Source organism: Lynx rufus, unplaced genomic scaffold (assembly GCF_022079265.1).
Source record: "Lynx rufus isolate CCGP_SWC_20201006 ecotype Redwood Valley unplaced genomic scaffold, mLynRuf1.p SCAF_5, whole genome shotgun sequence".
NCBI classification, from domain to species: Eukaryota; Metazoa; Chordata; class Mammalia; order Carnivora; family Felidae; genus Lynx; species Lynx rufus.
In genome coordinates this window covers 124995912-125068000 of record NW_025814867.1, presented here as the reverse complement: position 1 = coordinate 125068000, position 72089 = coordinate 124995912, and positions in this window count along the sequence as shown.

Genomic DNA, 72089 nt, shown 5'->3' with positions numbered 1-72089 from the left:
AATACTGGCACTTTTCCCTTAGTATCTTTTCACCTTCCTTTCATGACCCATTTCTTGGTGGTCAATAAAAATAACAATCTCTGTCATGCCCAGTCCCAACCCAAATAATTGAGCAGAGTTCTATAGCTATACTTTTGCCGAAGTTAACAATGCTGCGGTAATAGATGATCAATAAATGTTCTGGTGCTCCTGGGATAGAGATAATGAACACTAGATCACATGGACCTCAGAACTGAATAGGTAGATGATATAATATATATGTTGCATAAATGTCTCATTCTAGATATTTTTATGGGGATATAAAGTATAAGGATCTTGTCTTAATAACTTGGAATAGCTGATAAACTTCATATCTTTCCATTTTCATTGCAGCCACTTCATCCTTTATTGACCAAACAACCTAAAATGAAATTTACCCAAATCCTAGGGCATAGTCATAGCACACAGAATCCATTTTCAACCATTGCAGAGATAAGTATACAGTATACTTTCTTTTACTTCCAGACCTAAATATTGTGGTGGATATTTTATTTTGTCTGTTGTATGAACATTTTATTTTGATGGAACATTCTGCTATATAAATGGGCCTCTGTATTGGCTTAAAATGGCCTCCATGTTGTTTACTTCTCCATAGCAGGCTACACTGTTGACCCCAAAGCCTGATGGCGCAAAGCCCAAATTCTTACACATCCAGATGCTTTATAGATAGTCCAACTAAATATACTTTCAGCTGTCTAGAGGCTATTTGTGTGGCATATCCCACAAAACTGTGCCCATATTTACTAACCATAGGCAATACAAATGCTATTGTTATCAAAAACTCCAAACTACTGATGTCCTTTGGAACTCTCTGACCCAGAGACCCCCCCACTCTGCTGCTGAGCTGTATCACCTAGATAGATGAGCACCCTCTCCAACTTCCTCTTCTCCCTCTAGAGTTTCCTTACCCTATTCCCCTTCTGGGTGGTAACCTCTTGCTGTCTCAGAAAGGTCTCTTGCTGGAAGGGATTTCTCTCTCCCATAACACTGCCCCAGCACCACCCATTATAGCATGTTGTGTATTATTGTCTCTTGAGGTCCTGTCTCTTCCTGGATCAACTCTGAAATCCTCTAACTTATTACACACACTTTCAAAATTTAGCAAATTTCCAACCAGTATATTATGATATACTTTCAACAGGTATATCATATAATCAATATACTTAGCTTATGTTTTTTACCCCTTTTCCTCCTTTCTCGGCCTCTTCAAAAACTCAGAGAAGAACAAACATTTCCTAGCTACTAAGAGAAGTAGGGGGGGAATGAGAAGTCTCAATTTGTGAACATCCAAAGGCTACAAGTGAACTGTCTTTGAGCAACATGAAAAAAAGTCACTTAATATTTACAACATCAGAAATATTGGTGGTAAGTATGTACAGAAGAGAGAAACTGTATATAGAATCCAGGTAGTAGTAATACTGGGTGGACTTTTGTGCAGGGAAAGGACAGAGGAGAGATAACAACCAACAACACTGGGGAAATAATTGTGTCCGAAAGTGCTCCCCAGGTTGTTAATTATAAAACCTAATATAATTTCTATTCAGTCTCTCTGTTTCCCGGAGCTATTGGCTCTATGAGTCATGTCCTGAGATTCTCTGCTAGAACAGTGAGAAAAGAATTAACACAAACACTATCGCTTCTTTTCTGTAAAGTGCTGAAAAGATAGAGGGGGAAAAAAGGGAGATGAAATGTTGATTATATGGTAGTACAAGATGGAAGCAGGAAAAGGATGATTTTTATGAGCTCATGTTCTTGCAACCCAATTCATCAGTTTGAAATTCAAACACTTGTCAAACAGGACAAGTTCTGCATGGTTATAACTTGGAAGCACTATAGCTATTGATTTTTAAATTTAGATTCTTTGTCTTTTTTTATTCCTAGGAATGCATTGGGTTTAGTAAAATTTACTGCAATTTCAGTGGAAAGAAAATGACACAGTAAATACAAGAAAATAACTCAAGAAAAATGCTCAAAAAGTATTTTTCAGAAAATTGTATATAGACACAGGGCAAGTATATGTGTCAAATGCTTTCAGTACAAAGCTGATTATAATATTCTGAATTTTTTGAGGCAATGTATTGGACTGTATGTTCTAATTTTTGCATCAGAAAACCAAATTGCTACATGTACTCTTTTCATGAATGATGAAATAGGAAACCAATTATAATTTATTACATATTTCATATTCAATGAGTGAATTTGCCATAACACTTATTTGTCAGGTTCTATAATCTCAAAAATTACATTTGAAATAGGTTTTATGAGACTAAAAATAAGCAACAACAAAATTTTTGCAGACCTAAAGACTCAATTTGAAAATTAGTTACAAAAATAAAAGGTGATAATATTAAACCTAATTGTGTTATTAGAATTTGCTGTTATAATTCATACAATAGTTTAAACATTAGCTACATAAAATAGCATAAGTGTAATTATTAATTATATAAGCAGTAAATTAAGATACAAAACGTTAACATCAACTCCATCAATAAGGGCTTAATAGTCCTCCCCATTTATGGAATAACATAGTTTTGTTCACCAAACGAGTTTAGGGAAATTTGGAGACTAATCATTAGATCATATATAAACATGTGCATACATATTGTTCCCTGATTTTTCTTTTGTGAATAGGTACTACTATAAAATTTGTAAATAATATCTTAACTCTATCCTTATACTATATTTGCAAATTATTCAATTTTTGCTAATTATTGTCAATACAAGTAAATTAGCCTAGTTACTTACTTCTAATGAAGGGTATACACACATGCAAAGTGACAAGATATCACTCCCAAGGTTATCTCATCACTCCTCTCCCTCCTACTCTGCTCACTTCTCTGATCTCTTATTTGCTTACTTATAGAAAGTGGGTGCCACGACATGAACTGTCCTATAGAGAGAACAACACAGTGACAAAAACAATGACAACAAGACTGAAGGAGGGTTCTGGTGAACAGTCAGTGAAAAACTGAAGCCTGCCATTGAACAGCTCATGAGAGTGACAGTGATCTTGAGAAGAGGATTATTTCCCAGTCATGAGAGTGATCTTTGAAGGGGATCATTTCTCAGTCAATCCCTGAGATGACTGCAGCCCCAATCCATCTCTTGATTGCATCCTTATGAAAGATCCTGAGTCAGAGGAGCCAACTAAGCCATATTCAGTTTTTTGACCCACAGAAGCTGTGAGAAAAATAAATATGTGTTGTTTTAAGTTACTAAATCATGCGGTAAGTTCTTGCATTGCAATAGATTATTAATATACACAATTTCAAAGAAAGCCTAGAAGTATCAGATAGTTGATGTGGGATGTGGGCAAGGTGCACGGAACTGTCCAGCATTGCTGTGCTGAAATCAGAAATGTGAGGTAATGTGATATTGTTGGCAAATATCTGTTTAGTTCACTCTTTGTATCCTTAAATCTACTTGTGCCTCATATTAACCTTACTCTGCAATTACTCTTCATGGCTATGGCTCTTCATAGGTAGGTAGATTAGATAGATAGATAGATAGATAGATGATAAATGAAAGAAGTTTAGTTAAATAAACCATAACCCAATATTTGTAGTTACTCCCAAGGAAAATATTAATTTGTACCATAAAACCTATTACCCAACCTTCTCTCACCCTTTTCCAGTTCTTCATTTAGTTCAGATTGATTGCCTGCTGAAATGATCCAAGTCTTCATCTTTGAGAGGGAATTATACTTTGACAGTATTTGTTTCTGTAACTCCCCCTTTAAATTTATCACCATAAAGGAAGACCAAGTAGATCAATTTCATGAGTATATCATGAGTAGATCATGAATAGATCAATTTCACATTTACCCTTTTGATTTCATTTTGTTTCAGCGATACCAGGTTCTGATTATAATTGGCATCAATTACTATTGCCAGTGTAGCGATACCCCCCCCCTTTTTTTCCTGCTTATTCACAGCATAAGAAGTAAAAAATGATAAGGTTATACGTATGACAATCAGGTGTCAATTCTGATAGGGAAAATTGTTTCCCCATTCAGGATGAGAAGGAACAATGTAGTTGACTTGACATCAAATGACTAGCCAGGATCTTAAATGGATGGTGCGCTATCAAGACACCACTTCAGTTTCTGTTGTTGACTGATTGGTGTCTAGCTTTGGCAGTAGCTAGTTTGACTCTAATGAGATAAATCCCTTACCAGTGGGACCATGCATAGCCTCCATTTCTACCATTTTGTTTACCACATTCTTATACTTGTACAAGCAAGTTTGTAGACAGAAGTTAGTTAATCCCATGGGACAAATAATCGTAATTAATTGAGGCACCTAGTTGATCAGTGCCTCCTCTCTGTCAGATGCTATTTAGTGGCCACTGACATAACATGAAACAAATACCCATCAATTTTATAACTATTTCTTTGTTTTTTAAACTTTTTTTATGCTTATATATTTTTTTTTCAACGTTTATTTATTTTTGGGACAGAGAGAGACAGAGCATGAACGGGGGAGGGGCAGAGAGAGAGGGAGTCACAGAGTCGGAAACAGGCTCCAGGCTCTGAGCCATCAGCCCAGAGCCCGACGCGGGGCTCGAACTCACGGACCGCGAGATCGTGACCTGGCTGAAGTCGGACGCTTAACCGACTGCGCCACCCAGGCGCCCCTATGCTTATATATTTTTGAGAGAGAGACAGAGACAGAGTGCGAGCGGGGGAGGAGCAGAGAGAGAGAGGGAGACACAGAATCCAATAGAGACTTCAGGCTCTGAGCTGTCAACACAGATTCCGAGGCAGGGCTTGAACCCACAGACCATGAGATCATGAACTGAGCCGAAATCGGATGCTCAACTGACTGCGCCATGCAAGAGCCCCTACGATTTCTCTAACTTACTCCAAATGCCATATCCTTAGCTTTGAGATTTTGTTTCTGAATTTCTAAACTTTCTTCCTAAGATCCAGAACAAGTAACAGAATTATTCTCATTACCCAGTAGTCTATTTATATAATGACACCTAGTCATTATTCCTATATATTAAGTTGATGCCTAGCAGAGTTCTCAGCTCTGCCTAATAAAAGCAGATAAAAGATAATAATAAAAAGATAATTTTACCTTCACCACTACCTTTTAGGGCCATTCTGGATTGTGGCTGTAGGAGTTGCACATAAATATCAGGCAGAACCCATCCATCACCCATGACAATGTTTTTTCCTCTTCCATTATATAATTATAGGTAACCACCCTTATTTCATTTGTTTACTCATAGAGAAAAGTGCTGGTACAATAGAGGTTCTGTGGAAGTCTGAACCATCCATGTATTCAGGTCATGTTTGTCCCCTGAATCTGTCCAGGAAGAGTTTCTAATATGCTTTTTTCATCATAAATGATTACTGCTTCATCTGCCCAACTTTGTAAGTTGACTAACCTAATAGTATCGAAGTCATGAAGAGCAGTTCTGATTGCACAGTCACTTGGGTTACCACAGTCAGGTGTTCAGGCTCCATTAGGCACAGTAGCTTCGAGGAGCTGTATTTTGAATGATGAGAAATTATTTGCTGATATACTGTAGAACTAAAGGGTGCATGCTGCATACCTCTTCTTGAGCTTGCCACAGCTTCCCCCTACTTTATCTATGATGAACCTTATCTATGATGAACTCCTCTAGCATCATGGACCTGCTAGGTCATATAACCCAGTTGACAGGAAGTTTGCCGCATATTCTGAACCTTATGCAAACCGCTCTCTTGCTGTGGTCTTCACTCCAGTCTGCAGCATGATAAGTTGGTCAGACAGTACCCTAAAGGGAAATGTGAAGTGTTGCCAAACAGGCCGAAATAATTACGATCTTTTTCGTAGTGATAGAAAATTCGGGGTGCAATAAACTATCTGGAACACTAGATGAAATGATATGCCATTACCCCAGGTTACCATAAAATTTCACTAATGAGGCAAAACCCTGAAACTCTGTGGAGTTTTTTTTTCCCCCACTATCTTTGGCACACATTTGTCCTAGTACATCCAGAGTTTCTGCTACTTCCTGATATTAGAGCCTAATAGCATGCAGTCAGCAATACAGTCAATCAAGGAGTCAATCAAGTCCTTGAAAACTATACGCTGACAAAAATAAAAAGATTTAAAAACCTATGGAATGAGAATGTGTATCATCACTATTATTATGTAAAAGCACGCAGCTTTCGATCCTTTTTGGGAAAAAAAGACATATTCAGATCAATAGCTGCATAGGTGTGTTCATAAGCTCCTATAAAAGTACCATATTAATCACAGCATCTATTATTGATGCTAGGAATTGATTGAATTTACTATAATTTCTACCATCTGACAAAGATAAGAGCAATGAGATTTATGATGACCTGCTGGTGATGCCTGGAGCATATTTGTTTATGAATGATTACCTGGCGTAACTGGTTAGAAAACCTTTCTTGACTATATGGCCAAGATCATATGTTCTTATGAAACCAAGATTGGTCGTATAGATCTTGTTGGTACCATTTGGAGACAGAGTTCATCTATATGCCAAAGAACACTGTAAAGTCTGTGCCTGGATGTTACTCAGATCCCTGGTGCTTGCCTGCATTCTTCATGCAGTATACCATCCATTTGCATATATATATATATATATATATATATATATATATATATATATACCTTCATGAGTATGCTCAGTGGAGTTAGTTGAGTTCTTTCAAGTATCTGCCTTTGAGAAGAGGAATTAATTAATTGGCTTCAGTTGTGGAGAACTGTGGCTCAAACTTGCTTGGAATTCTAAGAAAACAGGTAAAAAGAGGTTGACAATTTTACATTGAAAGATGGACAGGACACCTGTTTCTTTTCCATTGACTTTATTCCTCATTTACTGGGTCTTCCTAGAAAAATAAATACCTCTACATTCCCAGGATGTGTTTGTAGGAGGGCTGAAGTGCTTTTCTGTCTGTAGCAAATTTCCAGGTATAAAGCAGGGAGATGTCTTAATCTGAAGCATTATGTACTGAGTACTGGTAACATGCATAAAATCCTTCACTACATTTCTTATGAAATCATGTGGCCCTAGAGACTATGATAAAATGTATCACAAGTTTCTGCCACGTTGTTTTGAAGATAATGTGTATGTCCATGTGAGTATGTGAAGAGAAAGTTAAGTGGTCAGTGGCTGTATGAGAGCTATTAAACATTTAAGAATGTTTAGAAAATAAAAAAGCATGCTGTTCTTATAGAATTTTCTTGATTTATCTGCCTTCTTTCCTCCACCACCCTAAAATAACTCCAATGTCAAAAATAACAAGGTACTCAGAATTATTTTGAAATCATAAAGAATTAGCTGTAGATGTGACTGCATAGGAGAAATGAAAATTGCTTTTAGTTTATCTGTGATTTCTAACAATGGTAAACATTCCATCATATCTTACTATTTCATATAATTTTGTGTAGTTATTTACCCCACACAGGCCCTTGCAGACTCAGAGTTGAAAATTTTACACATGTCCAACCAATAATTGGATGCTGTTGCATTGGAAGGATGTGCAGGGAGAGGGTTAGTACATGATTCAAGTAAAAACAATTAGATTAGATAAGTTTCATACATATAGTACTTTATAAATATATTTCTAATAAAATGTGTACTTAGCACCTATCTCCTGGTGCAGTCAGAAGAGATATTTTACAGATGAAGAGATTACAACCTTACGATCAGAGAAAGTGGCTTGAACAAGATTCAGACTCAGTAAATGAGGGGCTAGAGATTAGAGTCCAGGCCTTCAGACTCTAAGTATTCCTTCTGGATCATCTTTCTGCCATAGCACACTGAGCCTGAAAATTACTAAATTTAATAAAGTCTTACAGTGTTCCTCATGTATTACTTCAGATTTCAAATGAAATTATTAACACACTCAGTTCAGCTCAGGTGGGCTATAGCCAGTGTTCTGCTTTGTGAATCTGGATCTAAAGCTAATAGACCTATAATGAAGAAATGAGAGTGGGAAATAGCAACTGGGAAAAGGCCTCAAATGTTTACCTTAGTGGGTTGTTTTTGAGCAAATTCATGTCCCAAATATGATCACTAAGTCAACACATCTTTGATATATTGATCTATATGAATGGAGATTGCCTAAATCAGTAGTCTGCTATGTTTGCATTCTGTCAACCTAAATACACACGCATATGCTTATACACACAATGCACAAATTAATAATGACATGATATAGATTTTTTCCACTTCAGTCGATTGTTTCACAACTCTAAAACTAAAGTAAAAAGAAATAAAAATAAAAACAATATGAGGGACCTGGATGGCTCAGTCAATTAAGCGTGGAACTCTTAATTTTGGCTCAGGTCATGATCTCACAGTTGGGTTGGTGAGATGGAACTCTCCGTTGGGCTTTGCATTTCCAGCACTGAGCCTGCTTGGGGTTCTCTTTCTCTCTCTCCGTCTCTCTCTCTCTCTCTGTCCCTCCCCCTCTCTCTCCCTCTCTCAAAATAAATAAATAAACTTTAAAAATAAATAAATAAATAAATAAGTAAATAGAAACAATATACAATGGAAGTTTGTCTTTATGATGTCTTCTGTTAATCTCAGCACTATTTTCACTTCAGTATCATTCTATCTTATGATATATATTTTTCACTTTGCTTTTTGTCCTTTATTTTAGCCAAATAGTGTATAATTGGTTAGAAAAGCAGTTTTACCAATAGGAAACAAATAAACACAATCAACAATTTATTGCCTGAGAAGGATTTAGTTCAGTAATATTTTTAAGAAATATTAATTGAAGGGCGCCTGGGTGGCTCAGTCGGTTAATCGTCCGACTTCGCTCAGGTCATGATCTCATGGTCCATGATTTCGAGTCCCACGTCGGGCTCTGTGCTGACAGCTCAGAGCCTGGAGCCTGTTTCAGACTCTGTGTCTCCCTCTCTCTCTGACCCTCCCCCGTTCATGCTCTGTCTCTCTCTGTCCCAAAAATAAATAAACGTTGAAAAAAAATTTAAAAAAAAAATTTAAAAAAAAGAAATATTAATTGAGCATTTATTAATTGTAGGAATTTTTCTAGACATTAAACATATCAGAAAAAGAGGCAAATGCCCCATGTTTAAATCCTGAAAATATGAATTCTATTTTTATCTCAAGAGCTATTAATTGGACCTTTAGTCCAATAGGTTATTTTTAAAATAATTACATTTTAAATAAATTTCCTTAAAGAAAAGTTTTGTCATTTAATATACAAGATTAAATGAAAAACACAAAGTTAACTAAAGTGAGTATTAATTCAGTTAAAAATTTGGGAGCTATGAAAGATGAGTGAATGAATCACTCAGCACATTTATATTTAATCTCAGTCTTAAAAAGGATTCATTCAAACATATTGAGGTTCTGGAGAGATTTTGATTTATTTTATAATAGTAACTTGCAGAAATACAATTCCTTCTCCATATGGAGCTTCATGCAGCAAAGCTATGTCTGAAAAGCTGATTTTTTATTCAGTGCCAAACATTCATCTTAGCCCCAAAACCTTAGTTGTTTGGAGGTTGTGAATTAAAGACAGCTCCTTAATTATATTCAGAATTCCAAACTTGCTTTTTTTTCACGTGATCAATTTTTGTAAATGCCAGACCAAGCAGATAATAAGATTATACTTCCTTAATTGAATAAACTTTTAAATATTTTACGTATGTATGTATGTATGTGTGTATGTATGTATATATGTTTTATGGCTGGAGCAATTGACGCTTCTCATCAATTAGGTTTTAGGGTTCCTCATTGGGAGCCTTGTTGAACCTCTAGTTAACAAGTGATAAGGTGATGAACACTAAATTAAAATAGAACTAGCATACAATCCAGGAATTCCACTTCTGGGTTTTTATCTGAAGGCAGTAAAAACATTAACTCGAGATATCTGCACCCCCGCCATGTTCATTGCAGTAATATTGACAATGGCCAAAACATGAAAACAACCTAAATGTCCATCAGTGGATAAATAGATAAAGAAAAGATGATATATGTGTTTGTGTGTGTGTGCGTGTATATGTTATTCGGCCATAAAAAAAAAAATCTTGTAATTTGCAACAACTTAGATGGACCTTGAGTGCGTTATGCTAAGTGAAAAAGTGATATATAGAAAGACAAATATTGTATAATCTCACTTATTTGTGGAATCTACAAAAAAAATCATAGATACAAGAAACAGATTGGCGATCGCCAGAGATAGGGGGTGAGAATGGGCAAAATTGGTAAAAGGTGGTCACTTATAAAATAAGTACTAAGGATATAATATATAGCATGATGACTAAAGTTAATATTATTGTATATTTGAAAGTTACAAAGAAACTAGATTGAAAAAATTCTCATCACAAGGAAAAAAGTAACTATGTGTGGTGATGAAAGTTAATTGGACTTATTGTGGTGATCATTTTGCAATATATATTCATATTTGGAGTCACTATGTTGTAGACCTGAAATGAATATGTTATATATCAATTGTATCTCAATTTAAAAAAAAAGAAAATTAAAAAATTTAAAAGTGAATTTGTTTACCTTCATATACATGTTTTGTAATAAAAAATATTGTATAGAAATGGAGATTTATTGAGTATCACTTTTAAAGGGTTAGCCAAAGTTTTAATTACTTGCTACAAGGATTTATGCATACAACTGTTCAACAGTCCAGAAGAACTACAAGAAGAGGGATAAAGAGAGAGAAAGAGACATAGAGAATAGAAAATATATAATTATACTTTGGTAATTAATAAGACATTTATGGTAATATGTAGAATTTTTATTGAAATTCCACTCTAGACTGTTTAAAGGTTGAAGACACTATAGTAATGATTTCCATGTCACCTAACCTCTTAAAGTATTTTACCTCAAAATTTAATTGACAATATTTGTTTTCTCCCTTCATAAATGTAAGCAATAGAAAGCAAAGATCATGACATTATAACTTTGCATCATTGATATATCAATATTTTCAGAAGATTTTCATATTTTTGCCCTTTCTAATGAGTAATCTGTATGTTAAGTAAGCTGATTCTGATTTCTTATATAAACAATGCTTCATTTTCCAAATTTTGGAGATAGTGAATATTTTAATAAGTGAAAAGTACAATTTCAAGTTCTTAAAAATAATGGAAACCAGAATCTCATAGATAAATTATTTTTTTTCATATGAAATAACGTTCTTTCTATATCTGACTTGGGAACACCCTTGATTTTCAAAATACTATGAATTGGTTCATTTATTTCCAGTAGCTAAATCATTCAGATTACAATCATTTTAACTGTCAGAAAGCATTTACTTAAATAATACATTTAATATAGTTTCACATTATTATGGCATTAAAAGTGATGTTTGTTCCTTTAAATACTTCAAATGTGTAATTCTGACTCTGGTCTCCTGTGCGCACAATGTGGATTCTTATGTTTACATGGACTATAATTAAAAATATAGTGTGTTGCACAATTTATTTTGATTCAGAAAGAATTCAAGTGTCTATCTGTTTTCTTTTCTGTGATAATTTTATTCCAGAGGTAAGTGGGATTTCAAATGTTCATAATTGTAAGTAAATTATCTTTTATTTATTTCTGCAATCCCCCATACATATGAAGATTGCACATATATAACTATTTAATATTCAAAAGACAACTGACAAAGATCTTATCTTATACTTCCTTGTAGAATGCTTGAAATTACTTACTATTGAATCAGTTTTATAGCTTTTAACTGAATCAAGTGTAACAAAGTTTTAAAAATCATTATTAAAGTATAGTGTTTATGGAAAGGTAATAAATGTCATTAATAGAGCACTGTCAATAAACTGTTATCCCAAGTTACCTACATTGAGAGAAAAAAAATGGTAGATAAATAATAATTGGTTGTAAATATATTTGTTTTAAACACAAAACTTTTAACTGTTTCAAATCTCCAATTTCCATGATCAGAGCTCTTTACTTCGAACGGACTTAGGACATGAGACTCCGTCAGTTTACAAACACCTTAGTAAATTACAAGAAAAAGGGAATCTTCTGAATAGCCTAATCTCCAGAAACCTATAGACTCAGTTTTCTGGTGCCCTAGTATCCCTCTCCCCTCCATAGTGATGTGGGGAACAAAGGCAAAAAGAAAATGGCAGGTAAAATTAAATTTCCTTATATCCTACAGCACATTGACAAATACTTGAGGCAAATACAGAGTGTAACATTCCTCCAGGAAGCCCCTACCATCCACATGTTAATACGCCTTACTAGAGGAAAAACAACTTTAGCTTGACAGGTATCCGGTATCTAAGGAGTCTTCTTTAGCATGTCAAAGTCCCTCTGCAGGCCCCCCCTTTGTCTTTGCCTCCCTCAACTCCATAATATATAATTAGTCACTCTTCACAACCCCATTGCAGCTCTTCCTGCCCAGGGGTCCTGTCTGAGTGCTTTAACAAAATCACCTTTTAACGCAAAAGATGTCTTCAAGAATTCTTTCTTGGCCATTAGCTCCGAACCCCACCATCACTCCAAAACTTCATCACTTGTCTCACTTGTACAATATATTTATATTATTGATTCAATTTTAATACTATTCTACAGAAGATATGAAGTTAGAATAACATTTCTTAGTAAATAAAGGACAAGCTTTATACTTTTTATTGTAATTGTGTCCTTCAGTGCAAAGCAAACTTACATTGTTAAGATAGATTTTTCAGACATGACTCAAAGTTATGGCGTGTAATACTGATGAGGCAGCGTGGGGCAAGCTAAGGGCAAAGTACAGACTAACAACACCCTTCCCACCAGGTGGGACATGTATGAGATTCCTTGGACACTCCTAGCTGTCCAAAAACAAAGGAAAGGAAAGAAAAACAAATGGTTAACTGATAGAAATCACAGTCCTAAAGGACATGGGTCTCCATCAGTTCACAAATATCTTAGTAAATTACAAGAAAAAGGCAATCTTACCAATAGCCTGATCTCCAGAAACCTATAGACTCAGTTTCCTGGAGCCCCAACATTTCCCCTCCATAGTGATGTGGGGAACAAAAGCAAGAAGTAAATGGCAGGTAAAATTAAATTTCCTTATAACCTGAAGCCCATTGATAAATACCTGTGGCAAGCAGAATAAAACATTTCTCCAGGAACTCCCTACTGTCTTAATGTTAATGCTTTGCTAGAGGAAAAAACAACCCTAGCTTGACAAAAGCTAGGCCTCCAGTAATCTGTGTCTCTAGCATATGAAAGTCCCTTTGAAAATGTCCCTTTTGAATTTATCTCCCCCAAGTCCATGGTATATAACCAGTTACCCATCACAACCCCAATGCAGCTCTTCCTGCCTACAGGCCCTGCCCCTGTGCTTTAACAAAATCACCTTTTTGCACCAAAGAAGTCTTCAAGAATTATTTCTTGACCATTGAGTCTGGACCCCACAAACCCCACTATCACCCAAAACTTCATCCATACCAATGTGCTTGTTATATAATTCATACTCTTATTTTAGTCCTTATTTATTCCCTATAGGCTAATCAGTACTGAATCTCTCAAAACTTTTTTGAAATAAAGTTTCACCTTTTAAAAATTGTGTCCCACAGACCTAAACCAAATTCCCACACTAATCCAATGTTTCACACAAATGACAACCAGTATCTTATTGCAACAATCAGTGTTACTCTTAAATTCCTTTTTTTTAAATTCCTTTTTTTAAATTCCAGGCACATTATTTTATTAAGTGGTATACTCTCAGTGCTTAACACATGGCTGTGCATAGAACAAGCCCAAAATAAATACCTAATGGGCACCCCCAGGAAACCCACATAAGAACAATGCAGGAGCAAGGACATCCTAACTTAGAAGCTCTTGTCCTATTTCAGCAGAAAGATCTCCCAGATAAGAATCAGAAGACCTTTACAATGTCTAAAATCAGTAAGACAAGAAACAATGAGAGGAGGTGGAAAGGGGAAGCCTCTTGCACTGTTGGCAGTAATGTAAACTGGTGCAACCACTATGTAAAACACATGGGATTCTTCAGACAGTTAAAAATAGAACTATCCTATGATCCAGTAATCATACTACTGAATATTTACACAAATAATACAAAAACACTAATTCAAAGGGATATATGTGCCCCTATGTTCATAGCAGCGTTATTTACAATAGCCAAATTATGGAAGCAGTACAAATGTTCATCAATAGATGAATGGATAAAGAGGTAGTACATGTATACACACACACAAACACACACAAACACAGGAATATTATTCAGCCATGAAAAAGAATGAAATCATGCCATTTGCAATGACATGGATGAAGCTAGAGAGTATAATACTAAATGAAATAAGTCAATCAGAGAAAGACAAATACAATCATGACTTGAGCTGAAGCCCAACGGTTAACCAACTGAGCCACTCAGGCGCCCTGAAATAGACTCTTAACTATAGAAAGCCCACTGATGTTTACCAGAGAAGAAGTGGGGTTGGGGGGTGAGGGAGATGGGAAGATAGGTGATAGAGATTAAGGAATGTCCTTGTCATGATGAGCACTGGGTGATGCATGGAATTGTTGAATCACTATATTGTACACCTGAAATTAATATAATACTATATGTTAACTAACTGGAATTTAAATACAAACTTAATGCAAACAAAAAGAATCAGATCTTGATTCTGTTGCTTCTGCCACTTCCAGGTTGTACAACCTTGGGTAAATCACCTAATCATTCAAGTCTTCAGTGTCCTTATAAAAAAAAAAAAAAAAGAAAAGAAAAAAAAAGAAGTAACTTTAAGAGGTGACATACAGAGAATTGAATTCTTCTAATCTAAAACTTCTATGACTACTGAAATGTCTGAGCTTTTAACCTGAATAATATTATTTCCAATGCACAATACATTTAACTGAGCAGGTTGAGCCATATGCTTTTAAATGGTCAAAACTTCATGCTTAATTGAATGTTAATGGTCACAAAGCTCGTAAGTCAATTAATTCAGTAGTTGGTTGGATTGTATATTCCAATATGAGCTTACCTGCACTATGTAACAACAATAAAAAATCCAGTTCTGATTTTATTATTTCTTAAGTATAAGAAGCCTTTCCTTGTTAATTATATGAAATATATGAGTATTAGAATTCATTGCTGTTGATATCATAAATATGGAAATATCTAAAAATCACCTAAGTCACATCTCTATAACTTTTGGTACAACTAGAAATGTTGTAATAATAACTTTATAAGAAAAATCCTGCTAATTCAAGTCAGGCACAATATTAAAAAGAGTCTCAGTCTAAAGACAAGATTGACAGTAGTTATGTTGGAAAGAAAATGGAGCTGCCAAGAATAACTCTGTTAACACTGACATCCTAAGCAAAAGTATTTAAAATATTTCAGATTCTTGTTCATATATGATAGGGTGGTTAAAAATAAAGAGATGCCCAAATAAGGCTCAGAATTGTGATTTACATATAAAAATGTAATGGATTTAAAATTTAATACCACCCATATAATTAATTCAGAAACCAAATATAGCTGTATAAATTAAATGAAGCTTTTGTAAGCAATAAAACTTGCTTGTAATTTTAATTGCTGAGTAGAAAGTGGCATTTGAAAACCCCTCAGAGAAATCTTAGGATTTATTTTCAGAATGATACTAAATGGGCATTTTGATTTATTTTCTTCAAATCTACACTTTGAAAAAGTTTTTATGAAGTCTGAGAAAAGTGAATTAAAATAGCTGTATTAAATCAGGAGACAGGCAACAGTCTTGTGAGTTGTCTAGTAAGGAACATGAGGTTCTGGCAATATACAAAGAGAAATTAACAAAACTTAGTACAGAAGAGCTCAGAGATACAAGGAACAAAAACAGCTCGATTAATATAACCTCCAGGCAATGCCATACTGACCTCTGTACTAATGGAAGTATTTTGAAACCCCTAACACTTCCAATATAGAAAGGCCTAGAAGTCCACACTCATTTTATAAATGAACTAAGAATAACTCGGGAGATCAGGTAAATTCCCTAAGGTCATTAGATAATGCAAAGTCCAAAGTATCTCCAGGCTTCAAATTCTTAGTCTAATATTCTTTTCCCCTTTGCTTTGTATCATTTTTTTTAAAGATACAGTATCTAAAGCATAGCTTTTTATAAATTGCTAAACTCTTTTAAAAACATTTTTTTAGCATTTATTTATTATTGAGAGACAGACAGAGAGAGAGAGAGAGAGAGAGAGCATGAGCAGGGGAGGGGCAGAGAGAGAGACACAGAATCCGAATCCAAAGCAGGCTGCATGCTCTGAGCTGTCAGCACAGAGCCGATGCGGGGCTCGAACTCACAACCGGTGAGATCATGACCTGAGCTGAAGTCGGATGCTTAACCGACAGAGCCACCCAGGCGCCCTGAATTGCTAAACTCTTTAGTACATGTTTCCTTTTGGTGGTCTAAAGATAATACCAGTGATTTCATCTCAAGCTATTAATTACTCTTTAATAAGAGATTTAAAAATATAATTAATTTCATAATTCATCAATAAATATTTTTAAATATTTGATTTATAAGGAATGAATTAAAATAAGCTGCAATTTATCATTATATAACAATTTTATCATTATATTTATATAATGATATAACAATTTTATAACAATTATATCATTATATTCAGAATAAATATGGCAGCTTAAATATGCCTAAACACATTTGCAATAAAACAGGAAAGGTTTGAATCTTTGAGTTGGTAAAATAATAGTTCTTACCACCTCTGTTCTAAAATATCAGGGATCAAAGAACATCTTTTAAACCGTATTTAAGCACATAGATGTCTCTTGATTAAGTAAATGAAGACAGAGAGAAAAAATAAAGTTGTCAAAATGCCATCTTGTCTTTCTTGTTACCCTAAGAAATTGGATGTACCACAAGACTACCTTTTTTTTAGAGAAAGAGAGAGAGAGAGAGAGTGAGAGAAAGAGAGGGAGAGAGAGGGAGGGAGGGAGGGAGAGAGGCAGAGGGAGAGGGAAAGGAAGAGAGAGAATCTTAAGCAGTCTCCACTCCCAGCACAGAGCTGACATGAAGCTCAGTCTTAAAACCTTGAGATCATGACCTGTGCCAAAATCGAGTCTGACACTTAACCAACTGAGCTACCAAGGCGCCCAAAGAATACCTCTTTTGTTAAAATTCTATCACCCTCAACTATTCCAGTGCTTTCAAACTTTAGTTGCATCAGAATTTTCTGGTTAAAATTAAACTGCTGATCTCATACCTCTAGTTTCTGTTTTGGTAAATATGAGATGCAGACTGAGATTTAACATTGCTAGCAAATTCCTTGGTGATGTTAGTGCTGCTGGTGAACACATTTTAAGAAATCAAGCAATCAATCCCATTTTTAGTTGCACCAAAAACTGTAAGATACCTAGGAATAAACCTTAAAAAAGAGGTAAAAAATCTGTACTCTGAAAACTGTAGAACACTTGTGAAAGAAATTGAAGAGGACAGAAAGAAATGGAAAAACATTCCACGCTCATGGATTGGAAGAACAAATATTATTAAAATGTCTATACTACTTAAATAGAGGCATCACAATTCCAGACTTCAAGCCGTATTACAAAGCTGTACTCCTCAAGACAGTATGGTACTGGTAAAACAGTCACATAGATCAATGGGACAGAATAAAAAACTCAGAAATGGACCCACAACTCTATTGTCAATTAATCTTTGACAAAGCAGCAAAGAATATCCAATGGAAAAACAGCCTTTTCAACAAATAGTATTGGGAAAACTTGACAGCAACAAACAGAAGAATGAAAATGGACCACTTTCTTACACCACACACCAAAATAAATTCAAAATGGATGAAAGACCTAAATGTGAGACAGGAAAACATTATAATCCTAGCAGAGAACATAGGCAGCAACCACTCTGACATTAGCCATAACAACTTTTTGCTAGACATGTCCCTGGAGGCAAGGGAAACAAAAGCAAAAATGAACTATTTGGACTTCATAAAAACAAACAAACAAAACCAAACCAAAACAAAACAAAACACTTCTGCACAACAAGGGAAACAATGAACACAACTAAAAGACAACCTATGAAATAGGACAAAAATATTTGCAAATAACATATTTGATAAAGAGTTAGTATCCAAAATCTAGAAAGAACTTATCAAACTCAACACCCAACAGACAAATAATCCAGTTAAGAAATGGGCAGATGACATGAATAGAATTTTTCCAAGATGAAATACAGATGGTCAACAGACTCATCAAAAGATTCTCAGTATCACTTATCGTCAGGCAAATACAAAACTTCAATGAGATACCACCTCACACCTGTAAGAATGGCTACAATCAACAACACAGGAAATGACAGATTTTGGTGAGGATACAGAGAAAAGGGACCTCTCCTACACTGTTGATGGGAATGCAAACTGGTGCAGCCACTCTAGAAAACAGTATGGAGATTCCTCAATAAGTTAAAAATAGAACTACCATAGAACCCAGCAATTGGACTGCTAGGTATTTACCCGAAGGATACAAAAATACTGATTTGAAGGTGCACATGCACCCCTCTGTTTATAGCAGTATTATCAACAATAACCAAACTATGGAAATAGCCCAAATGTCCATCAACTGATGAATGGACAAAGAAGATATATATACACACACATACACACACAATGGAATATTACTCAGTCACAAACAGAATGAAATATTGCCATTTGCAATGATGTGGGTGGAGCTACAGTGTATTATACTAAGCAAAATAATCAGAGGAAAACAAATACCATGTGATTTCATTCACTTGTGGAATTTAAGAAACAAAACAGACAAACATAGGGGGAAGAAAACAAGAGTTGAAGGCAAACCATAAGAGACTCTTAACAGTAGAGAATAAAATGAGGGTTACTGGAGGGGAGATGGGTGGGGGGATGGGCTAAATGTGTGATGGATATTAAGGAGGGCACTTGTGATAGCAGTGGGTGTTGTCTGTAAGTGATGGATCACTAAATTCTCCTGAAACTGAAAAAAAAGGAATCACAGTTTTGCTCTACTTAGTCCATTTGTATTTTAATTCATACAATTCTACATAATTATGTACAAATTTTATTAATATAATTGTCAACATATGGTTTCCTGTAGGCTATTTTTCTTTTAACTGGAGGAAAAAAAAACTTGACCTGGGTTAATTTTCATATTTATACTCCCCCATTGTTTAAAAACATAGTATGCTTCAACCTATTCAAATAATAATTAGATCTCAAGTCCATATCATTCTAGTCTATATTTCTCACTTTAGTATGAAGCCATCTCTTTTTAAAATACATCTTTTTTAAAAGTACAATTCCAGTCTCTTCTCAAAAATTCTCTCACGGACATAGATTTCAGGTCTTGATGGAAGAGTGCAAAATTGGTGAGTTGTAAAATACAGCCTGCCAGGGTACTGTGGGAGCTACTAAATCACCTTAGTGTGTGTGTGTGTGTGTGTGTGTGTGTGTGTGTGTGTTTCTTTCTACAGCCTGAATCACCAACTCATTTATTTGTTCTTCCTTCAACTTCTCAGAGATTTCACCTTTTAAATCGCTCTCCCTTTGACCCTGCCTTGCTTTTGACAATCTTTTTTATCACTTTTTTTAAATATGAAATTTATTGTCAAATTGGTTTCCATACAACACTCAGTGCTCATCTCAACAGGTGCCCTCCTTTGCCCATCACCCACCCTCCCTCCCACCCCCCATCAACCTTGAGTTTATTCTCAGTTTTTAAGAGTTTTTATGGTTTGGCTCTCTCCATCTCTAACTCTTTTTTTTCCCTTCCCCTCCCCCATGCTCTTCTGTTAAGTTTCTCAGGATCCACATAAGAGTGAAAACGTACAGTATCTTTCTCTGTATGACTTATCTAATTGAAATGTCGAACCATAAAATGAATTCATAGAGTGAAATATATTTTGAGCTTGCACACGCACTAAAACATAGATAATTAAAAGCATTTACATGAACAGAGGCATGCACACTTGTGTGTGTTTACCTAGCTTCTGTACAACTCTTATGAAACCAGCGATTTTCTCTCTGATACAACTCTTCTTCAAAAGTAGTCCTGATTTATTATTAGACCAAATCATTGAGCATTTAATATTATATAGGGTCTACCAAAGATGAAATCATTAGAAAACAGAATTAAAGATTTTTAGACGTATCAAAATCCTTTCCAGTCTTTCATAGTAATGGAAAAACTGGCAATAAATTTCATGATAATGTTAATAGAATGGGGATTTCTGAGTTTCTGGGTCTTTGAAAAGCAAAAACTTAACTCCAAAATAAATAAAACAAAACAAAATTAGTATTTGTTGAAGATTTGTGAAACTCCCTACACAATCCTAATGTCAACTGTGAGTATTATAAATATGTAGGAGTGTTAGTATTTTACTCAAAATGTAATGTTATTAGTGAACTACTTTTACCTTATTGAAGTATAGTTGACACGTAATGTTACATTAGTTTCAGGTGAACAACATAGTGATTGGACAACTCCATACATTGTACTATGCTCACATGTATAGCTATCATCTATCAACGGCCATCATACAATGCTATTACATCATTGACTATATTCCCTGTGCTGTACCTTTTGTTCCTGTGGCTTACTTAATCCTTAACTGGTCTATATCTCCCACCCCACTTTACCTATTTTGCCTAGCCCCACAACCCCCATCCTCTGGCAATCATCAATTTGTTCTCTGTATTTATGGATCTGTTTCTGCTTTTTGTTTATTTGAGTTTTGTTTGTTTTTTTGGGGGGAGTTGTTTAGATTCCACATAAAAATGAAATCATACAGACTTTGTCTTTCTCTGTCTGACCTATTTCATTTCGCATAATATCTTCTAGGTCCATCCATGCCATTGCGAATGGTAAGATCACATTCTTTCTTTATGGCTGAGTAATATTTAATGAGCTGCTTTTAGAACTCAGTATAAATCTTGTGTTCTGTAAAATGCTGAAATACAAGGTTTCTATATTTAAGCACAAAAGATCACAATTGGAACTGGAATTTTCCAAAAAAAATGCCATGAGATTATTTTCATGAAGTCTAATTCTTGAGTTCAAAAAGATGAAGAATGTGTTTCTTCTGCAAGCTCCCTAGGAACTACAGTTCGGGTGCTGCCTGGAAAAATATTAGAATCTACTCTACAATATCTGAAAGGGTATGTTCCAGGTCACGAAAATCTCAAGAAGCATTAGTGTTTACTCAGGTGTTCTACCCTTATGCATACAGGCTTGCTTTGCTACTGGAATTCTAAGAACTTGGTTATTGGAATGTTTTAACTTTTTGAATTTCACATTAAAGTTTCCAAAAAATGTAGTAAATTTTCCAATGTCTCATTTGGGAATAAAAATCACTGTAACCTTGTTATAAACTTGAATATTATATACCCTAAATTTATTTTACAATTAATTTAATAATTCATAAAAAATAAAATAAATATTTGCCATACAGTATATAGCAAAAATAATAAAACACATTGAGGCTTATAGAAAAGTTATAGGCTAGGCAAATAATCCACCAACAATCTCCCACATACACATTACCAATCACTAACCTAGCTCTCCTTAAGTGCATTTTATATTATCCAGTTTAAAACTTTTGAGGGAGAGGGAAAAAAAATACTCCCTTATGTTCATCTATACAAAAGAAGCAGAAAGAATGACCAAATATGCTGTTTAATTCATTCTTAAATATCACAAGTCTAAACTTGCCTCTCTGCCCTTAAAGTTTGCATTTCCACTATGGATGAAGAGCACTTCTTTGCAAGCAACCCAAATCTTATAGGGTGCATTTCGGATCAGATTCATAGAAACGCACAGTGTTTATTATTCAGTGATAAGTGACCTTTACATTCTAAAATATTGTTTACAATTTAAAATAAAATTTTATTATATTGAAAATGAATAACTTCAACTGGACTGAAATTTATTTTAATGCTCCTGGACTTAGCAGCTTCAGAGATTTGAACACAAAGATTTAAAATAAATATTAAAAAAAAAATAAGTAGATTTCCTTCATACCAAGGAAGAGTATTATACTGCAATAACATAAAGGCTTACATAATTGCTTTCTCTGTACTAATTACAGATTTTTTTAAAAAATTTGCTTTGTTTCATAATTTTGGGTTAAAAATGTATTGCTTATTTGGGGGAAGGTAATAGTGTATATTTCAAAAGATAAAAAGAGGCATATAAATGTAAGTGTCTCCCGCCTCCCTCACACCCAGTTTTTAGGTTTCCTCTCCAGCAGTAACTATAGTTTCCAATTTCTTGTGTATCCATTGAGAGACATTTTATGCAAATACAAGAAGTATTAAAAAGATTTAAAGTGGAAATTCTGTCACACCAAGGAAAGGAAATATATTTTAATAGCATATATATTTCCATAATTACTTTTTCTCTTATAAACATGGGTTTTAAATGTTTTTTTATTTGAAATGTACTGCATGATATATTTTTTAATCTTAGTTTTTTTAGATATTATTGGAGCTATAAAGATATTTATTGTAACAAATAAATATATTCTAAGATATTTCACTGAGTTTTATATTTTCTCCTCTTTGTGACTCTCTGTTATTTTATTAAGTAGTTACAGCTCAGAATTTTTTAAGTGAAGGCACGATACTAACTTTAACTGTACATGACTATTTTTTTATGTATATCAGGACATTGATTCACCATTGGTTGATTCTCAGAATCATGGTAAGTTGTTATATACTCCATTTGTAGAAAAGAGTTAATTTAATACATACTGTACCTATATAATAATCCTTTTTCCTATTAAACATTCAGAGAACTAGGATTTGGAGAAGGGGCTCAGAATGAAAATCAATTGTCCTTTTGTTTCAAAATTATTGAAAATCACTGTTAATTGGATTCTATTGCACAAAATGTGAACAATTCTGTCATTTAAAATCTAGGAATTAAACATACTATCTATAGAATTTTCAAAGGTGATATACAATATTACCTGTTTAATATTTTTTTTGTCTCTTTAAGCATACAAACAAATAAAACCTGAAGTTTTCACCCAAACACCAGTCTCTCCCAAATACTAAAAAATACTATTTCATGTTTTTGCTAATACAGAAATGATTTCATTAATATTAAATATTTGAGGGCTTTTGCACAAATATTCTAAAAAAACATAAATTGCTTTTAAAGTAAAATTTAAATTATTGCAACTCTAGCTTTGTTTCTGATATTAGCACTGATATTCACATATTGTATTCAGATATAAATTAGTTTAGATGATTATTTCATTTTCATTCAGAAATCATTGCCTCCATTTTGAAAGTAGGGTGGATCTATAGAGCTCTCTGTCTAAGCCTGTGAAGAAGTTTTATTTGCTTTGTTTCAATTTAGAAAGTTTGGAAACAATCTTCTCTATAAGGTTTCATCTAATACTAGATCCTCTTACTATTTCAGGAAGAAATAAACCATCTGTGATAGAAATGTAGGCTGCTAGTCAAGAAGTTAAATAAATGGGTGAAAATAGAGGATAGATCCATAAATAGAGGCATATAAAATATTGATATATAAATACAAAGGCTAAGTACAGACAGCTATCCATATCTATACCTACATCTATCAGTCTACCTACCTACGCACCTACTTATCTATCATCTATCACTTATCTACCTGGAGCAACCTCAAGTGCAAAAATTTCAGGTGGACAGAATTAGGTTGTTTATACTCCATTGGACATTATCATCATATTCTTGTTCATTGTTTTTCTAAAGTTTTCTCTTTAATCTCTTCCTCCACTGTATTCTTCTTCCTGATGTTAAAAAACTCTCATAGATTTATTGAATTCATGTTTCAGTGATATATGTGCTTACATAAATATATGTTACTATTTGGAGGTTATTTATATAAATTTTGATGGTTTCTGTCATTTCTGGTTCAATATTTTTTAGGCTATCTTCCAAAATATAGTATGTTATTTCTTCAGAATTACTGAAAACAATAATTGGGTTTAGATAACATGTTTTACTTTTATATTACACTCCTGCTGGAAAACTAAGATATATTCAATATGTTACTCCTGTAAGCAATGTGCAGCCAAAACTTTTTATGCTGTGTGATACATTCAATGGGCTACCTGTACTCTGAGTCTCAGATGACACCAAAAGTTACCATGCATATAGAAAGCCCACTTCAAGAAAAAAATTTCTTCCTGTTTTTGCTTTAGAAGAAGCATACGAAGCTTAGTCAGTAATTGTCAGGATTTAAAACCCAGAATTACGCTCAACCGATGGAAGACTGAACACGTGGCCTGATCCTAGCCAGTAAAAGACAACTTTGCTGTATGGTCTCCGTGTTTCCTCAGTTGGGTACCAATGAAAATCACCTCTACTCATGCACAGAGGTTACTAGCTCGATAAAACACACTTCACTGCTTTTTCTTCCTTCCCTGTCAAACTCTCCCCACTCACTTTCTCCAGGTTCCTTGGATCACTTTCCAAGTGAATCAGCTTCACTCAAGTCCTTGCTACAGGCTTTGAAAGAAATCAAATGAAGACACATGCTATGACAGACATTCCTACATATGATTTCTTGTAAATTTATGCCAGGTTGAGGGTAGTCGAGTATGAACATAGTGAATAGAAATATTGGATCATTGTGCCCCATTATTTATTCCTCTGTGCTATCAATTCATTTACTCATGTCCATAGTCGTGCAACCTTGTATTGCCTTCCTGTATAATAGAATATATTATTTTATGTCATTGATGTTAGAATTGGTCATATAACTAGCAAGCCTAATGGGATTTTAATGGCCAAGAGGAAATCAGCAGCTTAAATGTGCTTACATGATTTTTCTTGATCTCTTGTGCTCCTAAGATACACTCAAAGAACAGCATGCCTCAAAAAGCATCTGTTCGTTCAGTCTGAGCCCCAGAATGATAACATGTGGAGTTGGCATGACCCTGACTAGAAGTCAGAAATTAGTTGGGCCCAACCAAATCCAGCCTAGATCAATCAAACTACAGCAAAGCTACAGATATATGCAGAAAAAATATAAGTATTTCATGTGTCTGTGAGATTTCGGAGGTTAATTTTTACCCAGTAAACACTCAATATCATAATTACTTTCATTAATAATATTGTTTTTCTGCAAAATAGCTTCCTAATTATACCACAACAACTGATATTCAATACTGTAATATTTGCCAACTTGTTAGGTGGTATCTTATTAAGGCTTTAATTTAGTATTTCTCTGCCTACTGGTGAGGTCATCTTTCCATTTTTCTAACTACATGAGTTTCTCTTTATAAAAAAATTATAATTTTTTTGCAATTTTAATTTGGTCTCCTTTGAAGGAATTCCTTTAAATTCTATATAACTTTTTGTGCTATTGTTGTTTTTCAATATTGCAATGAATTGCCTATCCCAAAGTATTCCCTTTTTATTAATTTTATCAACATATTACACTGATTGAGAAATTATTTTGGTTATATATATATATGTATATATATATATATATATATATATATATATATATATATATATAAACAAACTTTGGGGTTTGAGAATCTTGTGTCAGAATCTTTCTTGACCTTGTGATCAAACTATTTTTTATATTGATGTTATTGTTTTACTTTCATAGTCAAAGCAGTATGAGTCTGTTTCATGTGGCTGGAGAGAAACTGTTAATTTTACCTTTCTTCATTTCTTTTCCATTAATATGTGGTATCATAGATATACAAATACCAAGATTCTGAAATGCACTGATTTTTTTTCTGAACTTTTTATTTCTCAGTAAAAATAGTCCTGCGTCAATGCTGCACAGTTTCATTGCTACAGCTTTTGTAGTGTTTCTCTAATACCTGGTGGGTCAGGCTTCCCTTTACTGTTTCTGGCCCATGATAGATCTTTGCAAAGTACTTTCAGAAGTTCATGGATTTTTTTTGTTGTTGCGTATTAATTTTAGAATAAGTTTTCAGCATCTTTTTAAAATTCTGCTTGTTTATCGACTGTAATTGCATTGAATTGTACAGTATTCTGGGGGAAATATGCATGTCTCCAATATTAGTCCCCATTCCAATATAAAACCGTTTTCAGTGTATTTAGATTTTCTAAAATAATTCTTATGTAGATTTTTTTTTTTTTCAACGTTTTATTTATTTTTGGGACAGAGAGAGAGACAGAGCATGAACGGGGGAGGGCCAGAGAGAGAGGGAGACACAGAATCGGAAACACGCTCCAGGCTCCGAGCCATCAGCCCAGAGCCTGACGCGGGGCTCGAACTCACAGACCGCGAGATCGTGACCTGGCTGAAGTCGGACGCTTAACCGACTGCGCCACCCAGGCGCCCCTCTTATGTAGATTTTTCTAAGTTTTTACTTAAATTCCAGTTAGTTAACATACAGTGTAATATTTTCAGGTGTGCAATATAGTGATTCAACACTTCCATACATTACCCAGTGCTCATCACAAACACACTCCTTAATCCCCATCACCTATTTAACCCGTTCTTCCACCCACCTACCCTCTGTTAACCATCAGTTTGTTTCCTATAGTTAAGAGTCTGTTTCTTGGTTTGTGGCTCTCTCTTTTTTTTTCCCCTTTGCTCTCTCTCTTTTTCCCCCCTTTTTTTCCCCCTTTTCTCATTCCACATAGGAATGAGATCATATGGTATCTGTCTTTCTCTAATTTATTTTCCTTAGCATCATAATCTCTAGCTCCATCCATGTCATTTTTATTCATGAGTAATATTCCATCTCCTCATCTATTCATCAGTTGATGAACCTTCTTCTTTAGTCATTCATCAGTTGATGGACATTTAGGCTCTTTCCATAATTTGGTTATTGTAGATAATGCTGCTATGAATGTCAGGGTGTGTTTGTACCTTTGAATTAGCATTTTTGCATTCTTTGGGTAAATACCTGGTAGTGCAATTGCTGTATCATAGGGTAGTTCTCTTTTAAACTTTTGAGTAACCTCCATGCTGTTTACCACAATGACTGTATCAGTTTGCATTCCAACCAACAGTGCAAAAGGGTTACCCTTTCCCCACATCCTTGCCAACACCAGTTATTTCTTGAGTTGTTGATTTTAGCCATTCTTACATGAGTGAGGTGGTATCTCACTGTACTTTAGATTTTGCATTTCCCTGATGATGTGATAATCAGCATCTTTTCATGTGTCTGTCATCTGTATGTCTTTGCAGAAATGTCTACTCATGTCTTCTGCCCATTTTTTAATTGATTATTCATTTGTTGGGTGTTGAGTTTTACAAGTTCTTTACATATTTTGGATGCTAACCCTTTATGTGATCTGTCATTTGCAAATATCTTCTCCCATTCCATCAGTTGCCTTTTAGTTTTATTGATTGTTTCCTTCACTGCGCAGAAGCTTTTTATCTTGATGAGGTCCCAGTAGTTCATTTTTGCTTTTACCTTGCCTCAGGAGACATAGCTAAAAAGAAGTTGCTACAGTCTATGTCAAAGACATTACTGCCTGTATTCTCCTCTGGGATTTTTATGGCTTCAGATCTCATCTTTAGGTCTTTCATCCATTTTGAATTTATTTTTGTGTGTGGTGAAAGAAAGTGGTCCGGTTTCATTCCTTGGAATGTCGCTGTCCTGTTTCTCAGTACCATTTGGTGAAGAGACTTCCTTTTTCCCATTGGATATTCTATCCTCCTTTGTGGAAGATTAATTGGCCACATAATTGTGAGTCCATTTATGGGTTTTCTATTCTGTTCCACTGATCTATATGTCTATTTTTGTGCCAGGACCATACTGTTATTATTATTACAGCTTTATCATATTACTTGAAGTCCATAATTGTGATGCCTCCAGCTTTGTTTTTCTTTTGCAAGATTGCTTAGGCTATTCAGGGTCTTTTGTGGTTCTTACAAAGTTTTTAAATGCCAACAAGTCCGCATCGACTCCATATTCTACTCGTAGAGTCTTTATACGTGCTGTTCTAGAAAGACCCCTCATCATACTTTTCCCAGCTAATTTCTACTCTTCATAACCCTCTCATTTTAAGCATTATTTTCCTCAGAGATATCTTGTCTTTAAAAATAACTACATAAAATATCCCTATTAATATTCAATAGGTAACTATATACAGATACTGCTAACACACCACTGTATATACCTCAAAGGTCATCCTTCTTGACAAAGTAGTGTAGAAATAGTGCAAAATACATTTATGTAATCTGAGTGTGTACCCCAAATTCTCTCAAAAAAGAAATAAAAAAGGTAGATATTCAAAATTGTAAAACATAGTCACAAGAAAAATATAATAATATAAACGATAGTTTGTTATGTGCTGGGTAATTAAGATAAAATTTATATATGTTTTGTATAATTAGAGATGCTCTTATTATCATCCCCATTTTATAAATATTAAATAAAAAAAGATTAAGTAAATTGGTAGGGTCACACAGCTAAAAAGTGGTAAATATATTTAAATCTGGTAGTGTGGTTTGGAGTCTATCCCCTTAAACACTGTGAAATTATGCCCTTGTTTATAAGTTCTATGTTATATGATCTTCACAATAACCTGACACAGTATATTACATTGTTTCATTACCTAAATGAAAGGTTTGAGAATTCAAGAAGTTCAATAACTTTCAATGCGCACATAAATATAAAGTTCTGAAGCAGATACTTAGAGCTGTATAACTTTACATTCTACATGCTTAGTATTTATTAGATAAATGAAAAAAAAACCTCCATATTATATCTTGTAGAAAAGGGTCTCCTTTGTGGCAATTTCATGAATTTTTTTATATATTTTCAAAATGCAATATTCAGTCATTGATCACACTAATATAGGTATTTTTCTATTTGAAATTCAGGATCAAAAGTGGTATTTTCAAAGGATTCTCCTTTATGGAGCAATTCGGATGATCTTCAACAGAACATCACTTAATAAAGGGAGCAGATGAAATTTCAGAACCTATTTCTGGAAACCTTTATTACTTTACATTTACTCTGAAAATACTGTAGGGTTATAAAGGAAGGAGTAAAGGGGGCACTTTAGTAATTGAATATTATATTTCCTAGATGTGGTCTAAATATTAAGAGATACTATAAGATTATATAAACTATAAAATTATTTTGAGTGTGCCTAGTACAAAGCTAACTTTCTTAATCACTCAGGGAAAGCTGTCCAAAGCCATAATCTTTTACTCACGTCTACTCTGAGGAATGGAAAATTTGGGGGAAAATAATAGCATTAAAAATTGCATTAAAATTTAATAAAGTGTTAGGCCTTTTCAGCATGGATTTGCTTTGAAGTAAAGATATTTCAGGTCTTCGATATTGCCACAAAATCATTATTAAACCATTCTTTGAAGTTTCAGATGTTTGTAATTCCCGAAACCATATTTTGACATGATATAAGGCAACTTAAGTCATTTAAAAAAATTACTATAAATTCTAAAATCTCAAAGGATTCTCAAACTTGGATATATATATATTTTTTTTTATTTAGAGACAAAAAAGTACAACTTTTCATGTATCTTTTATATTCATTCTATCCGTTAAGGCCATAAAAACAGGATAGTAATGGCAAAAAAGCACATAGTGGACAGCATAACCTTAGTTTACTATGTGATGTCAGGAAATACAGTGATAGCTAAGACAAAAACATTTTATTCATACTGAAAACAAACAGTAGTAAACAATCCTTAAAAAAAAAAAAACATTGCCTGTGTATGTGAGTTATCCTCAGTCTTCATCTTATTGACTAATTATTTCAATTTCAACAGAAATTGATTTTATTCCTAAGTGTATTTGTTACATTTTCCCCAAATGTTTTACTATCAAAACTCTCAAACATACAAAAAAGATAAAAGAAACACTTGGTGACTGTACTATACACTTATGACCTCAGCTATAACTGTTAAATTTTGATATGTTTATCATATATCTGTCTATTCATCCTTCAATCATCATATTTTATGTATTTCATATACTCTATTCCCAAATACTCCGGAATGCATACATTAAATTGAGTTTAATGGTTTGGGGAGTAAAATTTACATGCGGTGATATGTATAAATCTTAAGCGCACCTAAATATAATTTTAGGGCACCTTGGTCTTTCTTAAGAGTTTCTGCTGTAAGTTTTGCATCCTTGTTCTACACCAGATGTCCCTGTTTCACTATAATTCATATATTCTAAATGGCAGAAATCACAAAGAATCCTGTTGTTCCTCAGCGCTTAGCCAATATGCCGCGTATTCTCATCGGGATACTAATATGTCATTTAGCTTTGTACTGGGCTGTTCTCTGTCACATTCTTACAAGAATATTGAACCAAAACAGGCAGCCATTAGCATTTAGTAGTAACAGAGGAAAAAAGAAACAAACACAAAAATGCCAAAGCATAAGATAATTAATCACTAAATGAAAGGTCATTTATAATTTGGGTATACAAAAGTGACATTACTAAAATTAATAATCAGGACTTCATAAACAGGATCTATTTTCCTGACAAAAGGTAGCCTACATCTACCTTGGTTGTATTAATGTGCTATTAAAGGCAATGTTGTTAGCCTAAAGGCATGGTACTTTGCTAATGTGAAATGTTGCCTGAGGTTTACAAATGATAACACTTGATTGTTAACAGGCCACCCTATAAAATCAATTACCTCTGCTCTAAATATATTTTTAGTGGTTTTATAAATAATTTAAATGAAAGGCTATATAGTACTAGAATATTTCCATCGACCTCAAGAATAGTTTTGTCATTGTAGTCCTGTGTCTTCATTAGAGGACATTTTTCATAGAGTTTAAATAGTTGTAAAATACAGTCCATAAAATTTTAACATCTACAAATCATGTGACTTCTTTAATTCTCTAGACAGTCTTATATTCAGATTATGTTAACATAATTTAAGAAGCCAAACCACCCCACCCCAATTCTTTCAATGGATTTAAGGAAGTTCGCAATAAACGTGAAAAATATTGCTATCATAGTAATGTAAAAAAATATATATTCCAAGATTTAGAATAAATCAAACACTTAGCAAATATGAAACACTTTTAGAGGAAACTGTAGTTTGCTTATATATACAATATCAGCTGAATAACAATAGAAGTATGATGATCCCTCCTTATATATTGTCAACACTTTAATGATGTCAAAAGAGGTGAGACAAGTATCATTGATAAATAAAGTACCAAACAGAGCAGTGTATTAGTTAATCTCAGAAGGGAATATCCCCAGGATTTAGAAATGTAATACCTGTTATTTTATGAATTCTACCTTTGTTTTGTGATCTTTCATTTGTCACCACAATACAACAATGAATGCAAATCCTAGAAGTGTACCAGGTAGTATAGACCATGAGTCAGAGCTCCAGTGTCCAGTTACAGGTGAGACTGAGGTAGCCAGCCCCATGTATGAACTATGCAATCTCTTTCCTTGTTACAATCTATAAAGTATAATAAAATCTAAATGTCCGAATTTCACTCCTGCTAAGAAACTCCCACATTTCAAAACGATGAAAACAAAGCAATCTGCATTTTGATTTTGTTAAAGAATACCTTAATTTGTGGGACCAAGTGGTGTCAAAGTGAGTGAAGGAGGAAGGACATTCAAAGTGAAGAGTCAAACAGATTTAAAAAAAACAAAAACAACAACAAACGCTCACATATCCACAGTGTGATTCTAATTTGGAACAACAGTACTTTCACTTAAAAGTGTGTTAGGAAGATGAAACTCCTTTATCAATTATTACCATTTTTTTCTAAAATAATAAAAAAATGAAATATTCACTAATAAATAATTGAACAGAAATGTGTTCTTTCAGAAAATGTCCGAGTAAAACATTTTAAATGAACTAGTATCTAAAACTATCCAATAGTTGTTTTTTTTTTCTTTTAATTTTACCGTGTTTATTCAGCAATGGTTTTCTAGGCAATGTAGCATTTCATCTTTAGGGAACCACAGGAAGGATTTAGGGGGTGAAGTTGTGTATGATAATAGAAACTTTGAAGTAGACCAGAAATAAAATTGCTGCTCATTCATCCATTCACTCCTTTATCCTGAAAATGGTCTGTTGATCTAGTTTGCCAATGGATTTTATAGTAAATGCCAAGGCAAACTACCTTGCCCCAGAAGTTGATTTATTCATGAACCAAACCTGCAGATATGGACTGGCCCAAATCAGCCTGAGAAGCAGAAAGCACATCTGGGTGGAAGTGATATTTGTCTATGAGCCCAGCACTCAGACAGCAATCTGACCTTAATAGCATCTCTCCTTCCTTTTCTCTCTTCTGATAAAACTCCTTATGATTTTAACTTTTAGGAGGTTAGCATTTATAGTTAAAAAATAATTGTTATACTACTTTTGAATATCTGTAAACCAAAAGGTCCATTACTAGACTGTTTTGATTTGCAAATATAGGGTCCAAGGAAGTGTAACTTACTAACTAAGCAAATTGCTCTGGGGCCAGTTGAATGGTTCCAAATCCCAACCCTACCACATTATCAGGTGGCTTTAAAGAAGCTCTCTTTTTCCATCTGTAAAACGATTAGAATAGTAACACCTATTTTGCAAAACCATTTTAAGAAGTAAACAGAATATTGTATTTTTTTTTTAATTTTTTTTTCAACGTTTATTTATTTTTGGGACAGAGAGAGACAGAGCATGAACGGGGGAGGGGCAGAGAGAGAGGGAGACACAGAATCAGAAACAGGCTCCAGGCTCTGAGCCATCAGCCCAGAGCCTGACGCGGGGCTCGAACTCACGGACCGCGAGATCGTGACCTGGCTGAAGTCGGACGCTTAACCGACTGCGCCACCCAGGCGCCCCAGAATATTGTATTTTAGATACTTAAGAGTGAGGTCCTTAACACACACACCTTACTTTGTTATTTTACTTTGTTATTTTGTATAACTTTACTTTGTTATTTTATTGATGCAAAAGATTCTAAAAAGAAAAACCCAACAGAGGTTGCTCAGAACAGACAACCAAATGTGCAATTTTGTATAAGGCAGAAACTGCATATAAGCATCGTCTTTGTATCTTAATACAGTGGGCATGACCTTGTGCAAACTTTATATCTCTCTTATCTTTCTCTTGGCTGAAATTGCTTAGAGGATTCCTAGAAAGGTGATTTTTTTTAAGGACTAGACCTCAAGTTCAGAGGAGGATCTATAGTTTTTATAATCCTCAGGTCTCCAAAACCTTCCTTAAATCCTCAGGAATAGGTTAAAAGAGGCCTGTATGTGGATTTGTTGACTGATGAATAGATTAACAAACATTTTCATTCATCTAAAATCAGGCATTCATTTAGTGTCTTGTCCTCTAGGAGCCTATAGTCTAGTGACAGCCACAGAGAAAGCAAACATGAGAAAACAACATGATGTTGCTGCAGTGGAATTTTTAAGCTGATAATGGAACACATCTTAAAAGTTCCCAATGGAATCACCAGCAATCAGGGAGAAGACAGGTGCTGAAGTGTGAGCAGTGAAATTTGAGGGAATGAAAGAATATCAGGCAGGGGAAGAGCATATGTGAAGACAAGTAATTTAGAATAGTTGGAAAATCAAGTGCAAGGTTTAAAATAAAGCCAGAGTGATAGTCACGGAGCAGGAAATAATAAAGAATCAACAATAAATGATGAAGATGCTAAACATGAAGAAATACTTCTGCAGATAATGAGTTGCAGAAATCTTTAAGGGAGGCTATTAGCCTGTGATATGGCATAAAGGGGGAGAATCTAGCATGGAGAGGATCAAGACTACATATTTTGATATAAAATGTAAAGTTGAAAACAAAGGATGCCCACAATTGTTTTGTTTTTAAAATTTTTATCTTAAGCACCTAAGTTATTTTTAACTTTAAAACATTGATGGAATAGGAACTAGGAACTAACTCAAGAGACTGAAAAGCAAAAGAACATTAAACATAGAAATGGAGAGTCTATCAAATAAAATGTCTTGACCCGAATATTAACTGTAACAAAGAAAAACAAAAACAAAAACAACAGAAATATCCAAGCTATAGCATTGGATGTAGATGGGAAAATGGTAGAAGATAAAGTAGAAGAATAAAACGGATCAGTGGAAATCTCCATTTTGACTGGTGGGCTTAAGTGACATTCGGGGTCTCTGATCTCTGAGCTTAATTTACAGCCAGTGTTTAGCAATCCCTGAAATAATCGGATGTTTTCATTTCTCATGCAGAGATCTTGATAGTGGCTTTGTTTCTTGTTGGGAAAGGATTGGAGGAGTCATTACAATGCACATTCATGTCAATATTGTAGCATCACTTCTTAAGGAGGCCTGGACTTCCCATTCATGGGTATTTACAGTCTTATGTCTGAAAACTAGATAGACCACTGAGGCAACATTAATCAGATTTTTTTCCCACAAGGCCTAGAAGCTTCCTTGTTATTGATCGAGTAATATTTTAATCACAATGACCTATTTTTTCCCTAAATACATAGTGATCTACTAGACATGTGGGAATAGGGAATATATGGTAGTTTTGGGCTATAAGCAAGGAGGCAAGAATCAGCCTGGGATTTCGAAAATGTGCACTAGCTGTGCACTGGCATGCCATGATTTATTTCCCACTCTCCGTGGTTTTGCATGTGGATTTATACACATATAAGCACACACATATCTAAACACAGAAGTGTAGTTATGGGTTAACAAAGCTCTCAATGTTTTTGTCCTATCCGAGTTTTGGTTCCCTTTCACCTTTGTAATCTGGCATTTCATGCCTGTTACTGAATTTATATATGGTTCTGAAAATGGTGATGATTTATCAGTAACTCCACAACCATAGAAATAGTAAAGTTTTTAAATGATACTCTAGTCAGTAACAGTTTTACAAATATCAAAAACAGAAGAAACCAGTATTGGATTTTTTTTTCATTGTAAATATATCACAGTTACAATATTTTGTTTTGGTAATTTCTTTTCTTTTCTTTGCTTTGCTTTGCATCTTTCCTTTCCTTTCCTTTCCTTTCCTTTCCTTTCCTTTTCTCTCTTCTCTTCTCTTCTCTTCTCTTCTCTCTCCCTTCCTTCCTCCCTCCCTCTCCTCCTTCCTTCCTTCCTTCCTTCCTTCCTTCCTTAACCTTTGACACTTTGTTGGCCAAGAAGCCTTTCCTCAATATAATAACCATTACTGTTTTTTTTATCTTATACCTCACTGAACACATCACTATATGTAAATAAGTCATTGATAAATAATCCAGAGCTATGTATAATGCTACTCAATCCTACATATAAACACTATGGAAACTATCATGTAACTGAGGAGGCAATGAAATGAGATATTGTCACTGTGAGCTAACATAGTTCCCTACTCAAAGGTAAACCATAAGTTATACTCAAGCTCAAGACCAACTTAAAACATTAAATAAGAAGGAATATCAAGGTGAATCGCAGTTGCCTGAGTTAAAGAGTTGACTCTAATATTTTTTGAATTCATAGAATAAAACAAAAATACAAATGTTGATTACTGTAAAGCTTTTATTGGTTATTCATTATTTCATGAATGAAAAGAAAATGTAATTGAAGATAAGCAGAAAAAAGCATGAAGGTGATTTTTAGCACTGAGGATAAACAAAGGTACATTTTATTTTTTGGTGCAAAGTAAATGCTGGAGGAAGTCACCAACATCAAGCAAAGCTGGGATGCAATCTGTATTCAGAGATTCCAGCCTGATTAAGTCAGGAGCCAGATGGTCTATCTGGACAAACACAATATCATGAAAATTAGGCCAACTAGGTGTTTGGTTGTTTTATTGAGCTACAAGGAGATGAAGCGAGAGAGGAATGTTTTTCTCAGTAAGCCTTGGCCTCTGGAATCTCATTTGTTATTTAGTAAGATGGCTTAATACAGTTACATGCTGTGTTGCCCGTGAATTCAGCAAATGAAGACTTCAGTCTCAATGGAAGCCTTGCCACTACTCCTTTACAAATGGCTCTGCCAGAGCTAACAAGGGACTGTGACAATATAATAAATAGAGAGAGCCAGATCTTATTACATTGAGGGCCAGGTTACCATTGGCTCCTCAGTTTTCTTTAACGAGGCTTTTATACAACCATACGATTCTTGCAGTTGGTCCCTAATGGGAGAAGAAAGATGCCTCAGGGTGTTTACCTTTAAAAAGACAGGTGCAAGAAAGTCCCATTAGCTGAAAAATACAAATATCCACCTATAGCCATCCCATCTATATGATTTGTTATTCTCGGAGTTCTCTTAAACTAATATGTAGGGAACACTCTTAAGACCATCAGTGAAAGCTTTCAGTGTTGTAGGGATGAGCACAGATTAAAAGAGATCTACTTTGCAGGCACAACAGAGACACTGTAGGGATGGTGCTTAAAGAAACACTGCCTAATAAATTTCCCCAGCCCAGTTTAAAACCAGAAATTCAACCTAACTTTAGAAAAGATCATGGAAATGGAAACATTCTGAAGGCAGCCCAAATTACAGACAATCCAAAGTCCAGGTAATAACAAGAGACCTTCAGCCTACTATAGTAAATGCTCATACTTACAGGGTATGCTCCAAATTTGCTTGGACTTATAATTAGCTTGACTCATCTATAGCCAAATCAAGGTGTATTAATTCACAGCAGTTTATAGCACCCAAGATTTACAAAGGTATATCTCAGGGAAACATTCCATACCCTGCACCCCTTAATCAAACCTGACTTCATAGATAACCAAGCATTTAAAAATATTATTGGGGCACCTGGGTGGCTCAGTCAGTTGAGTGCCCAACTTTGGCTCAGGTCATGATCTCACAGTTCGTGAGTTCGAGCCCCGCGTCGGGCTCTGTGCTGACAGCTCAGAGCCCGGAGCCTGCTTTGGATTCTGTGTTTCCCTCTCTCTCTGCCCCTTCCCCACTCATGCTCTCTCTCTCTCTCTCTCTGTCTATCAAAAATAAGTAAATGTAAAAAAAATTTAAAAATATTATATATTAGTTCGTTATTTTTTGAGATGTAATCAGATTAGATGGATATATTCCCAATAAATTTAAAATACCACACTAGTATCTTATATGTGCCCTGCTCTTTCTAAAAATTTATTGTTTTTATCTCTGACATTTTCACAAATTTAAGATTAGACTACCTGCATGATTTACCAGAAGCAGATTCAGAAAAATCAGAAGCTAGCATGAGTATAGTCCGGGGACAATATCAGCAAAACCAAGAATAGGCAAACGTGAGGACCAAAGTCTGAGGGACACTGACACTTAGAACCAATAAGGAGAAACAAATAATAATGTATGGTAAGCTAAATTAGAAAGTGGATATCAGATGGGGATAAAATGTCAAATAGGGACAATATCCCACAGAGCAGTTCCTTTTTGAAAACCTGCCAGTAGTAGAACTAAAAATATGATGGAAGTACATACACACGCGCGCACACATACACACACACACACACGCACACACACACACACAAGTAACTGTGTGGTGGTGATGTATGTGTGAATTAATTGGATTATGGTAATCATTTTACAATATATGTATTTATCAATCCATCACATTGTATGCCTTATACTTATGCAATTTTAATTTGTCAGTTATACCTCAATAAAGGTGGAGAAAAATAGGATCGGACCAAACTATCTGAAGGGTCACTGTGTGTAGTGCTGCAACAGAGCCCTGGGGAAGGGGCGGGAGTGGTAGTCATTCTCACAAGACTGAAGGAAGTACCTTTTCCAACATTTTAGAAACAATTACAGCTATGCCATGTGCACCAGTTCAATGGCAGTTATGTCTGCACCTTCCTCAGTGGATGTATAGGAAAGAGGGTACAAAGCATGTAGGAGTTAATCACTGTACTGGTGGGCCAGAAAATGCCTGCTCCCCTCTACAGTCAGCCCCACTGTACTGGTGTCATCATGTCCTTTAGTCTTGTGAAGTGAAGGCTGCTGTCCTGTCATCCTCTCCTACCCATACAGAGATTTTTTTTTGAGTGTTTAATTATTTTTGAGAGAGAGAGAGAGAGAGAGAGAGAGAGAATGAGCGGGGGAGGGACAGAGAGAAAGGGGGCCAGAGGATCCAAAGCAGGCTCTGTGCTGACAGCCTTGAGCTCAATGTGGGGCTCAAACCCATGTACTGTGAGATCATGACCTGAGCTGAAGTTGGACACTCAACCGACTGAGCTACCCAGGGCACCCATGGAGATTTCTCAGGCCTAGTGTTCACTCTCTCATCCCTTCATTCAAGCTTCAGAACCTAATCTCAAATTAGGTTGGTCTGATCTAGAAGGGAGCTCATACAGGTAATACCTCAAGAGAATTTCTCTCTCCCTCTGTCTCTCTCCTTCTCCCCACCTCTCTCTTTCATACACACGCACCCCTTAGAAAAAAATAGATTTTAAGCATTGAGAGTAGTATCTGACTTTTGAAAAAATGAAATCTAAATAATCCAAAAAAATAATAGCCATTAGACTCAAACTTTAAGAATATAAGTGGTACAATTAGCTGACATATTACATAAAGGGGGTTACATACTAGCCTATATAGTACAAATATTGGCTTCAGGAGGATGAGTTAATGTATTTAAGCAAAGGATATAAATAATCCAAAAAATTATTTGTCAACACCTGAAAATGGAAAGTGAACTAGAAGAAAGGAGTAAATGGCTTCTCATATGGCCTTTCCTAACCTTAAAGATGACTAAGAATTTCATCCATGATTAAATATCCCTTATAATATTAACCTAAAACATTTCTAGGAAATTTATCATACCAGTTCCAAGATACGTGAGAGTCCATCTGAGCACAATGCAATAGATTAAATTCCTTCATCTATTGTTGAAAGTGTTTATAGAGCAATATGTGACCAATATTGACGAGCTACAGAAGACAAAGGAATGGACATTATCATGTTCATCCTTGGATAGCTATACAAATTACTGCATATCAGTGTAAAAGATAATGGAACTGGCTCTCCCAAGTTGAGGTTTATATACATACTAAGAATTCCTTGCATAGCTATAAATGTCTGGAGTGCCAAACGACTGAGACAGTCAAGGATGTGCCTGGAAGACATAAGACCTTCATTATGCTTTAGATAATAATACTTCATAGTATTTGATGCATAGTGTCTTTTAAAACCTAGGCATAACTAAGAAACAGACTCTTAATTATAGAGAACAAACTAAAGGTTACCTGATGGGTGGTGGGCGGGGGGTGGGTTAAATATGTGATGGGGATTACAAAGGAGCACTGTGTGTTGTATGGAAGTGTTGAATCACTATATTGTACAGCTGAAACTAATATGACACTGTATATTAATTAACTGGAATTTAAATAAAAACTTAAAAAATAAAAGCTAAGCATATTTGTTCAACTTGAAGCCCGTTTGTCTCTTGGGTTGATTGAAAATCTGAGATCAATATCCCTGCTCCTAATAGAATAAAGGAGCCATAGGAATGAAGAGAATTAAAAAGCATTTGTAAATATTCTACAATGACTGGCCAAAGTGAACCACTTCTTTGAAGCTACCATTTCTAGTAATAATTTCTTTGTGTTTAGTCATCCTTTACTTCATATCTCTAAGGCATTTTGACTTATGGGTCTCTAATCCCTCCATATTGAAACACTCATCAAATCATGGTTCTCTATTTCTCTTCCAGGGGATGATCACACCTGTTTCCCCTTGGCCATCTCCCTGCAAGCAATCTGATATGAGCCTTTATCCTGACTAAACTTTGTGCTTCTAATATAGTTGCCAATTGTTTTTCCTTTAGGCACTTATTTTTTTCTCCACTTTTCAAAAGGAATATTTATTTAATGAGCCTCTTAGCACAGTGAGCCTAAAAGAGATTCATAATTCAGTGAAAGGCTTAATTCAAAAACATCAACATTTCATTGAAACACCAAGACCAACATAAAATTATCACCATTGGGTGTCAATTTTCCTAATTAACTTTAAACAAAGTCAACTTGGATGTGCCCTAGAGGATACTAAATGAAATAAACGAGACATAGCAAGTCTGCCAAATGTTTTACTTTGAATTGTAGTACATCTTCTCTATGCGTTTTACACTAAAAACAAAACAAAAGCAAACAAAAACAGATACTAACAGTGTTCAGTATAATGTGGTTACAAACACAACTGAAACTGATTTAGTAAATGTCTTTACTACCTTAAGTAAGCTTTTTTTTTTTGTTGAAAAATACCGAAGCTAAAAATTCCACAAACATGGGGTACCTGGGTGGCTCAATCTGTTAAGCATCTTGAATTCGACCCAGGTCATGATCTCCCGGTCTGTGAGTTTGAGCTCTGTGTTGGTCTCTGTGCTGACAGCTCAGAGTTTGGGGCCTGCTTCAGATTCTGTGTCTCCCTAACTCTCTGCCCCTCCCCCACTCACACTCTGTCTCTCTCCCTCTCTCAAAAATAAACAAACATTAAAAAATCAAAAACAAAAATAATAAAAATTCTAAAAACAAGCCTTTATTTCTAGATGTAATGAGTTTTATTAATAATCATAATTATATAGGCTAGCATTTTCTGATTACTTATGTTCAGGGCACTAATCTCTACTTTTTTTGTAATTTTTTTTTCATTTTTTTCAAAAGCTCTTTGGTAGTTGCAATTATTCTTATGTTGGTATAGCCACAAGGAAATAGAAGACTAATTCATTTGCCCACGTTCATCATTCTAGGAAGTAGTTTGGTTAGATTTGAAAACCATGAACACATGACAATTTCTAATATTGTAATAACCAAGATTAATTCCATTTCTCCAATGCATTTTACTGGAAATATCAGTGCCTTCCTTTTGTTCTTCCCATTCCTTCAGATATGTAGCTTTCACTGCCACAAAAATTTCTCTTAGGCCTTGGTTACCTATAAAATGTATCCTTGAAAGCCACTGTTTTTTTTTTTTTTCTAATGAAATATTCATCTTTTTTCTGGCCCTTAAACTGCCCTAATCTGTGAACTGCTACAGGACAAACGTGAAGGTATTAACTGGCTTAGTTATGCAAGGCCCTTCCTGACCTAAGGGGAAGTCTATTCAACCTTACATTCAAGGTCCGTCCCCAACATCACACAGTTAACCTTGTTGTATGCTAGTTGTGAGCAGAAGCCTTTGCTACGGCAAACCAACCTATGCACTGCTCTCAAATCACCTTTATTTTGCTGGTGCCCTTCTTCTTTCTGTAATAATTTACTCATTATTCACTGTGTATTGTAATGATCCCATTTTCTCAGATCTCAAAATTTCTATGTCTTCAAAATTCACTAGAGTAACTTCTGATCTCTTCCAGCAATACAATGCCATTCATATTTTTGATCCCCTATTTTTTGTCCTAAAGGTTTTTGTCCTAAAGGTTTTGTCCTAAAGGTTAGTCTTCAAAATTCACTAGGGTAACTTCTGATCTCTTCCAGCAATTCAATACCATTCATATTTTTGATCCCCTATTTTTTGTCCTAAAGGTTATGTATGTACATTGTGCTTGATACATTTTGATTATTTCTGTTCTGCTATTTGAGATTGAGATATCCTCACTGGTCTAATCCAAATGTTTTTAATAGCACAATCTCTTGATGAATGCCTGTTCAAATAGGAAAAAAAAAATCGTCTTTAACATCATTATTGTTTTCATTCTGTCCCTCCTTGATCTTGGTAGATAACTTTCTAAAGTATTTGTAAAGAAATTCTTCCCAGATACAATAGGTCAAGTGGTAGCTGCGAACATGGACTGAAATTGAGAAAAATTGGCTGTGACCTGAACTGCAACTGTGCGCTTCACGTGATGGGTCTGGAGTGGGGAAATGGCACAAAGGGGAAAGGCAAGGTACGATAAGCTTTTGTATTTTCCCGTATATTTCATAGCCTTTCGACTTTTCTGTCCACAAATTAATTGATACTGGGTTTTCTCCTTTTCAATTCCTTAATAAATGTTATATTTCCACAAGAATTTTATAACAACATATCTATTTTACCCAGAGATAGCTCAATTCTCCTGAGAATTAGTCAATAATCATAGAAACTTATAGTGCCAAGCAGTATTGGTGATAGATAGAAACCAGTGAAGGAATACTGTTTTAATAAAGACAATAAAGGGAATCAAAACTAGTAACAGTTGATTTTCCTATACTAACGAATTTTCCCTCTTTGTATAATCCCCAATATTTATTCTCTAATGTCCTTGGCTACTGTCAAAACCAAAAACATTAGGCAGATAATTGTCAATGCTGCCAAACACTTGCTCTTTTAGTTTGAACTCTCATTTTCATCTTTGTTTTATACACATGATGGAAGACATAATCAGAAAAGGCTTATATTCCTAAGAGCAACTATCTTTAAAATCAGTTATTGGGCCTTCCTAAAAGCATTTTTGCTGAATTAATCCTTTCAGAATTGTTTAAAATTGTTCAAGGATAGCAATGAAATTACCTATGGCATTGCAATAAGGTCACTTTCTGTTTCACCTGAATGATTTTAAAAATACTCAGGTACATTCTGTCCTGTGCCTTCTAATGTTTTTAACAAGCAGACCACAAATATATATATATATATATATATATATATATATATATATATATATATATTTACTTTTTGCCCAATAGCTGCTTCTTTCACGCAGTACCAGGTACATTCTGCAGATTTTATTTTCTTCCTTCATAAGGGTGGTTTGGTTGTCTGGGCTAGGCTTCAGATAATGATAAACATTCATATTAACATGAATATTTCTATTATAGGATTTAACGAATAATGAGATTCCCCAAAACATGATAAATTTCATGCAAATTTGTAGACATAAATTTTTTATTAAACTAAATAGAAGTCAATTATGAATCTCTCAGTAGGAAAATAATAGTATAAAGGGAAGATTTCATTAGATTGCTATCTACATAGGAGTGAAAGGGCTGAGACCTAAAACACCAGATCATCTTAAGTGAAAGAATCTATTCATAATCAAGATTTGCTGAATACCAGCTATATGAAAAGCAGTCTGAATTATTATGGGACAGCAACAGTGAGCTTTTGTTCTTATACTTAGAGAACTGAAAATATAGCTGGGTAGATAACATTGTATATAAACATTTATGAAATATTGTTAGAAATTAAACAAAGAAGTAAAAACCAGCAATCCATGAAGAACTGGCCCATTTGAGATTTTAGGTTATAGACTATATTTATTTCAATGTGGTACTTATCCATAAATTCAGTAAAGCATGAAAATCCATCCTAAATTCTAGTCACGGCTCCATTAGAAGACAGCCAAATCACCTGAACAAAATATCTCATGCCTCCAGCAGCAATACATAATCTCATTTAATTCAGTTTAATAAATATTTCTTGCAAAATTTGCAAAACACTAAGGAATGTGTCAAAACATATATGTTTCTTTCCTTTATGTCCATTATACTTATTTGAAGAAAAAAATTAATACACATAAAATTACTTTAATGTTAGGTATTAGGAAAACTAATTGTCCACTATCATCTGCCTTACAAAGCCCTAAATCTAGCGTTTAATGGTTTTCAATAAAATGTATGAAATAATTGAATAGATGAATGGATATGAACCTGAAACTTCAAAATCCACTAATGACATACAACTAATTAGCTGTAGATAAAGTAAAATGACTATTTGCTTCATATTTGATTTAAATCAATTGTGTGTATAAGCCTGTCATCTGTAAGTTCAATCATCTAGGAGAGTACCAGATACTTTCCCCAGAATACACAAGAGGCAGTGGTCTTAAGATACATACATTTTTAAACTGTGTTACGTTTATAGTTCACTTTAAAAAATACTCTACTTATAAAACATCTTACCATTTCTAAATTAAAAAAAATCTTATTGAAGTATAACTAACATACATTGTTATGTTGGTTTCAGGTGTACAACATAATGATTCAACAATTCTATCACTCAGTGATCACCACGGTAAGTGTAGTCACCATCTGTCACTGAACAACATTATTACAGTCTTATTGACTGTATTCCCTATATTCATCTCCACGATCTTCTTGTTTTGTAACTGGGAGTTCGTACCTCTTAATTCACTCATCTTTATTTATTTCACTCATCTTTCCACTCACCTCACCTTTGACAACCACCCGTATGTTCTTTGTATTTAAGAGTCTGTTTTTTGTTTGTCTCTTTTTTTCTTTGTTAATTTTTGTTTTTACATTCCATATATGATCATATCTGAAATATGATGATACATGATCATATATGAAATATAATGATAATCATATGGTACTTGTATTTCTCTGCCTTATTTCACTTACCATTATATTCTCTAGGTCCATCCATGTTGTTGCAAACGTCCAGATCGCATTGTTGTGGCTGTTGTTGTTTTTGTTTTGTTTTTATGGCTGAGTAATATTGATATTACTATATTATTATATATATATGTATATCTCACATCTTCTTTATCCATTCATCTACTAATGGACACTTTGCTCCCATATTTTCGCTACTGTAAATAAACATTAGATTGCATATATTTTTTGAATTAGTGGAAAACACTTTATCTTTAAAGGCCTAGATGCATCATTATTTATAAAACACCTCAAAATGCAGTTTAATCTTCTCGAGACATTAAAAAAATATCCACCACCTTTTCATGTCCTTATTAAAGGCCTATAGCTGCCCACCTGATTTTGTAAAATAATCATTCTAAAATTTATATTGAACACATTCAAAAATTTTTAATTATGAAAAAAGTACTATAAGTAATATAATGACTCTTCAGTATTAACTCCTAAAATATTTGCAAATCATATATCAAATAAGGGGTAATGTCCAAAATATATAAAGCACTCATACAATACATTACCAAAAAAAACAAAAAAAGACTAAACAATGGACAAAGAACTGAATAGACACTTTTCCAAAGAAGACATACAGATGACCAGCAGATACATGAAAAGGTATTCAATATCACTAGTCATAAGGAACTATAAGTTATTAGAATGGCCATTATCAAAAAGATAAGAAACAGTAAGTATGGTGAGGGTGTGAAGAAAAGAGAACCCTTGTGCACTGTTGATGGGAATGTAAATTGGTGGAGCCGCTATGGAAAAGGAGCATAGAGGTGCCTCAAAAAGTTAAAAATAAAACTAACTTATAATCCAGCAATTCCACTTTTGCATATCTATTCAAAGAAAACTAATACACTAATGTGGTAAAATATATGCACTCCCATGTTCTTTGCAGCTTTGGTTGTTTTTTCAGAATAGATTTCTAGAAGTGGAATTGCAAACTTTTCACTTACAAATTTTTACAATTTTAAATTAAAGCAGGTAACTAAAAAGTATTATCTTTTACTGTGGGTGTGTACAGATTAGTGCTCTGTTGCCTCCAATATGTGAACATAGTCGTGTCCATTTAACTGTCTGTATCTGGAGGAATTTTCAATAATTCAAAAAATATAATTAAAAAATTATTAAAAACATTGAAGTGTTACTTTAGAAAATCTTCACTTAATGCCAGTGGAAACCATAAAGGAGAAATAGAAGACAAAAAAAGAAAAGACCTAAGATATATAGAAAGCAACGTGTAAAATGTCTGGTGTAAGCCAACTATACTAATATTGACATTATGTGTGAATGGATAAAACAATCCAATCAGGCAGACACTGTTAAAATGAAAAAGAAAACAAGATTCCGTTAAATGCTACCTGCAAGAGACAAACTTCAAATTCAGAGATACAAAGGAGTTCAAAGTAACAGGATGGAAAAATTATATTATACAAAAAGCAACCGTAAGAAAGGTGGAGTAGTTAAGCTAACATAATAAAAAATAGACTTAAGACAACAAAAAAAAAGTTACTAGAAAGAGACATTTTTTAATGTGAAAACAGTTAACCCATCAGAAAGTTACAACAATTATAAACATATATTAAAAAATAGGCCTAAAATACATAGAGCAAAATCTTACAGATTAAAGAGAGGAATAGAAATGTCAACATCACACTTTCAATAATGAATGCACGTAAGCAGAAGATCAGCAAGGTACTAGAACACTTGAATAATAAAAATCAAATAGACCTAACAGGTACATAAGGAATGCTCCATATGACTATAGCAGGATACATATTTTTAAGTGCCCATGGAACATTTTCCAGGATGGATCATATGCTAAGAAATAAAAGAAGCCTAAATATATTTAAAGGGTTGAAATATTGCAAAGTCTGTTCTCTGACCACAATAGAATGAAACTAGAAATTAACAATGGAGGTAATCTGGAATATTCTCAAATTATATGGTAATTAAACCACACACCTAAATAACTAATGGGTGAAGAATAAATCACAAGGTAAATTATAAAATACCTTGAGATGAATGAAATGAAAAACAAAATCCCCAAACTTGTGGGAAGTGGGTAAGGCAGTGCTCAGAGATATTTTTATCTAAAACTGCAGAAATTAAAAAAGATTTCAAATCAGTTATCTAGCCTTAAGACACTGGAAAAATAAGAGTAAATTAAACCAAAGCAAGCAGAAGAAAAAAGATAATACAAAATAAAATGAAATTCAGTAAAAAGAGAGTCGAAAAATAACATGAAGAATTAGTTACATCAACAGTTGATTCTTCAAAAAGGTCAACAGAATTGACATTTAGTTAGAGAGACCAAGAAAAAGAAGAGAAAAAAACCCTAAAACCACCGATCTCAGCCATTAAATACGGAATACCACTACTGACCTAACATGAAGTGAAAGGAGATGACCCTGAATAGATCCGTAATAAGAAAGGCATTGAATGAGAAAGCAAAAAGTTACCCACAAAGAAAAGCACAAGCCCATATGGCTTCGATGATGAATTCTATCAAACATTTAAAGAAGAATTAATCCCACTTTTTCACAATATCTTCCAAAAAATAGAAAGGAGGTAATATTTTCCAATTGATTTCCAAAGCCAGTATTTCACTGATACCAAAACCGGGCAAAGACATCACAAGAAAACTACATTTTGTAGTTGCTTATACCTGTCATGTCATAGCTAAGAAATGATTGCCTAATCTAAAGTCACAAATATTTACTCCTATGTTTTCTTTAAGGAGTTTTGTAATTTTATATCTATCTTTGTATTTTTATATCTATGATCATTAATTTATATCTATGATCATTTTTCAGTTAGCTTTTGTGTTCTGAGTCTTATGTCCATACCACAATGCACACATACTGAGTAGGAGAGGCATATTTTCTCAAGGACGATTAGGACATAGGTATATGTATATAGGGTATGGTATACCTATATGGTATATAGGTGAGCATAGATACAGAAGTCCATCACTCTTGGATAAGGGACTTACTCCTCTTATCATGAATTTTCTCATCTGTAAAACATGAAGTATGATTCTATATTAATAATCCTGACCTGTAAATGTTGTGAGAACTTAGATGACTAAGTTTAATGCCACCTGTTACATGGCACTTATTTAAGACTGTTAACTAATATTTTTATGTGTTCAAAAAAACTACAGGAAAAATAGTTAGCGATCAAAAAATCTTATGTATTTTAATGCTAATATTAACTCTTTGCTTTTATTAGAATGTTGTATGACTATGAGAGACCTGATATATTCTTCTAGAAGGTACCTTCCTCTTAGTCATGTACTATAGTATACAAAATTCAGAATCACTTGGTGTGTTGTTTTTTGTTGTTGTTGTTTATACAAAAGCATTTCTTTTATATATGAAAATAAGCTTTTTTTTTATATTTATTGGTATGAACTCTATTCAACTGAGACCTTTTGCAAGCTTTGGCACCAAGGGATGTAATTATTTTCTCTGGTAACAGCCTTGAGGGCCCAGGGTTATTGTATTCATCAAAATCCCTTTTGGGACATGCTGCAAGTGAGAGAGGAGGCTCATTCCTGCCTCAGAACTCCTTCCCATTACTGGATTTTAGAAGTCTGTTATGCTGCCCTTTTATATGTAGAGCTAGAATACTCTCTCTGATAGAGCTATACCTGCATGTATACTAACTTTTCTCACTGCCTTCTCTGCTCCAGCATGACATATTTTCTCTCTCATTAACTATGTTTCATGGCTGCATTAAACTGTAATGTGAGTCTGTAGCCTCAGGCAACTCACAATTAGCCTCCATCCCATTTTCAAAAACTACCTGGTCAGACTTCAATACCCCACTTTATAGTTTGCTCTAAATTCTAGAGGCTTATAGCCCCTGCCTGAAGACAATGCTTTCAGGACTACACAGTCCCAACTAGGTCTATCCCACACCCTACGGTGGCTACATTCTGTGTATCCTATTTAATTGTAAAGTCCTGTGTTTTTTGCTTATGCTCACCTTACCCCCACCTCACCCTGTATTCTTATTCTTCTGCAGAACATTTTGCATGCGTGATTTCTTTGACTTACTAATTTAGACATAATTAGTTTGGAATTCGACATACCTAATTTTCCATTGTGTATTCTTTAAACTCTGTCTTTACTTTCTAAAAATTTGAGACTTCCATGTAAAATGTTAATCTAGCTTCCAGGAAGCTCATCAGTGCTTTAGGGGAAAGCATGTGAATCCAATCCGTCAATATGCTTCTTAGATTTTTTTTTTAATATCAACTTATTTGATTTGATTTAAAAAAAAAAAAAGAAAGAGGGGCACCTGGGTGACTCAGTCGGTTAAGTGTCTGACTTTGGCTTGGAACATGATCTGACGGTTTGTGGGTTCAGGCCATGCGCCGGGCTCTGTGCTGATAGCTGGGATCCTGGAGCCTGCTTCTGATTCCGTGTCCCCCTCTCTCTCTGCCCCTGCTCTGCTCACACTCTATCTCTGTCTCTCAAAAAGTGAATAAACATTAAAAATAAATAAATATATAAATAAATAAATAAATAAATAGGAAGAAAGAAAGAAAGAAAGAAAGAAAGAAAGAAAGAAAGAAAGAAAAAAGATCTCTTGGGCTTACGCAAGTCAGAATTGATTTCTGTGCTTTGCAACCAGAAGATATCCACTCATTTGCCTGTAATAGATCTAATTTCACCACACACCAATGTAATAACCTCTACAATTTCAATAATTTTCTTACTCTTGAGAATTAAAGAAGCACAAAGTAATATGAAATTGATCCTGGGAAATATGTCATTGCCTTTAGTTAATGGTCAATTGTAACATCTTCCCCAAACATACTGAATGATGCTCATTTACCTAAGTTCTAAGACAGCATAAGTTATACATCTTCTTCCTAAGGTGATTATATATATACTTTTTGGTGCTTAATGTTGTTGTTAGAAATCACAAATGGCTTGCAAAGTAATCTTAGCCCAGATGCTTTGTGCCTGATGTGGGAAATGGGACCTTAAAAGCTCTCCCTCACTATTCTTCTCCTTATTTTCTCTGCACTGGTCACAATTAGGAAAGCGGCAGCTGCTTCCACTTACTGCCTCACTGTTTCAGAATTATACTGGACATCGATGATAATGTCCTTCCTCTTGCCTCTTTATGGAGCATGCAACTGAGTCTGAAAGAGAGCAAGAAAAACATCTATGAGAGCATCTTGCTGATGATTAGATAATTCAAAAGACCTAGTATTGTCTAGAACTGGATGGAGTTCATAGTAGCCGAGACTGTTGCTCCCTCTGTGATATAGAAAGAGTAAAGAGATGTGGATTACTCTAATTAAAAAAAATGTGTAGGCATGCTGTCAGACCAGAAGGGATTTTAATATACAAACAGCGACTGCATGTGTTTGACACACACAGTGACAGTTTGAAAGGCTTTTTTACATTCACCACATTTTCATTAAAATTGAGCATGTAAAACTAGACATTCTATTACCGGATCATAAAACCAATATGTCCCTTGTTGTACCTCGAAACAAGATTTTCACAAATTTGCAACTGTAAGAATGTAACCTTGGGAAAGGTTCTCAGGGGCCAATCAAAAGTTAATACAAAAATGTGCTTAAGAAAAAGATTTTTAACTGAAAAAAAAAAAGATTGTGTTGTTTCCTAAACAGCATTATCCAGCAGAAATAAAATGTCTAAGTTTTCATAAAACTAATCAATAATCATATTTATTCTGAATATCTGTAATATTTTATTAATAGATATTAAGTTATATATTAAATACAATATATAATATTTATATATTTATATAATATACTATATTAATATAGGAATACATTATAATGCTAGCTTATAACAACATCAGTACATAGAAAGAAACAATTTTTAAATCTGCTTTTAAGAAAGATAAATTCATCCAAAAGTAAGAATAAATTTCAGAATAATTTAAAGTAAATTAGATTCTGAGTTTACATCTGTGATTTTGATCCCCTCTTTCATTTAGTATTACCTTTTTCACATCTCATTCAATGTCTTGCTTTATTGCCTCTTGCATTGAATCAACACCATCGTGGTCTCCTACTTAGCTAGGTATTTCCGTAGACTTCACTAATAAAAGTTTATATTCAAAATTGTTTTAGTTTAACCAATTATCTTCACAATAAATATTGATTTTTACTTAAAAATTAGATGAAGGCCATATGAAGGATGAAAAGCTAGCATAATGACCTCATGCACTCATATCTAACATTGTGCTTTTGACATTTGCTTTGATGCCAATGGAAGTTACTTCCATAGTAATTATAGAGACAGATTATACCTGGATTAGAGCCATTTCTATTAGTGATTGCTGGTAAGGAATATATATCATGTATTATAATAAACACTAATTATACCAACTGTGTAGCAATAGATTTCAAATGGTATGATCCAGTTTGGGCAGTCAGTTTGTATAGGCATTTGAACTCCCTTTACTTCTGAAAGTATTAACTTTCATTGTTTTTTTTTTTTTTTTTAATTTTTTTTTTCAACGTTTATTTATTTTTGGGACAGAGAGAGACAGAGCATGAACGGGGGAGGGGCAGAGAGAGAGGGAGACACAGAATCGGAAACAGGCTCCAGGCTCCCAGCCATCAGCCCAGAGCCTGACGCGGGGCCCGAACTCACGGACCGCGAGATCGTGACCTGGCTGAAGTCGGACGCCCAACCGACTGCGCCACCCAGGCGCCCCAACTTTCATTGGTTTTATACAAAATGTTGAAATAGACACCATGTTTGTCCAGGGACTAAACTAGTTACAATCTGGCATTAATAGAAATAATAGTAGAGTAATAGAAGCTAGATAATATGTACAAAAGCTAGAATCTAGGTCAGTAAAGAATTAAGGGAATTGCAGATAACCAAGCCTGAAATCAGACACCTTTGAATCCTGAAATAAGCCCAAGGGGACAGAGACATCCTTATTTAAAAAAAAAAAAAAAAAAAAAAAAGGTAGGGAGTGTCTGGGTGACTCAGTTCACTAGGCATCTTGATTTTGGCTCAGGTCCTGATCTCATGGTTCCTAAGATCGAGCCCATGTCAGCGCAGAGCCTGCTTGGAATTCTCTCTCTCCCTCTCTCTTTGCCCTTCCTCTCTCTCTCTAAACTTAAATAAATAAACATTAGAAAGAAAATGATTGGTACCACCAGATGATAGAAGAGAGTTATGGAAAGATCATTATGCCAAACACCATTGTAGATATATATTTTTAAATCCCCTATTCACACAACGTTGCAAGTTGTTTCTACAATTATAGGCCTCTATTTAAGGCAAACATTCTCTGGGCTGTGGTTTGATAACTTTTTATTTTTTGAGATCTTAGGAATTATTTGACAGTTTGCTACATTATTGGGTATAGAGGAGAATAGGTTAGCAGAGTAAAGGCATCTAAACAGGAAAACAAATTGGAATGATAAATTTTACATACATACCACTTAAATCAGAACTGTGGAACACAAGAAACACTACAATCTCAAGCTTCCAATGATGGCAGTCACTGCTAGCTGAGCAAAGGCTTCTTTTCTATCAAACTAGGATGCATTTCAACGAGAATTTTTGAGCCACTTTTGTGGATCTAAATAGTTCAGAATTATTTGGAATCTATTAAATCGACTTAATATTCCCCAGATAACAAGAACCAACCACCAAACAAACAAACAAACAACAACAACAAAACTGGCTTAAGTCAATAGCACAGTCTTATAGATTATCAGACCAGAAATAGAACTGAATAGAGTACAGAGCTGGCAAATTAATAGAATTTTGCTAATACCAAGCCTTGTATGTAGCAACAATGAATGAACAACCTTGCCCCAAATATCCTGGAATGCAAATTATACAGACCCAGATACTTCTACTTTCATGTAAAAAGTATGCTAGATGTTTCCCCTTGTCCCAGATTCTAGAGTCTAAAAAGATTGATATACATCTATACTCAGTAACATGAACAGTGTCTAGCCCATGATATATAGTAGGTAAAATAATTGTTGGTCAGATGAATGAATTAACAAATGTATTGCTGTATCTCCAAACATCTAAACATCTCTCTTTCTCTCTTTCTCTTGCGTGCGCACACACACACACACACACACCCTGCACTAAATTAAATGTATGTAATAAGGATGAAGAAATGAGGAAACAACCTAAATCCAATTTGAAAAATGTAAAAAGTCTAGCCAACAAGGTTTAGAAAAGAGCAACAACCTGAATATATAGATAATTCCCACAATTTTAGCTTCGGCAGATGCACAGTCTTCTCTTGGTCACCAATACTAAAAGAATGGATTATTAAGGTATGGAATCAGCTTCCAGCCCCTTTCTCCTTCTAGTCCACCCATGATTGAAATGTTGCTCCATTATACGGAATTTTTTTCAGTTCTTTCTTATATGCAAATAACTCATTTCTGAAAATTATTATTCTCATTTTTTCTTTGTTAAGGTACTCATATATTTAGACACATAAAAATCCTCTGGCCCCCTTTCCACCTTCTCACTTCACCCTGTGAATGTGGGTGAGGTCTTACCTAAGCCTATATAGACTATATGGACTGTATCAGACTGGTCACCCATAGTGGACTCCTCATGTTTCTTGAACCAGAAACAGAAAGTAGGAGGAAGTCCACGAAAGTGGTGAGACCTCTGGACTCTTTAGATGTAGGGGAGCTGCAGGATTTGAAAGGAGCTTTATGAGATCATTTTCAGATAATAAGAAATGAATAGGTATCCAAAGCATAGCTGAGAAGGAAGGAAACAGACTCATTTAGTTTGTAAAATATATCATCTCTTTGGATTCAGGGTACAGCTATCTACTCAAACAGATTATTGAAGCAAGGAAAAGTTTCTAGTCAGTCTGCACACTGGAATATCTGCACAATGTAAGGTGAAGAAAATCATGTGTCTAGAATGCTTAGCACAGAACTTAGCATGGTAAGAGCTATGTTAATAGTCATTCCTAAAATCATTGACTGACATAGGTATCTGCCATCTCCTCCTAAATGTTCAAGTTACAAAGGACTGTGTATTTTGTTTTATGAAATGAATATTTTACTTATATACACATATACTCCAATAAAATCATGTTTCAACACAATGTTAATTCTGATTTCCATATGGAAATTTACCAGAAGTATGTACTCAGATGCTCATAAATGTATATTACAAGATTACAAGATAAAAATGCCTAGAGGAAAATAGCCAAAAAAATCAGAAGCATTTTTTAAAATTTATTTTTCTTGGCCATCTCAATTTCCTTTTGTTTGTTTGTTTTGTTATGTTTTAAGGTCCAGACTTAGCTTCAATAGACTTCACTGCTGGATTGTCTTTAGGACTGCTATTTGGCAAGGTTTTCACAATCTCACCAAAAGAATAAATTATCTTAATTTCCTCACAATGTAATCAATAATTTAATATCCTAGCTAGAGAGAGAGAGAGAGATAGAGATCTGCATAGCAAATCTTAACGATGTTATAATAGCTAGATAGACCATACTGCTTCAGCAACTTTATTGCAAACTCATGAATATAAAAACATCTGGAGGCTTGAGAGTTCAACAGTTGGGAGAGATTTTAAAAGAAAAAAAAAAAGCAAAGTTAAAAGAAGTGAATTCTTGTTCTTCTTGTTTCCCATGGACAAGGTACAAGAAAAGAAAGAAATCCAAACCAGGCTCCGATAGCTATCTAAGCATTCAATTAAAACTGTGCATGATGTTATAAAGCTAGCGACAAAGTGGCTGATGAGGATAAATTCTCAGCCTCAACCATCTGATTTCTTGTAGAGAAAGGGAGATATTCTCAATCAATAAGTTGTTCATTTTGATCCATGGGCTATTTTCCTGAGTTATTGAAAGAATCAAGCCAGGCTTCAGCCTCAACTCACTCCCTATTTAAGTTCCTGATACATAAGTACATTTCATTTCAACTTGCGTATACTGGGTAGTTAGGGGGTGAGTATAAACCCCATATTACTACAGTATATATTGATAATATTCTAATAAATAGAAATGTAATAGTAACTCTCTTCTAAATTTAATTATATTCAAATTGTTTACTCTCTTATCCCCTATTTTTAAAGTTATCTACTTCTCACAGTTAAATTGAAATATAGTGTTTTCACATAAATTTGAATAGCTTCAAAGCTTAATCCCAGTATATTGTACTTCATTAAATATATATTCATTAAACCTTGAAGCTCGGGATTTAGTTCATTTTCATTTCTGGAAAACATCTGGAAATATAGGTAAGTTGACAAAGCTCATTCACATAATCCAATCATACAATCAAATCAGAAGTAATTTCTTTGAGAACAATCTAACTTTATTTTTTTAATTCTAATAAACAGGTTAATATCTTGTGGAAACTTTGCCCTAAATTTCTAATTTTAAAACAAAAAAGGGGCACCTGGGTGGCTCAGTTGGTTAAGCACCTGACTCTTGATTTTAGCTCAGGTCATGATCTCACGGTTCCTGAGTTCAGCCCTGCATCGGGCTCTGTGCTGACAGCTCAGAGCCTGGAGCCTGCTTCGGATTCTGTGTCTTCCTCTCTCTCTTCCCCTTCCCGCTCACACTCTGTCTCTGTCTCTCAAAAATGAATAAACTTAAAAAAAAATAAACAAGAAAGAAAGAAAGAAAGAAAGAAAGAAAGAAAGGCAGAGAAAGAGGGAGGAAGGGAGGGAAGGAAGGAAAGAAAGGAAAGAAAGAAAGAAAGAAAGAAAGAAAGAAAGAAAGAAAGAAAAGGAAGAAGGGGAAAAAATCAGCCAACCTCCTTCTAATGTCTGAGTTAATCTTGTTTTACTTTTATGGATATCAACTTGAGGAGCATTGCACCTTTGCTTGTTCCCTTGGAAGGTCTCATACTTAAGACAACATACTAAAATAATATACTAATGAGATGCATATCTTTCTTCTACAGAACAGGAGAAAGATAGCTCTGAAAGGAGAGTTCGAAATTAACAGTGAGTAGATAGGTTCTTAGTTTTATTTATCAGTTTTAGAAAAGTCTACCTATGGAATTGAGAACCTGCTCATGGCTATCCATCCCTACCTAACATTTGGAAAGTCTTCCTTTCCTTTAATTTGAAGATTATGACTTAAATCTTCTACCTTGTTTTTTTTTTTTCAATAATCTCTATTAAATTCTTATTCAGCTCCTGTAAAATCACTGAATTGCAAAATGTTTGGAGAAATGATGTGTTGTCCAGGGAATTTGCTATTAATGAAGAGGTGAAAGTGAATTCTGAAAACTACATTTATGTGTCTGAATTCAATAAGTCACAAAAATTTGGAACAAATTGTTAAGTAGCTGATTTATGAGGCCCATGGTAATAGCAAGAAAGGTTGCTTCAAGTACATCCATTTGACCTTATCTCCGATTCTATTCAAGGCTTGAGAAGATAGTGTCATGCGAGACTTCCCAGGCTAAGATTCACTTTAAGCTGATGGAGCCTCACCTCATGTGCATGCAACCATTTCAGTTTTAGCCCTCTACTAGATGGTAAATACTTACAGCAGCAGGAGTGACTCAGAAACATGAGGAAGTCATCATTCAGGGGCTATCCCCAGCCAATGGAAAATAAAAGCTGAGGTAAAGGGAAATAGCATCTGGAGGCATCCTGCATGCTTCTCCAAAGGCCCCAGCTGAAGCAAGCCTCTCACGGTGATGGCCTGAAGAGCTCTTCCATGCATAGTTTTTTTTTTTTTTTTTACCTCCATCCTTATCTCACTGGCTATGCTACCCAGCTGCTATTCTCTGTAATATAATGAATTAGTTTCACACAAGACCTTATTTCAAGGTGTGCATTCAGAGGAACACAACCTGAGGTATTATTAATAGCAGCAACCTTAGGCAGCAGACCCTCAGACCCCTAAGATCTTGACCCTTTAGGTACTTGAAACGTGTTGTATGTGCCTTGCTTAGTTAACTGTTTTTGATAACTTTGTTAATTGCTTTGTAACTGTTAACTGCTTTATTAACTTCTTTTAGAAGTCATGAGTAAAGAGAAGTGACAAGTTCAATTCAATCAAGTGTCAACCGGTTCTGCATGACTGTTTTAAAAAGATCCTTATCTTAATGGACTGTGGTAGACTGGGACATACCAGCTCACTGATGGGTCTGGAAATGGATCGCTCTATAACCCCACTCAGGGATATTCTGAGTTATGAGTGGTATATTTGGTTATTTCATTTTATATAGAGGGAGGGTCAGCCATGTATATGTAAACATATACAGAAATGCCTTAGCAGTGACAGATGACTTGAATGGTTGGTCAGGGGTCTTGGAAGATCTGCTGAAAGGATATCAGGAAACAGGAATATGAATGGACTACAGAAGTAGGCAAAAGACGTGTATTTTTGTGTCTCCTGTTAATGCTTACCAGGGGTCATTCATTGCACAAGAAGCAGTTAAGCGGCAAGGTGGACTAAAAGATCTTTACTTTAAAAAAAAGTTCATTCATTCTCATCCTTTCCATTGCTTATGTGATGAGCCCTTTAAAGGTGAATCAATTGTACAAGAGACAAAATCTATGCATCGGTTTAACAAGTTAGGCTCCTTCTAACTAAAGCTTATCTCACTACTGAGGCTGCTGAATATCCAATCTGTCATCAGTAGATATCAACTGATATAGCACTTGCCCTTGCTGTTAAACAAATAAATAACAAATACATAATATGATAGGTGGGGATTGATGCGACAAAGGAAAATAAGACAGGGTATGAAGAGAAAATTCTCAGGGAAATGGATGTCTTTTCATACAGATGAGTAAGAACTGCTTTTCAGATAAGGTAAGATTAGAGGATATCTAAAAGAAAAGAGGGAAAGAATACGACTATCTGGTAAAAGAACATTTCAGGAAGTTGGAAACTCAAGTTCAAAATTCCTGGGGTTGAAGCAGGCTCAGTGTGATGGAATAGTTACCAGGAAGCCCATGTGGCTGGAGTATCTGATTGAGAAGGAGACTATAAGATGTGAGGTCTAGGGGCGACTGGGTGGCTCGGTCGGTTAAGTGTCCGACTTTGGCTCAAGTCATGAACCCATGGTTCCTGAGTTCAGGCCCCGCGTCAGGCTCTGTGCTGACAGCTCAGAGCCTGGAGCCTGCCTCGGATTCTGTGTCTCCCTCTCTCAGCTCCATCCCACCCCCGTTCATGCTCTGTCTCTCTCTGTCAAAAATAAACATTAAAAAAAAAATGTGAGGTCTAAAACAGAGTGGGGCGGTTGGTTGTAAGACCATTTATAAAATTCCAAACTCATGAGGATTACTGAGTGAAATGAGAAATCACTGGAGAATTTGAGAAGAGGCATCATATGACCTGGAAATTTAAAATGATCTCTCTGTGAAAAGCATCTTCTCCATGATATCATTGATATCAGGGATGCTATGTAGAATGCTGTTGTTAGAGTCCCCTAGAGAGATAATCCCAGGTCAGATCAGGTTCATATAGGAAAAGGTGGTGACGAGAAGTGGTCCAACTCTGGATGTATATGTGTACACATACATGCGCACATATGTAAAGGGACTGACTAAATTAGGAGAGAGATTAAGGATGGTCTCAAAGTCTCTTTCAACTGTCACATTTCTTGCTCACATGTCAAAGACATTAATCAGAGAAATAAATTTTGTTTCTCTGAATGTAGAACTAATAAATTAACCTCTAATTTGGATTGAATAAACATATACATAAATATACATAATCATATGAATAAGTAAAAAAGTACATTTCCTGATTAGACTCATGATCCCTTTTTCTCCCATCTTTTGATTATATGTAAAAATTTGGATAACTGTGATTAGTGACTTGGGTGTTTTTTTCACATATCTCAGAGATTCCTTAAAATGTCATTCACAGTTTTAAATTAAGAATATTTGTTCTATGTTTGTATTTAATGTGTAATACTTTTTTTAATGTATTACTTCAAAAGGAGGAAAGAAGGAGACTTTTCAGAGCTTACAAGTTACTGTTTTAAAAACAGAGGCACTCTTACTGTGACTTTTGGGAGAAATTGCTTTTATGTCATGATTTCAACTGATGTGCTTTCAGAGAGCCTGCAACCTGGATACATCATCATGATGTGTGAGGTGCCACAGTTGAGATGTGATTCATTTCCACATAGACACATTGTCCTCAATTTTTACAATAAAGTTTATTGGAAAACCCATTGGTTAGAAAAATCAACTTCCCTTCCCCAATAATGTTTTCTTTTTTTTCCTTTGATGTTAGCACTTTGAGCTAGCTTTCTATTAGAATTTTAAATTAACACTTGAAATGACTTCCTACAGACCAGAGCCCTGGTGCCAAGGACATTCACCTCCATTCACCTCAGGGAGCTCAAGGTGAGCTCTTCATTCCAGGTCTAGTGCTCCTCTCCTGAGAGCTACAAATTCCTGGTCTCTAAATACACTTCAGGGGCGCCTGGGTGGCTCAGTCGGTTGAGCGTCCGACTTCGGCTCAGGTCATATTTTCACCGTCTGTGAGTTCGAGCCCCGCGTCGGGCTCTGTGCTGACAGCTCCGAGCCTGGAGCCTGCTTCGGATTCTGTCCCCCTCTCTCCCTGCCCCTCCCCCACTCATGCTGTGTCTCTCTCTTTCTCTCTGTCTCAGAAATAAATAAACATTAAAAATAATAACAAAAAATAAAAGCACTTCAAGACTTCCACCATCCCAAGCTTTCCCTGGTGTTTTATTCTAGCCCTCCTCTGCAGCTGCCACTTATATATTTTCTGTCACTTCATAGTTTAGCAGATGGAGAAATTAAAAAATAATGAATTTGTAGAGTTGAACTCATCACGGTTATGAAGTTTCACATAAATGGTCCTTCTGCCAAAACACAATGTGTCTATTTGGCCTGATGGCCGTGCAGTTACGACACAACAGAAGCAGCCCATCTTCAATTCTATATGCCTCACCTCAATGCACAGAAATAACATTTTGCAAGTCACTTAGCCTATTTTTTCTCTTTATATATGTACTCATATATATATGTATGAGGATGGTGGATGTAGTTTTAAAATGAACAGGATGTTTCTTGGATAGGTGAGATTAGAACTGAGACCAAAAAAAAAAAAGAAAAAAAAAAGTAGAGAGAGAACAAGGAATCTGGATATCTAGTAAAACAACATTTCAGGAAGTGGAAAATTCAAGGTCAAAATTCCTGAGGCTAATGCAGGCTCAATGGCATAAAATAATAGTGCGGGGACCGGTGTGGCTAGAATATCTGAATGAAGAAGAGCTTATTAAGATACAATGCCCAAAACATAGTGGGAGAGATGACTATAAGACCATTTATAAAATTCTAAGCTGCTATATTTGTATTCATATAGGTATGAATTATTATATATGTTTGTTTCATAATTACGTAGGTGATGCCTTAGATCATTGTTCATGCCATTCGGACACACGGCGTATGTGTGTAGGATTGCAGGCAGCAATGAGAGAAGAGACGACTTCTAATAGCAAATCCAGGGCTCTGATTATTTTGTCACCAAAAGAAAAATATTTTTTAGATGGGAAGAAACAATAGATAATATCCAAACTTAATTCTCAATTTATAGATGAGGAAAACAAAACCTCGGGCAGTGAAATGACCTACCCAAGGCCAGATGGTGAATTATGGGGAGAAGAAGAATTAGAATTCAGGTGCCTTGGCTTTCAATTAAGTATCTTTCATCTACAATGGCATAGCTATTGATTAGCATGTACAAAGACCACAAAAATCATGGTTTAATTCTGAAAAAACAGTAAAATTTACAGGACTAATTAACAGAGGAAAACATCTACAATTTACTATTAGGAAAATTATGCAGCATAGACATACTTGTAAATTCTTGAATTATGAACAAAACTGATTCTCTTAATAGTATCCTCAAATCGAAACTAGTAAAGCATATATAATCTTAGTTCCGTTGTTCAAATAGGATTTCCTTGAGAGGGTGAGGCTCAGTTTTACCTAGGATGATAGGATGTTTAAAGTTGATATAATCCCTCAGGCTAACACTGCACATGTGTTGGGCAAACTTCAAGCCTTTCCTCAAACTTCAGAAATGAGAAATGTGAATCATTACCCAGATGGATAATGATTATTCACTACAATCCTTCACTCCTCCAAACAAAGTGTCTGTCTGGATAAGACATAAATATTAATAAAAGCTCTTGTTCGGGAATCAGTGCTGAGATCAGACGAGTATGGAAAGTCTGGGCCTCTGTGGTGGAGTAAGCCTAACGGAAAGTGGAAATACCTGGGCAGGGCCAGATCACCCCAGCAATCAGAAAGGGGGCGACAAACCCTGGGAATCAAGTCAAGACCACTTACAAAGGACAGAAATTCTTCTGAAGACAATGAGAAATGGAACATTTGCCTTGGAGTGCCATAGAAATGAGGCATAAAGTTAAAGGAATACTCCAAACATACATTTAGGATAAGATTTAAAAAAGGGGGGGGAGTGAAAAATACCTTTATTGGAAAGTATATTCAGAATAAACACAGAACGAGGCATCTGTCAGCCATATGCTTTCCATACATCTGACTCCGTTCATTTCCAGTTTAAAGGGGGCTCTTATTTCAGAACTTCCATATGATTGAAAGATAGTACAAAGAGTCCAGAAATAACAATCTTTGAGCTTTGTGTGTACACATTATTTTCTTCTGTAACTGCTGAAATATTGCTCATTTGTTGCCTTGGGCAACATGTTCACCCTGTCCATCATTCCTGTTTTCTTAGACCTAATATTTGAAGTGACTGTGTTGCTTAATTTCTGTTTAACTTATGTTAGTTGACTTTGAAATATCAGAAACACTTTAAAATTCTAAACCACTCTTATTATCTCCCTTTAAACCTGGAGTGTTGGAAACATATAGGAAAGTTGTCTTCCAGATACATGTGTCATAAAATAGTTGGATACTCTACCCTTCAGTGAAAATATTTCAAGTACATTTGCATGTACTCCATTTTCCTTCTTAAATGGCCTACCTGAAAATTTCTATATAGAAAATCATTGATGTCATTAAAATATGTGTTAAATATCCTTAAACTATTTAGCAACATATCCAATATGTGCACACTGGTCTAAATGAAAAACACAGCCCATAATTATAACATAGCTACATATGAGTAAGCATTATTGACTGGCTGAGGATCTGTATTAGTTGTTAAACCTTTGCCTCCATACCCTGATTTTGCTTATAGATTAGACACAAGTCCTCAGTGAAAGGTAACTCAAATTCTGATTTGGTATGAATGATTTTTCTGGCTATCATAAAATGACTGTACATATTTCAGAGAAGTTTTCTGTTTAAATATTTTAGATAGTCTTCACTAAAGTTTTGCTTCGATTGAAAAATAAACTTAAAAAAACAGCATATGAGTTGTTAAAATTGTGTATGTCGACAATACTGGACCTATTGGAAATGTTCGTTAGGCGATATTAAAAAAGAATCAAACTTTAGGGCAACACTAATTTCTTGGGAAAGTATTTTTATTAACCATAAACCGTTAATTAGCAAGCAGTTAGATTATTGGTGATAAAAACGGAGTTTTTCCTGATGACTGGTAATTATGTCCCTGGGACTAGCAAGAAAATTCAGTGGCCATAATCGCTGGATAGAGGACTGGAATACGGCATAGTTTCTGAGCCACATCAATGGAGTAAAAACATATTAAGCGTTAAGAGAGTAAAAACAGGTGTCAATCATATTATCAAGAAATATTCCTCTGCTTCAAGCCTTCCTGTTAAATTGTAGCTTTAGCCTGGTCTCAAATGACTCCCTTGAATTCAAGAACTGTTCAGGAGGCAGTTCACCTATTTTCATTGGATGACTCCTACTGGAACCCAGTTAGCATGCTAACTGCCTCCACTCCCACCCCATATATCCCTAGCACACCCTGTTAATCCTTTCCCCTGGGCGCTCTGCAAGAGCCTGCCAGACTGTGAGGTTGCTGACGTTTCATGTGGACAGTGCTGATGCCTGCCTTGAGGCATTATTTTATATTGCCGCCAAAGCAGCTGGCAATGCCTTCTATTGCTGCCGAAGTTGCTGGCACCAATACCATGGCTGCTTTGTGCTCTCAATGTCCCAAGGAGATGTTTGAGCTTTTACTCAGTTGTTAATTACAGGCCTTAAAGACTCAGCATAAATGTATGAGCAGGGAGGGTGGTTAGGGGAAGGGAGCTCTGAATAACTAACTCAACTCTGATTTAGAATCATTCCTCCTTTCTCATACTGGTATTCGAACCAAATTTTTGCAACCGATTTTTCATAATTAGAATAATATTATCCCCAGAAGTAATGCATTTCTCTCCCTAGAAATGTCTGAATGCATGTGAATGCTTAGACTCAAGCAAGAATTTCAGCTCTAGAGAAGAGAAAAGCTAAGAGCACCATGGAGGAGTATAAAAGAAATCTCAGCGTCTGGTGATTGGAAGTAGTTACGGAAAGAAAAAAATATATATATCAAATTAAGAAAGCTATTTGCAGATAAGGAATTTTGTCTCAGTAGCCTTTAAAACAATGGAAGTCATAAGAATTATGTGCAAATTGTTACAAATACCTAAGAGAAATAAGTAAATTACAAAAACATCTGAATCCAAGTTTGTATTAAAATTAAAAATTGTTTGGGGGTGGGGCACCTGGGTGGCTCAGTCAGTTAAGCTTCTGACTTCAGCTCAGGTCATGATCTCACAGTCTGTGAGTTGGAGCCCCGCGTCGGGTTCTGTGCTGACAGTTGAGAGCCTGGAGCCTGCTTCAGATTCTGTGTGTCCCTCTGTCTCTGCCCCTCCCCTGCTCATGCTCTGTCTCTCTCTGTCTCAAAAATAAAAATAAATAAATAAATAAATAAATAAATAAACATTTAAAAAATAAATTGTTTAGGGGCTCTCGGGTAATTCAGTCGGTTGAGTGTCTGACTCTTGATTTCGGCTCAGGTCAGGATATTACGGTTTTGTGATGGAATCCCGCACCAGGCTCTATGCTGACAGTGATGAGCCTGCTTGGGATTCCCTCTCTCCCTCTCTCTCTCTGACCCTCCCCTGCTTGCACGCGTGCACATGTACCCTCATGTGCTCTCTCTCTCTCAAAATAAATAAATAAACTTTAAAAAGTTTTAAAAAATTAAAAATTATTTAACACCACATTGAAAATATTTATTAGTCAAAATAATGAATTTTATTTTTTCACTAATCACAAAGCATTCATTATCAACTAAGTACTAAATTAATGCTATATGCCTATTTAAAAAAAAATTCTTAATGTTTATTTATTTTTGAGACAGAGACAGAGCATGAAGGGGGGAGGGGCAGAGAGAGAAGGAGACACAGAATCGGAAACAGGCTCCAGGCTCTGAGCCATCAGCCCAGAGCCTGACGCAGGGCTCGAACTCACGGACCGCAAGATCGTGACCTGAGCTGAAGTCGGACGCTTAACTGACTGCGCCACCCAGGCGCCCCAGTATTTTTTTAAATTAACAAAGTCAAAATTCCTGATGTGCATAACCCTCACTCTGAAAAATGCTATTGTTTGAAACTATGTTTTAAGGCTAGTATTTGCAGGGCTCATCAGACACAACATATACTAAACAACTTTGAGTTCCTCACTGTCTCATTCAACCTGCTCATAAAGTATGTACTTATCCTGTGCTCTAGATGAGAACTTGTGAAAATTCCTGTTACCTTTACTAGTTTTTATGCAGTTATTCAAAGTTCTAGTGCCGTTTTAAATCATGAACACGGCTTTAATAATTAAAGTACTAGCCCTAGAAATCTAATTCATGAATTTAAAGTAAAGATTCGTCCTTCAATGCAATAGCTAGGCAACTTGCCCTAAGAAAAGAGGTCATTGTGAACTGCTTCTAATTTTCTTGCTCTGGCCTTTCTCTCTTCTTAGTCAGCCTTACTACAGATTGATCAATTTCATTAATCTTTCAAAGAACCAAAATTTGGCTTTATGAGTTTTGTATATTTTTTGCACAGTTTATTGCTTTCCACTCACATTTTATTATTTCCTCCCTGTAACTTACTTTGAGTTTAATTTTCTCCCTTTTTAGCATTGTAAGTGGAATCTTATATCCTTATTTTCTTGTATTAGTATTTTAACTTATAAGATTTAAAACTAAAACACTCATTTTTTCCCCCTAAATACTGTTTTAGATAAAAAGATACATAGATAGAGATCCTACAATTTTTGCTCTGTTGTATTTTCATTATCATTCCAGTTAGATTATTTTTAAATTTACCTTGTTTATTATTAGATCTATGGATTATTTAGAATTGTTTGACTTTATTCCTACATATTTGGGGTACTCTAGATACCATTTTTATTGATTTCTAATTGAATTCATTTATAGTCATAGAATACATTCTGTATAACTTAAATCCTTTGAAATGTATTTAGTCTTGTTAGAGGGTCTTCCATAATGTCTATTTCATTTAGTTTTTCATGTGTGTTAATAAAGCAAAGTCTCTTCTGAACAAGTTGAGTATTGTGATTTGAAGTTGTATATGGTGCTGTCAGGTCAAAACGGTTGATAATGTCAGAACTTTGATATTCTTATTGAACTTTGTCTTCTCATTCTAATTATTGTGAGAAGAATGTTTATTTTTTTTATGTTTATTTTTGAGAGAGACAGAGTATGATCTGGAGAAGGGGCAGAGAGAGAGGGAGACGCAGAATCCAAAGCAGGCTACATACAAGCTCTGACCCGTCAGCACAGAGCCTGATGACGCGGGGCTTGAATTCACAAACTGTGAGATCACGACCTGAGTTGAAGTCAGACGCTCAACCGACTGAGCCACCCAGGCGTCCCAAGAATGTTTACATTTTAAATTTACTTGTGTTTTTGTTCCATTAGTTCTGCCAAACTTCTTCGAGGACATTGAGGCTCTGTTATTAATGGATAAACATTAAGGATTATTACCTTTTCTTGATAAATTGACCCTCTTATCAGTGTGAAATGTCATTCTTTTTTCCTTTGTAATACTCTTTGTCTTGCAATCTACTTTTTCTGATATTTACATAGAGACATACTTATGAAGTGTTTGCATGAGATATTTTGTATCATTTTCATTTTATACACTAAAACTTTTCTCTTGTAATAAGCATGCAGATGAACTTTGCTTTTTTTTTTCCCCAAACATACAATCTTAGTTCTTATTTGGAATGTTTAGTCAATTTACATTTTTATATTATATTAAGATAGTTGGGTTTAAGCCAACCATCCTGCTATTTGTTATTATTGTCCTATCTGTTTTTGTTCTTTTGTTCCATCTTTCCTGGATTATTCTAGATCAATTAAGCATTTGTTAGTGTTTCAGATTTTTTTTTTGCTATAACCCTTTGTTTGATTTATGTAAGGCTTTATGGATTATGGCCTGCAGTTTTAACTTTTGCAGCATGGTTTCAAACAATATTATAAAACTTTAATTTTGAAGAAGTCCCCAATACCATATGTCTATTTAATTCCTTCCACCCCTTAGAACTATTATTGTCATGTATTTTATTTTGATGTATATAAGAAAGAACAGAGTACATATTATTTCATCATCAAATAAGTAATTTCTTTTAATAGAGGAAAAAAATCATATTTTTACCATTTCTGAAACTCAATTCCCTCCTGTATACCTAACTTCCAAACTGCTATTGTTTCCCTTTAGTGTAAAGAAACTTTTTTTAATTTGTCGGAATATGAGTGTACTGGTGACAAATTATGTCAATTTTATTTCTGATAAAACTGTCTTGATTTCACCTGCATTTATTTATTTATTTATTTATTTATTTATTTATTTATTTTTCAGTTAGAACCATTTATTCAGATTGGATCCAGCTGCAAAATTACAGCTGTGTTTTCCAGACCTATTGTTAAAGTCACCTATATTTATTAAAAAAAAAAAATCTTGAAGGAAATAGAATTCTGGATTGACCATTTTGCCCTTAGCTCCTTAATATCATTCCATTACCTTCTGATAATGCAAGATTTCTGTGAAAATAAATTTCCCTTATATATATTATTTATATTCATTCTTGATTCTTTTAAGATTTGTGCTGTAATTTTTTTCTTGCATTTTTCCTACAATGAGCTTATCCATGGCTTTCTAGGTATTTCTCATGCTTGGGACTTACTGAACTTCCTGGATATCTGTAAGTTCATTTCACCTCAAATTTGAGAAATCTTTGGTTTCATTTCTATGCACGCACACATTCTGCCCAATCCTTTTGGGATTCTAATTGCACACTTATGACACACTTGATACCACTGATATTATCACAGAGGTCACTAACACTTTGTTTTTTTTTTTTTAATCTTTCTTTTCTCTCTGATTCAGTAGTTACGTTTGCATGTAGTATCGACTACATTAATTGTTTTTTAAGTTAATTTGTCTGAGAAAGACGCGGCGTGAGTGGGGGAGGGGCAGAGAAAAAAGGAGAAAGAGACCCAAGCAGGTTCCACGCTGCCAGCAGAGTCCAATGTGGGGCTCAAACTCACCAACCGTGAGATCACCTGAGCCAAAACCAAGAGTCAGACACTTAACTGAGTTACCCAGGCACCCCTACTATATTAATTTTTAACACAATGAATATTATATCTTTGGCTGTTCCAAATTCGATTTGGCACTTTTATTTAATGTCCTTGTCTATTAATTCCATTATTGAGTGACCTGAACATTTGCTTCTATTGATTATGTTCCTCTTGATTATGCTTCCAATTTCCTTGTTCCTTTGAATTTCTTCATTACTACTAAGGGCTATAGTAAATAATTCACTATTTTTCTGTTCTTTTGATTATTTCCTAGAGAACAAAAGTCCTGTCTTCTATTTGTGGCTCAAAAGATAAGAAGGAACACTTCCAAGTGTAGTTCCTATTTGTCTATGTAATAGATATATTTATACTGCAGCCATCTACCAACATTTGAATTTCATCTTATTTTCAAATTTTTGAAATTTGAAATTTTGAGATTTAGTTTAATGCAATTAATTAGCATTATCTTAGATAACAATCACAAATTTAGCAGTTCTATTGTATATTACTCTTTAAGGACTGATACTAATCAACAAATATGCAAAATATATTCTATTTATAGGTGATTTCTTTACTTTTTTACTTATTATCCCATTCCCTGAGTTTGCGGTAATTCCTTGAGCTGAAATGTTTCAAATATCTTAAAAATAAAATCTGTATGGAGCTTTGTAGAATGATATTAATACTAGAATCTAGAGGCTCTAGTATTTGGAAACATTTCTCCTTTGTTTCTTTGTTGACTTACTTACATGGGACATGGAAGAATTTTGCGTTATGGAATTAATGACAAATTATGAAAAACATTTTTCGTCAAAAGCAATAACTAACTATATATTCTAAAAAAATTCTATTGACAAAAAAACACGAAACTAAATAGGCTAAATAAAATATATCTATGATCCAGTAAAAAGTTGAGACTATTTGGAGATCAAACACACTTATTAGATATTACAAATTTTTAACCTTGAAACTTGGCATCAGGTTAAGCAGAAACACAAAACACAATAAAACAAAAATGTTCACTGGAAATTTATAAACATAAATTTGCAACCAAGGTGTTCTTTAAAACCCCAAGGTACAAATAAATTCATTATCATTGACGATGGCCTTAGTGTATTTCCACTAAAAGTATTTCAAGAACCATGAGTTCATATTTGAAAATCAAAAACACATACAATAACACCTGTTGGAATGGCTAAAATCAAAAACACAAGAAACAACAAATAAGTGGTGGTGAGGATGTGGGAAAAAGAAACTCCCATGCACTGTTGGTGGGAATGCAAACTCATGCAGGCACTGTGGAAAAAAGTATGGAGGTTCCTCAAAAAAAGTAAAAATAAAGCTACCATATGATCCAGTAATTAGACTACTGAGTATTTACCCAAAGAATACAAAAACCCTTATTTGAAAAGATATATGTGCCCCTATGTTTATTGAAGCATTATTTAAAATAGCCAAATTGTGAAAGCAACCCAAGTGTCCATTGATAGATGAAAGGATAAAGAAGATGTGGTGTATACACACACACATACATACCCACACTGGGATATTACTCTGCCATAAAAAAGAATGAAATCTTGCTACTTGCTAGACACAGATGGAGCTAGAGGGTATTATGCTAAGTGAAACAATTCAGTCAGAGAAAGACAGATACCATATGATTGCATTCACATGTGGAATTTAAGAAACAAAACAAACAAAGAAAAAGACAAACAAAAAATAACAGACTCTTAAATATAGAGAACAAACTGGTGGATTGGTGAGGTGGGTAGGAGAATAGGTGAAATAGTGGAGGGGATTAAGAGCACACTTATTGTGATGAGTACTGACTAATGGATAGAACTGTGAATTGTATACATGAAACTGCATAACATGGCATGTTAATTATACTGGAATTAAAATAAAATAAAATAAAATAAAATAAAATAAAATAAAATAAAATAAAATAAAAATCTTGTACCATGCTACTAATCAAATAAATGGAAAATAGTATAATATTTTTAAAAACCACAGATACAACATACCATGGTGAGAGGCAGAAAAATTAAATGAGAACAGAATCAGACATGCAAACATTTTAGATATCTGACTTACTAAACTCAGAGTATATAATAATTATGTGTAAAATGCTTCCAAATAAAGATAAAACTACTAGTAAAAGGCAAGAAATTTTAAAAACAGACATATTTTTAGATAAACCCAAATGAGATCTACTGAATTGAAAAGTATTTCTGAATAAGTTAACCAGAATTTTATATTGAAAGATAAAGAAATGGGGAATGCAGAACAGTTAATGCATGGTTTCAGAAGCAGAGAGACGAAAAATGAAGGATTCAATATTAAAGGCAGCTGAGAGCAACCAAAAGCAGTCAGAAACTGGGGAAATCTCAACCCATAAATGAAAGAAAACACCTTGGATGATATTAATACATTTATTCAGTTTTTACCTTAAGAAAACTATTTAGTTTGAGGCATATATAAAATAGAATTTAGGGAGTCCCTGGGTGGTTCAATCAGTTAAGCATCCGACTCTTGATTTTGGCTCAGCTCATGATCTCTGAGTTTGTGAGATTGAGCCATGTGTCTACTCTGCACTGAGAACTTGGAGCCTCATTGGAATTCTCTCTCACCCTCTCTCTCTCTCTGCCCCAACCCTGCTCATGTGTGTGTGCTCTTTATCTCTCTCTCAAAATAAATAAATAAATATCTTTTAAATTAAAAAAATAGAAACTAATAGAAATAAGTCTTACTGGTGTGGGGAATCAGAAGTCAGAAGTCAGAATTTCATGCTACTAGAAGAGTCAGGAAAAAAAAAAGGAAGAAGTTTTCCATCAAAGAGGAACCAGAGAGTTGTTCTTCTAAATCCATGTGCATACTCCCCTCAGTTTGAACTGCATAAAACTATTGTGAGAATCCCACTCAGGAGAAAAGGAACAGAGGGATAGTTTTAAAACCTGATTCAATCAGCTGCTTCTAGAGTTTAATTCTTGAGAAGTTAGAGGTAAGTGTTTGTTTCAATCTTTCCATTGAAACACTGGATATACCACATTTTAGGAATAAGAACCATATCTTAAGACTAAGGATTTTATTCTAGAAATATGGGCAAAATCAAAATCTATTCCCCCTAACAATATTTACAACCAAGCTTTTATAAGGTCAAGGTCATCTGCAATTAACTTATGGCAACTCAATATTATATAGAGAATAGAATCCAGATTCTCCACATATATTATCCACAATGTCTCATATACAACAAAAAGTTACGAGAAATTTAAAATATAATACATATTTAAAAACAGGAAAAAAATAACCTATAGTAAATGGGAGGGAGAAGCCAATAGATATGCTCTAATGGATTATCCAAATGGTAGAATTAGTAGACACAAACTTTAAGTAATTATAAGAAATGTATTAAAGAATCTATAGGAAAGAGTGTAAAAAAGATAGGGGAAGGTATTAAGAAAATTTCAGAGATATAAAACATCTTAAACCAAATGAAAACCTAAAACTAAAAACTACAATGTTTGAAATTAAATACTAATTGAATGGGATTAACAGTGTCAGTAACAACAGGAGAACAGATTAGTGAACTTGGAGATAAGTCAATATAAATTATCCAAACCAAAAAGATTGAAAAAAAGAACAAAGCATCATTAATTTGTGGATATAAAATAAGCAAACATACATGTAATTGGAATCCCAGAAGGAAAGGAGAAATAAAATAGGGTTGGAAATTTTCAAAGAGATACTGGCTGAAAAATTTCCAATTTATATTAAAAATACCAAACATATCCAAGAACCTCAGTGAACTCTAAGCAAAATTAATATAAATAAAACCAGACCAAGGTATGCTAAAAATCAATGATAAAGAGAAAACCCTAAAAATGCCAAATAAAAGCATACATTATATACCAACAAATAATGGTAAAAATGACAGTTAATTACCCATTGAGGCCAGGAGAAAATGAAACCATTAACCTATAATTCTACATCTCGCAAAAATATCTTTCCAAAATGATTTAATTTTCATTTAAAAGTTGAGAGATAATTTTGTCAGAGATAAAGAATACACTAAAAATATGCTAAAGGAAGGCTGGTTTAGGCTGAGTGAAATTATGTTGGATAGAAATCTATATCTACAGAAATGAGTGAAAAGTGCTAGCGATAGTAAAAATGTATAAATATAATAGACTATTTTTCCTTTTTTTCCCTATATATTTAAGGGTACTATAAGTTTGTCTACTAAAAGCAAACCAATAACAACAAACAAAAATTAGAAAGATTGAAAAATATCATGTGATTTGAAATTTTGCTCCTATTAGTGGTAATACATGCATAATAAGGTGGTTTGAAGTTCCAATAATGTAATTGTGTATTCATTATTAACTATATTAAATGTTGATTTAAAAACAAATCCAAGAATAGGAAATATAAATGACCATACCTAGGATATCATTGTAACAACTAATATTTCTTTTGCAAGTTAATCATAGCTTTAAAAATTTAAATCTATCAACATAATCATATAATAGAAGGCTAATTCACATTATTTTATGTTTTATACCATATGATGTTATAAGATATATATGTATATAAAAGATATAATTGCTTTTGATTTTGTGAAGGTTGATCTGTTTTAAAATAATAAACTGGATATAAATGACTTGGTATTAAGTATTCTCTAATCCATACACTAGGTATCTCTAGCAAACAATGCAGATATTGGAAAGCACTTCAGATATACTAAGAATATTCAATATTTCTACTATTAATTTCTGTAGACAAAATGATAATCTGCTTATTAAGTTCTATATTTTACTAAATTTAAAAATGTTGTTACTGCTGAGTTACATAGTGGAAAATGACTCTATTAAAAAATCAATGAGTGAAACATGATTCAGAATAATTATGGAATGTATAAAGGTACAAGTGAGTATATATATTTTCTGTTCACAACAAGTAAAGTTTTGGGTAGTTGAGACATACCTCAACATAATCAGAAGTGCCGTCTGTACTTAAAAATTGTGAAAATTAAGCTATGTTGTGAAAAACATTTTCAAAATAAAAACATTACTAATATATGTTAATCTCTTACTTTTCTTCAAATATCTTCTCAAAATCATGTTTTATCAAAGTCAGAATATATATATATATATATATATATATATGGAGAAAAATAACAATCTCAAAATATTAAAAACGTGATTAAACATAGAATGAAAAATTAATGCAACTGGGACCATTTAATACTGTATAATATCTAAAATAGTTTAATAATGAGTTTCAAAACTGCATGGCTATTGTGAGTAAAAGG